This window comes from Telopea speciosissima, chromosome 6 (genome assembly GCF_018873765.1).
Source record: "Telopea speciosissima isolate NSW1024214 ecotype Mountain lineage chromosome 6, Tspe_v1, whole genome shotgun sequence".
NCBI classification, from domain to species: Eukaryota; Viridiplantae; Streptophyta; class Magnoliopsida; order Proteales; family Proteaceae; genus Telopea; species Telopea speciosissima.
In genome coordinates this window covers 19,200,969-19,273,057 of record NC_057921.1, presented here as the reverse complement: position 1 = coordinate 19,273,057, position 72,089 = coordinate 19,200,969, and the positions used below count along the sequence as shown (strand labels likewise).

Genomic DNA, 72,089 nt, shown 5'->3' with positions numbered 1-72,089 from the left:
TATGTTGAGTTCACTGGAGCTGCTTTCCGTTTCAAATCAACTTTTGAAACAACATTCGTTCTAATAGGGCAATCTAGAAAATACAAACCACTTTGCATATATCCGGATGCCACAAAGGAATTATTAAAACGAATAATCAATTTATAATTAAAGGAAAAACTATATCCGTACAAAACAAGTTTTGAAACTGAAATTATCTTCCTCTTGAAAGAAGGTACATAATAGCAATCCTTTAAAACTAAACTAGCAGAACTAAAATTTAAAATAAAAGTTCCCACAGCCAACGCCATGGTCTCAGCTCCAGTGCCCATCCGAAGACGCACTTCATTTCTTTTCAGGTTCCTTGTCTCCTTGAACCCCTGCAAATCATTGCAAATGTGAATAGTGGATCCACTATCCACCAACCAAGAATTGGTCGGTTCAAAAGACAAATTAGACTCATAAAGAACGTGAACATCACATGTACCTTCTTTAGCAGCCTCTGTTTCATCCGGCTTCTTGTCTTTCAAAGTTGCCAGGTAAGCACGACAGTTTCTTTTCCAGTAACCCTCCTTCTTGCAATAGAAGCACTTGCCTTTGCCTTTATTGCCAGACTTCCCACCCTTGGCTTTCAGGGTCTTGCCCTTACTTCCCTTTTTCTTCTTCTTCCCATTTGAAGAAGGCTTTACCTCAGTTGCATTGACCTCAGCCTTGTCCTTTTTCAAGGACGCTTCAGCCTCTACCAGTGCATTAGCAAGCTCGGAGAGCTCCATCTCCTTCTCGGACATCTTGTAGGACATCCTAAAAGGTGCATAGGCAGAAGTGAGTGACGCTAAGGTCATATCAGTCTTGTATCGCAGGCTGAAATCAGTCCCCATGGATTCCAGTTTTTCAAACAGATTGATCATTTTCATTACATGATCCATCACTGGAGTCCCCTGAGACATCTTGGAGTTATGGATTTAACTCACCGCATCAGAATGTGCGTGTGTCAACTGCCTGTTGAACAATTCAGCAAGCTTATCCATTTTACCCCCAGCAGTGCGTATATCCTTGACTGAGTCTACAACTAATTTTTCCAACGATCCTAGGATATAGAGTGATGCCTTGGAATCCCTCATGAGGAACCCTTGCATCTCTTCATTTGCCTCAAAATCGTTCGGGTCGGGTTGAGGAGGAACTTGTTCATCTAGAACTGTGTACAGTCCTTCAGCAGTCAGGAGCAACTTAATGCACCAGTACCAATCGACATAGTTTGTACCATTAAGTTTGTATTCGCTAATGAGTGTTAACAGGTTGGAATTAACGGCAGCCATCGTATATTAATCTACACATGCACAAGTAAATAACCACATGCTAATTAATGACCATTGAAAATAATAAATTGAGCACACACACATCAATGGTCTTTTATGATTTGGGTTTCCCTCATAACCCAAAAGATGAATTGGATACCTACAACCCTTGCATGCATAACTTACCCTGTCGGGAGTCATTATACACACCATGGTAGTGTGGACTAAGCTGTCCACCTCATGGGCTTCCAATATTTTCGGCCACCTGGGTGTGATGTCCAGATCCTGTCGGCTGACATACACCCAAGTCATGTACTTATCTATCGCATTAGTTAGAATCATGGAATCATGAAAGATGGCCCACTGTCGCAGTGCCCTCTCACTATCCATACCCTAACGTATCTAGATGGAGGTAAATATAGATAAATGCGTGACAGAGGTCCTGGCAATGTCCTGTCGGCTTATGCGGGGTCATGTCACACATTTTCTACATTTATCTTCAATAGGAGGCCATGGACATGTCTACCGATTAAGACTAGTCCATATCATACATGTATTGTGAATAAAGAGGGATTAATTAACTCTCACATACATGGATAGATTTAAATAACATAATTAATCAACATTAATTAAAAGTGATTATGGGATGGCGGCATTTTTATCAGAAGCAATTAAAGAACCCTCCCAATAAAAATAAAACTAATAACTTTGGGTGCATTTATCATGCCATGGATGCCACACCTCGATCATCTCCTCCGCCCGATCACGTCTTCAAAGTAGGTGACTTGCATCTCCATAAGCTTTGAGCACCACATGTGGATCACCATCTACATGCCCTGGGAGTCCTAACTCCTCTAAAATTACAATGGAAACCTAAAAAAATTCTATGCACTTTCCTTTCCATAATAATAAAGAAACCCCGCATGGAGAAACCAACCCACCATTTGGGTTGCCCATGGGGTAGAGTACATTTGTTTATAAAAAAGAAAGGGGGAGAGAGAGAAAGAGAGAGAAGCATCACATCCACCCATAACCCCATGTATCACATACATAAACAATCCATCCATTTATTAGAATGCCATTCCCATAATCACATCATAATATAATTTCATACATGGGCATTAAAGCAAGTGAACCAAAAATTAAAACATGGATTCCTTCAATTATTGAACCACCACATCGCATGTGATATCATGTATCCAAGCCCATAAAATTAAAATCGCATTTTAATTGCAAGTGGGTAAAGAGGGAATCTCTTCACCCATCATCATCCTCCAAAAACAAAACAAAATAATAAAATTCTGTTTTGAAAAATCTGTTTTTTTTTTTTTTTTTTTTTTTTGTTAAACTGGAGGGAAAACAAGGGGGGTGCATGCAGCCCACTTGCGCAGGCTGCAGGCACTCCCTGTGCAGCCCATAGGCACAGGGCCCATGGACAGCAGCCTTGGGCTGTAGGCCGTAGGCCTGCTGCCCATAGGCTAAAACCCACGGACAGCAGCCTGCAGGCCCACAGTCCGCAAGCTTGCTGCCCGCAGGCAGCAACCTACAAGGGGATGCGCACAAGGGTAGGTTCATGGGGAAGGGCGTGCACAAAGGCTTGGCAATGTGCGCTCCCCCCCCCACATATAGAACATGATTAAAAATTTTTAAAATAAAAATTAGTAATCACAACCTAATTGGATACATGCTTCAATAATTGGAATAAACAAAACAAACCAAATCCATCATCACATGGGTAGGTCGTTACACTAACAACCTTGTAACTACCCATGTGCACATGGGAAGGTTGTTACAACAACCATATCCTAACCACCCATGTGCCAACTTGCATCCCACTCATGATAATCATATTAACCATTAATTATCTAATATTCATGGGTGGGAAAGGTGGCTCTGATACCACACTGTTGGCTAAACAACGGTCCAGGGATCAAACCATGGTTCCCTAGGGAGACCAAGATATTTATCTTTAGGGTTTTGCACGCCCTAGGTTAGCCCATGGTGTCCCATGGGTGCCCCATTTTAATTTTAGGGTTTCCCATGGTCGCCCATGGGAACCCTGGTGCATCCCTATTAGGGTTTCTCCTTCCCTATTGCATTCCATAAAATTAATTATCACAATAGGGATGGAGAAACTCGTCTCTAGTCCATCACATGGCAAGAGGGATCCATCCCATACTCGAATGTGCAGTGAAAAATAATCGATTCGAGTTTCTTTCGCATCCCATAAATATTAATAATCAATGAACAGAAGGAATTCGTAAAGAACTGCTAACCTGGTGAGCCTCAAGTGTTGCTCTTCCAATAGACAGTGGTTCTTCCTCCAATGAGCGCTCCAAGCAAACAGATCTGAACCTCCAATGGTGCTACCAAGGTTCTACATGCCAATCCCAGATGCCCTCAAACTCCTCAGCACAGATCAACACAGGTGAGAGAAGCAAGAAGAAGAAGAGAGATCACAAGAGGGAGAGAGAGAAACCAAAAACGTAGGAGAGAGAGTGTCTGCTCCAAAAACATGGAGAGCTTCTCTTCTGCGTATTTTTGGTCCCCTATTTATAATAATAGGGTTTAATTAAATCCTAGATAGATTTAATAGAGCCCTAGTGAGAGTCTGACTCTCTCTCTCTCAGTCTGGCAGTTCTGTTTAAACTCAAAGTGCTACATAGGTGAAGAAGTAGAATCTAATAGGGAAAGTATTAATTAGATTCTTTATTTAATTATTAATGGATAATTACAATTAGCACCAAATCCATTAATTAAATAAAGAGCCAATTAAATTAGCAAATTCCAAATAACTCCCTATATGATAACAATTTATCATATACAACCCCCCCCCCCCACTAATCAACACCATCATTATGGAATCTAGGGCATGTACACATGTACTGCCAAACCCCAATCCATAGTACATGTCCATATAAGAGCGTCTGTGCATCCGATCGGGTCCCGCAAAACTCGATAAAACACTTTATTTGAAATAACTATAAATAATGTATCATTTTATGTAAAATAAATTTTGCAAAACCATTTCCAAAATGGTACTGGATCCAGATTCTGATCCGACCATGCACAGACAGTCTCTATCTTGGTGTTCCCCAATCGGCGAGGGTGACCGTGTTGGATAACTCCTTCACTCACAAAGTGTTCACGCATTCCCGAACACCGGCTTTGACTCGCTTGAGTCTCGCCATTGATGAACCAAAGAATGCGATCACACTTTGCAAGGACAGGTTCCCTCAGTACGTGGTGTCGGTGACACATGTCTATCCCTTCCTACATCCGACAAGAATACATGAGGGAATCGACAAAGTAGATTCTTCGCCAATGCACACATCAAACATGTGAGCACTCGCATTCGTACCCTGACATCACATGTCTAGGCATACCCAATGCGACGACCATATGATAAGGGTGCCCAGCCCAAACCCTAGTCGTGACTACCATTTTAAGTATAACTTACGGACACATAATGCTCAAAAAGTTTATATCGCATGTGACAATATTAAACTAAAATGTATAAATGTTCAATACAAAGGTGAACCGGGTTGAACCGGACCAAACCGGGTTTGATGGACACACACTTGTCCAACATTTCACCTCTACTAACTGTTGAAATGAAGAAAATAGTCAAACTAGGCAATTCACCTAGAGAGGGACTAGAGGCTTTCTGAGAAGATAAAGGTAGTAGCTGTTAAGGCCAAGAAATGTCTAAAGTATTGAATTTAAAAATACATATTATTCACCCAAAAATAAATAAATAAAATAATACATATCAATTTATTCATAAAAAATGTAAAAGAAATCAATTGGGAATAAAAACCAGAAGTGTGATGGCTAAAGGAATGAGGCATTTAAGCATAGTTCTTCAATAGAATATCTACTTTCAAGCAAAGAACAAATTATATTTATCAGCTGAAAGTGAAGATGGTATGGAAACATCTTAGGAGATGATTACACTCGATAAACTAGAAGATTTCAATGGACTGCAGTGAAGAAGAGAACTATTCAACTTGGGGTTCTGCATATTTCTGTTGCTTAGCCTCAGGCTCACTACACTAGGGGACAAAACTTACCCTCTCAAAGTGATTTTGGTGTTGCATCCAATACAGATTTAAAGTGCTCCAAGGCAATGGCATCTAATCAATCAGATAAGAAAAGAAAATCATGGACAGGTGCAGGAACCTACACTGTATATTATTTTTGATTGTTTTCTCTTCTTCTCTCTATCATGGCAGCATCAATTTATTTTAGTGGTTCAGGTTTGGTACTATAAAAGTCATCTACTAGTACTGTGACCTTTCTAATACTGTAACCTTTCTACTTGATATCTTTTATGCTTAAAATGTCCATTTTCGTGGACCTAAACTATTTGCATTGACACATAAAAAATCCTCTCTCTCTCTTTCTCTCTCTTTCTTTCTCTTTCTTTACTGTGGATAAGGAATAAGTATTCTTGGCCAAGTTGCATTATGGCCAGTGCAAGGCCCAGAGAATACCAAGTGATGATCGACTGTACACCGAGTCAAACCAGTGAGCCTAGATCAACCCTAGGACATCCAAAAATAGCTTGGAATATTAAGTGACATATTTTTGATTTATATTTAGGGTTTGATCCCACGCTCGAGGTATACTGTCAGACCGCAGCCGGAACTGAAACAACACCTGATCTTGTAGAACAAGACCTAGGTGAGTGTAATGTTATCGTGTATGTACGTGTAACATTATTATTAATATGTCGGCAATTGATTCGATAATTATAATGATGTGTTACTTAATCAAATTAAATTTCATAATTATTACACATCGTGTGACTGTTGATCAACTCTGTTTGAATATATCGTGATGATTGTGAATGATATACTAGATGCCGTAGCCGGCTTGGAAATGAGGCCTGTGGTAGCCCGTAGAATGGGATATGGTTGACACCACCTAACTCATACGATACCATATAGACATGGGGCTAGAGATTCATCACCCGTGCTACGCACCCTTCCCAATAGGGGTTAAGGTGTTGGATGCCTGTGAGGACTACAGTAAAACCTCGGGCGAATACGTCGGGAAGCCTCGGCAACATGCTGGGATGCCTCGGGCTATATGTCGGGAAGCCTCAAGCTATATGCTTGGGAAGCACCGAATGGTGAATTATGGCTATATGCCAAACTAAGCAAATCCTCAAGCTACATGCCGGGAAGCATCGAAAGGGTGAATTATGATATTGAGTCGGTTACCTCACAGGTTTAATCACAGAGGGCTGGTCGGGCTGACCAAGGGTATGTACGTTGGAGCTGACTGGTCCTCTCCGATAACTCAATGGGTGTATCGTAGGAAGCAGTTTCAAGCCCTCACCAGGGATACATGTATTGGGGGTTGTAGTAGCACTAACCTGCCATAGTTGTATTGATAGGTGGCTAATAAATATCTGGACTTGTATAACATGTAGGATCATGTGGAATGTGGTTGCATATGCATGCATGATGATATGTTTTGCTCACGGGCTCAGTGGGGCTCACACTCTGTTATATATGTTTTTCTATTAGATGATTTTACAGATGGATGCCGCTATGGCATGGAGGCTCATTACGCGGAGGAGAGCCTTGGTGGTTATGATGATATTGGTATGGACCCCGATGGAGGTCATGTCGATGATGCGAGCATTCTCAGTGGTTATTGATGAAGACCCATGAAGGGTGCTCTTGATGCTTTTTATCTTGGGGACTCCTTTTTTATTTTTGTCAGGAGTTTATCGCCATTCTTGTTTCTTGTTTTAGCTTCTTCCTTTTTTTTTTTTTTGGGGGTTGAGTTATCTCACCCTGTACATATTTACTTTTATTTCTGTTTATGTATATGTCAAATCTTACTGTTCGGTTTGTGGGTTGTATGGGGGAGATAAACAACTTTACTTATGTATATATATCACAATCATTTCCCGTATCGGTACGCTTTCTCTTTCTTCCTTTATAATTGTAGAATATCTACAACACTCTGATTTTACTTGTGGTAATGTTATGGATTTGTGTCCGTGGGTGTATTAATTGCTTCTAGATCCATGGGATTTGGTGGATTGCCGTTATGCAATTCGGGTCACCTACCTAATCCTCCCAGGGGGTGGTTTGTGGTGTGACATGTACAACTGACAAACATGATTCGGCCAATTGGAATCTTCGAACCCCTCAGGCTGAGTCATATATACCTCCTCATTATGTATGCCATGTAAGAAGGTGTTTTGTACATCGAGTTGCCGAACTTCCCATCTATTAGAAACAGCCATCATTAGCACCGTACGGATGGTAGTAGGCTTGACAACAGGGCTAAAAGTGTCATCATAATCAAAGCCCTACTGCTGATGAAACCCTTTTGCAATAATCCTAGCCTTGTAACGCTCGATAGCCCCATTGGCCTTGTACTTTATCCTGTACATCCATTTACAATCAACCAAATTTGCATTAGTAGGAGGCTCTAAAGACTAGGTGTCATTGCGTAGTAGGGTGGCAAACTCATTAGACATGGCCAACCGCCATTGGGGATTCTTCACGACTTGAGAATAACATGCAGGTTCGAAGGGGGTAGATGGATCAGGTGGGGGTGGGTTATAGTGGTATGGAGAGCTGTGGAAGGGTCATCATAGAGATCACTAAGGAGGCATGTGCAAAGTGGGGGGTGGTTTGAGGGGTTAAAGAAGGATGGGGGATGGACTAGGAGAGGGCGAGAGGGGATTGACACTTGAAATTGGGGATTGGGTGAGTGGTGTTTGGGGTGAGTTGGGGAATGGTGGAGGGGCGGTGGGTAATGGGGGATCTGGTAAAGTAGTTAAGGGTAGGGAAACCCAAGGAGGGGAGGTAAGCTGTGAGGGAGGTGTGGGAGAGGGGGATTCTTGAAATGGAAAGCATAGTTCATTAAACCGGACATGATGAGCAATATAAATTCATTGGGACTCAAGATGCATGCAACGGTAACCATGGTGATGGTGATTATACCCGAGGAAGACACAAGGAGCGGATCATGGATCCATTTTATGGCTATTATATGATTGAAGAAAAGGAAAATAAAGACACCCAACAACTTTAAGAAAGCTATAATCCGGTGTTTGAGAGGTGAGAAGTTGGTAGGGAGAGATGTTGCCAATAATGGGGCTGGGCATTCAATTTATTAAGTAAACTGCCATTTCAAAATCATAATCCCAATAAGCATGAGGGACAGAGCTTTGAGCCAAGAGAATGGGCCATGTCTTAGCAATATGGCGATTACGCCTTTCAACGGTGCACTGTTGCTCATGGGTGTGAGGGCATGAAATATAGTGGTGAATGCCAAGAGAGGCAAAATAAGAGTGAAGAGAGCGGTACTCTCCTCCCCAATCAGTTTGCACATTTTTTATTTTGGTAGAAATTGACACTCAACAAAGGCTTAAAATTACTCGAAGACAAAGAAAGCATCAGATTTAACCTTAAGGGGATAAAACCATATATATTTAGTGAAATCTTTCACAAAAATAAAAAAATAACGATGTCCAAGAGAAGAAACAGTGGGAGATGGTCCCCAAATGTCACTAAAAATTAAAAACAAAGGAGAACTACTACGACTAGTTGATTCACGAAGGGTCAAACGGCATGATTTGCCTATTTAAAAAGCAGAACACAAGTGAGGAGATGAAGGGAGCTTGACATCGTCGAGCATGAGGGGAAGTGAACGGTCATGAGGGTGACCAAGCCTTTGGTGCCATCGATCATAGAAGGAGAGCTGCACAAGATTGGTTGAAGGAGCATGTAATGGTTGCGATGGCAAATAGTAGAGACCACCGTGGTTAGGTCCCGTAAACAGAATGCGATTGGACATCGGATCCTTCACATGGAAATGAGAGGCATGAATTCAAAAAATACATTGTTGTCAGAAGCAAAGAATTAGAAAAGAGAAGGTACATGTCACACATCAGAAAGGGATAAAGAACAAGAGGGAGAATGAACAGAAGATGAACCAATATGGGAGATCAGGATAGACTTACCATCACCAACTAATAAACCGTGCTTACCATTATACGGCGCATATAATGAGAGGGACTACAGATCAGGTGTTGTGTGATGTGTGGCCCCAGTGTCAGGGATCCAATGGGAAAGGCCGTGGGTGGTAATAGGGGGGGTAGTGTGGATGGGGTGGAGGGTAGTACGGTTGGGGTTGGGGATGATGCGGTTAGGGCTATGGTGTGGGAAGTTAGGGACGGTTGGGTGTGGTAAGGTATGCGGATGGAGCAAGAGTGGGGGAATAGGCAAGGGTGGGTGAAGCCGAGTGAGAGGGGTGACCAATGAGTTTATTGCGATAAAAGCAAGATGGTGCCTGATGATTAGTTCTACCACATATGGTGCAAGGACTATGGGTGAAGGCATTAGAGCATCCAAAAATGCTAGGACCAATTGGAGGACCATGACCACCACCACCTCTGTCACACACCCATCCCTTAACTCAGGGAAATGTGATGGGAATACCCCTGTATTCCACACCAAACTATAGGATCGATGCTTTGCTGTGTCATATACACCGCCCGGGTTCTTATTCAAAATATAAGAATAGAAATCAGAGTTGTAGCGGAATAAATATGTAATAGTCAATCCGAATATAATAGGAATTCTAAACGATAATTTCATTATATAGATAACGGTTTCAGTTTCCTACTCATCAGCTTAATACCACATATAGCAGATAATAATATCTAAGGAAGGAAACGAAATAAAATCCCAAGATTATTGATTATAGTAATCCAAAATGTTAACCAAACCAGAGAAAAATAAAGTTCCAAATCATAGGGGCCCTAGCCCGACCTACGGTGCTTCATGAGCACACTCAACACACAGGTAGTCAGACACATGATCCATCTCTGGCTGACCACCCCAAGCCTCATAATCCTCACCACCAAGATAGACCGGATCGATCTTCGCTGGATCCGCCGCCCCTGTATCCACATCTAAAAACAAGGGTTCCCGAGGGATGAGCTTACAAAGCCCAGTGAGCGATCAAACCATTCACAATATACAATAATAGATACACCATCAATGCATGCAAAAGTATGCACATCACATATGATGCATGAATGCTTTTGTTCAATTTTCCACCTACCAACAAGATTCTAAGTCAGGTCAAGTACTATAATAACATAGGTAGCATCGTCGGCAAACGGTACCATAAACGGATGGCAATAAACAGTGCCATAAACGGATGATAATAATGGTGCCATAAACGGATGGTATTCCGACTATGTCAACCCCATGTTACCAAGGAAACTCGTGAGATCGGACTCACTCACCGAGTTATCTGCGAGCCCCTAATACAAATCCCGTCCTGACGTCATCAAAATACGATGATGCCTTCACGGTGGGCTACCCCAAAATACAGTCGAGACCCATGGGTTTGCCCGACACCTATACCCCTGTCGGAAGGGTCGAAGTACTGGGTACATCACTTCCTAGCCAGCAAACAACTATTGAATGCAATATTTATATTTACAATCCCACACTGTGTAAGTGTAGCCTGGAGATCAAGTCCATAGTGCCTAATTCGGAGGTCACTATCCTCTCATCTCTCCACCTTACACCCACACCAAATAACAATACGGCGGGTGTGATACCGAAGTAACGGTCAGCCGGTCACCACCCGAATCAAATCCATCAATCAATCAATAAGAAGTGTTATAAATATAAAGTATTCTACAATATCCATATTTTATTCTCATAAATATCAATATTCATAGTTGATCATGTTTCTTCCTTATAATATCCAATTTCATTAATTTAAACAAATTAAAGGCAAAGCAAACATGCATATCATACACACATTCAACAAACATGCACATCTAGTTGATGCCTAAAGAGAAACACGCCGTAAAATAGTTCAAGTGTTCGATCCACTCGCTATCATTGAAGCATAGGTAATCTTATCTTCCATGCAGTGTATGGTCCTCCCATACGTGTACACTAGCCTAGCATGTCATCATACAAGTGTATAGTAGGTGAGAGAATGTCAGTGTCCTAGGTCCGGAGTCAAAACTCCAATTCAGTACCAATTTGGCCTAGGCGGATCATGCACCTGGCGGATGACGGCATCATCTGCCAGTCTGGCAGACTATGCAGTTAGTGTGGCCTTTAAATAAAATAGGCGAGTTGTGCCCAATTTTACCCTGGCGGACGATGGCATCGTCTGCCAACTGTATCGTCCGCTAGAGCCCGAAAGTACAGGAAATGGCTTGGATTGATTCCAAACCCTGGTTAATGGCCATGGGATTGGTTGGGACCTATGGGTTAATGTATTAGGCCTCCAAATGAGCCATTAAACATGTATATTGGATCCTAATTAGGCCCCAAGACATGGATTGTGTGTTCAGTGCTCAAAACCTCAAAATGAAGGTCTATAAAAGGGGTTTTCATGGCATCTCAGCCAAAGACAAGGGAATGGGGTGTTCAAGGGTTCCAAATGGTGCTCTAGGCATCTAATTAGGTGAATAAGCTAATTAGAAATTGAAGCCCTATGGTTTGGTAGGAGATTGGACAGATTCCAACATCAAGAATCCTCAAATTAGAGGTTCTTCAAGAGGGTTTCATGGTAATTAAGCCATGGGGCACATGATGGGTGATTCTAGGTCAATAGTTGATGTCTTTAACATCAAATAGAAGGGATAAAGCATTTAGAGCAAGAAGTCCCATTATCTGAACTAATATTGATCATTAACTCATCTAAACCTAAGAGAAAGCAATAAAAATAGAGAGGGAAAGGGTTGCTTACAATGGGGAATCAATGGAATAGTAGAGGGGAGGTGTTCTTGAGCTTGGAGTGGCTCAATCTTCTTCTCCTCCACGAGCTCCAAGGTTGGAATGGGTTTCAATGGTGTTGGAAAGAAGGTGGAGCTCACAAATGGTGCAAAGATGGATTTGGGACAGCTTGGGAGTGATCTTCTTCCTTATTCTTTCCTCTTTCTCCTTCTTCTTCCTCCTTCTCTCTTTCCTTCTTGCTTCCCACGTTCTCTCTCTTCTCTTAGGTGTTGGGGATGGGAGAAATGAGAGGGGGGCTGTGGTTTCCACCTATTTTGATAAGGATCCAAAGGTGTGTTTGGTTGGGGGTTGATTTGGGTTTTAAAACACAATTGAATCCAAATAGGTCTTAGGTCTATGGTCTTAGGGTTTAGTTAGGTCATATGGACCACAAATAGTCTAAAATAACCAAGGGTTAAGCCCTGGGTTAAGGCAAGATGAAACTAGACCGAGCTAACATCATTTTCGTACTTGGTGGATGATGCAGTGGTGGACTGTGTGCATCGTCCGCTGGTTTTCCAGGTATGAGCCGCCGGATCAAAATACAGCAGACCTTTGCCCACTATTTTGGGCATAACTCGGTCGATACATAAGAAATGACGCGATTCAAAATGCATTGTAAACTAGACTTAAATGGCTACATTTTTCATGAAGAAACCATTGATCAAATCATAAAAGAAGGTCCTCGAAATTGGGTTCAAAGATTGTTGTAATGCATCGACAGCAGACCAGAATTTGAATTGACTCTGATGATCTCGCCTATTTCAAGGGTATTTAGGTAGGGGTTGAGAGGGGTTTTAATAGGGGTTGTTTAAAATTATTAGAATCTTCCAAACATACTAAATTAGGCAAACATCACCGCTTGAATCTGGGCACAGGCGTAACATTCCCCACACCTTATAAAAATTTCATCCTCGAAATTGATTTATCGGATGGGTTAAAGATTTGTGGGTATGTCGCCCACAATTCGACCTCAAACTCTCGAGATGCTTCTTTGTCGGAAAGACTATTCTAGAGCACCTTCACCTCGGAAAAGGGGTGGTTGCATAGGTGGGGTTTCTTTTGGTTCAAGATCTTGGCTGGTTGCTACACCTGAGTTAAGTCGGCAGTAAGTTTGAACTGTTCCTAAGTTACTACATGAGTCAGGTCAAGGAGGTACTTCCGCAACATCGATACGTGGAAGATATTGCGGACACTTTCCAATGATGGGGCAGTGTCAAACTACATGCCTTCTACTCGCTGTGCGCTAAAACCTCATATGACCAAAAGAATCTCAGGTTCAACTTTCCTATCTTCCCAAACCTCACCACTTGTTTGGTGGGTGATACCCAAAGAAAACTTCGTCTCCAATAGTAAACTCTAAATCCCTATGCTGGACATCGGCGTAATTCTTCTATCTCGACTAAGCCACCTTGATACAGCCCCTTATCAAATCTACATTCACCACGGTGCCTTGGGTCATCTCAGGCCCCAATAAATGCCGATCACCGGTCTCATCCCAATTTACTTCTTTAGGAGGATGGACGACTGGTTGACCCATCACGACACACCCAAGGAGGTTCCTCAAGTATCCCAAGGTATGATACTCAAGTACTACTCAATCAATTCCAATTAACCTAGGATTTCTCCAGTACACTTCACATGTATCTCAGGTGAAGTTACCTACCATCACTTACCCGAAAGGGCTTCGGGTACTCCCTATGGTCTTCTTGCCATCACCACACGTACATAAGGAGTTGTCATTACTTCTAATCGACCTCTTGACTATAACATCTCACAAATCACTGGTGTCAATAGTCACCGGGGCAATACCCACTGTGAAAGTTCAAATTAGCCCCAGATTTTGGGTGCGACTGTAACATTCCCCACACCTTATAAGAAATTTTGCCCCTGAAATTTGGCATTTGCAAAGCTTCGGATAGGTGGGGATTCTTACACCCAAAAAAAAAAAAAAACCAGCTTGGCTACCTGGTTTGGGTAGGACAATTTTGATCCCATTATGCATGTGGCCACATCAAATTCAAGCTTAATTTGGTTTGGTGTGATAGAAAAACTCATGATCCTCGAACTCCAAACTTGTACTTCTAAAATTTAAAGGTCCAAACCCAGCATACCTCTCCTAATACAATAAACCTTAGTCTAGGGCCGCACAACATGAATTCACATTTCATTTAGTCTACATGGCACTTCTATAATAACTTCCACATCTGGTTTCGCACTACTTAACTCAACTTTAGAATGAATTGGAATATTGATAGAATCCCTGTAGATCTCACTCCTCTCACCCTACAAGTAGTGGCGCCAAATCGTTAATGCAAAAACAACTGCCGCCAACTCAAGGTCATGAGTGGGGTAGTTTTTCTCGTAGTCCTTCAACTGTCTCGAGGCGTAAGCCATAACCTTTCTATTTTGCATCAACGCGCATTCCAATCCCAGTCTTGAAGCATCATTGTAGACAGTCATCCCTCCTATGCCATCAGGTAGTGTCAAGACTGGAAACTCTTCTCACATTCCCCAGACCAAACAAATTTCACTCCTTTTTGGGTCAATTTGGTCATAGGGGCTGATATGTGTGAGAAGTTCTCGATAAAGCACCGATAATAACCAGCCCATCCCAAAAAACTATGGATCTCTCCTGTATTCTTTGGTGCTTCCCATTTCATTATAACATTTACCTTGCCTGGATCGACTTTGATTCCATCAGTTGAAACTACGTGGCCTAGGAAGGCCACTTGTGAGAGCCAAAACTCACACTTGCTATTCTCTCTCAACCGCTGCAATACCATCCTGAGATGTACTGCATGCCCCTCCTCAAATTTTGAGTAAACCAAGATGTCATCAATAAACACAATCACACACTTATCTAGCACATCTTGGAATACCCGGTTCATCAACTCCATGAACGCAGCTGGGGCATTAGTCAAACCAAAAGACATCACCATAAACTCATAGTGACAATAGCGTGATTGGAATGCTATCTTGCTAATGTCACTCTCTTTAATCTTCAATTGGTGATACCCAGACCTCAAGTCTGTCTTGGAGAATACTCTAGCTCCTTAAAGCTGATTAAACAAATCATTGATTCTAGGTAGTGGATGCTTATTCTTAATTGTGAGCTTGTTAAGCTCCCTATAATCGATGCACATCCTCATGCTCTCACACTTCTTCTTGACAAGAGGACCGATGCTCCCCATGAAGACACACTAGGACGGATGAAACCCTTCTTTAACAAATCTTGCAACTGTTCTTGCAACTCTTTCAAATCATCCGGAAACACACCCGAAAAGTCTTTCATGAAACTCAACTCTTCTAATGGCTTCACCTTAGCCTCTGTGTCAATTACCGATGCTAGGTAGCATTCACATCCTTGATCCATAAGTCTCATGGATTGAAGAGCCAAAATTACAAGCCTCTTGGATTTCTTCTTCTTATCACCTTTGAATACAAACTCTTCTCCATCGGTGGGTTTGAAAACAATTTTTTGTTTCACACACGCTAGATTTACCTTATAGGCAGCCAACCAATCAATACCCAAAATTGCATCGAAGTCCTTCATGTCCAACTCCACAAGGTGTGCAATCATCTCTCGACCACTGATCTGTACGGGACATGGTTCATAAACTGTGTCTAAGCCAACCATACCTCCCATAGGTGTACTAACTGCTAATCCTTGCACTTGACTCTTCGGGCTAATACTCAACTTCTTGGCAAAAGAAGAGAATACAAAAGAATGCAACGTTCCCGAGTCAAAGAGAACGTACGCAAGGATAGAAGCAATAGAAATGGTACCTGTTATAATTATATCATACCACCATGCATGCGTGAAATGACATGATGCAAAACATTAACTAAAGTAGTTCAAAGTTTGGGTGTTACTTGTTAGCACTCCAGGTGTTCCCTCTGCCTCGGCATCAGTCATAATGTATGCTTAGGCTGGGATTCTATTATCCTGTGTGGGCACAAGGGGGTTTGCCAACTGGTTTAGAATAAGATGCCTGCAAGGCCGAAGGCTAAGCTATAGTCCGTGACACCCAAAACTTAGACTGAGGGCAAACCCTGGAGATATGCCCATACTTGTTACAATTGTAACAACGTACAGTACCACCAGTAGGTAGGGAAGAAGCTGCAGACTAAGCAGGATATGCAGACTAAGTTGAATCCGCACGCTTGTAATAGTAGGAGCATAGCTCGAGTATTGTGCTCGAGGAAACTTATCCGATTCACGGCTAAATGATGTTGTGTCCATCCTCTTGCCATGGCTAGATTGAGAAAGGTAAGAGTTCCTCTATCTGTCCTCAATGGACTTAGCTACTTGAACCATCTTAGCATAGGTTTGGGCCCCATGAGACACTAAAATCGAGCTTATTCCCGGCCTTAAACATTTCTCAAACCTCTTGCCCTTTTCGACATCGTCCTTCAAATGAATAGGAGCAAAATGGAACAGCTCCTCAAACTTCTGCTGGTACTCAAGGACTGATTTGGATCCTTGAGAGACATCCATAAACTCCGCTGTTTTCCTTTCTCGGTAACTCTCTGGAAAGTAATTTTTGAAGAAGGCCTCCTTGAACTGTTCCCATGTAAGGTTAGGATGGGTAACAATAAGGTTAGGCTCCGTAGATCTCCATCAATTATCCGCTTCGCCTTTCAACATATAGGCGGCACACCGAATCTTACAATCTTCGGTACAATAAATAATTGTGAAGGTCTTCTCCATTTCCCAGACCAACACTGTCGGGTGCTATGGATCTTTATTTAACCCTATGAATTCCATGGGTTTCATCTTTTAAAACCCTTCAATAACCTTCGTAACATCCACTTGTATTATTTTTTTTTTTTTATGTTTATTCCATATGTTGTTATTCGGGTTATATCGGCCTTGGTGGCCTAACTATGTAAAGTTAATTTCTACCTAATGCAATTTTAATTTCAATCATCAATATGTGTCTACCTTAATTGTGTTTGTTAAGATTTTATATTTTGAATCCTAACACAGAATGCCCCAAGATGGCTCAGATCTGGTAGTGTTCATAGCAGAGCAAAAGCACGCTCTGATACCATATTGTCACACCCCCATCCCTTAACTCAGGAAAATGTGACGGGAATACCCCTGTATTCCACACCAAACTATAGGATCGATGCTTTGTTGTGTCATGTACACCGCCCGAGTTCTTATTCAAAATATAAGAACAGAAATCAGAGTTGTAGCGGAATAAATATGTGATAGTCAATCTGAATATAATAGGAATTCTAAATGATAATTTCATTATATAAATAATGATTTCAGTTTCCTACTCATCAGTTTAATACCACATCTAGCAGATAATAATATCTATGGAAGGAAACGAAATAAAATCCCAAGATTATTGGTTATATTAATAAAAAATGTTAACCAAACCAGAGGAAAATAAAGTTCCAAATCACAGGGCCCCTAGCCCGACCTACAGTGCTTCATGAGTACACTCAACACACAGGTAGTCAGATACATACTCCATCTCTAGTTGACCACCCCAAGCCTCATAATCCTTACCACCAAGATAGGTTGGATCAATCTCCGCTGGACCCACCACCCCTATATCCACATCTAAAAACAAGGGTTCCTGAGGGATGAGCTTGCAAAGCTCAGCGAGCGATCAAACTGTTATTCACAATATACAATAATAGATACACCATTAATGCATGCAAAAGTATGCACATCACATATGATGCATGAATGCTTTTTTTCAATTTTCCACCTAGCAACAAGATTCTAAGTCAGGTCAAGTACTACAATAACACAGGCGGCATCGTCAACAAACGGTACCATAAACGGATAGCAATAAATGGTGCCATAAATGGATGACAATAACAGTGCCATAAATGGATGGTATTTCGACCATGTCAACCCCATGTTACCAAGGAAACCCTCGAGACCGGACCCACTCACCGAGTTGTCCGCGAGCTCCCAATACAAACCCCGTCCTAGTGTCATCAAAATATGCTGATGACTTCGCGGTTGACTACCCCAAAATACGATCGGGGCCCATGGGTTTACCTGATACCTACACCCCTGTCGGAAGGGTCATAGTACTGGGTACATCACTTCCTAGACAGCAAACAACTATTGAATGCAATATTTATATTTACAATCCCACACAATGCAAGTGTAGCCTGGAGATCGAGTCCATAATGCCTAATTCGGAGATCACTATCCTCTCCTCTCTCCAGCTTACACCCACACCAAATAACAATACGACGGGTGTGATACCGAAGTAACGGTCGGCCGGTCACCACCAGAATCAAATCCATTAATCAGTCAATAAGAAGTGTTATAAACATAAAGTATTCTATAATGTCCATATTTTATTCTCATAAATATCAATATTCATAGTTGATCATATTCCTTCCTTATAATATCCAATTTCATTAATTTAAACAAGTTAAAGGCAAAGCAAACATGCATATCATACACACATTCAACAAACATGCACATCTAGTTGATGCCTAAAGAGAAACACGCCGTAAAATAGTTCAAGTGTTCGATCCACTCACTATCATTGAAGCATGGATAATCTTATATTTCATGTAGTGTATAGTCCTCCCGTACGCGTATGCTAGACTAGCATATCATCATACAAGTGTACAGTAGGTGAGAGAATGTTAGTGTCCAAGGTCTAGAGTCAAAACTCCAATTCAGTACCAATTTGGCCTAGACGGATCATGCACCTGGTGGATGATGGCATCATCTGCCAGTCTAGTGGAGTATGCAGGTAGTGTGGCCTTTAAATAAAATAAGCAGGTTGTGCTCAATTTTACCCTGGCGGACGATGGCATCGTCCGCCAGAGCCCGAAAGTGCAGGAAATGGCTTGGATTGATTCCAAACCCTGGTTAATGGCCATGGGATCGGTTGGGAGCTATGGGTTAATGTATTAGGCCTCCAAAGGAGTCATTAAACATGTACATTGGATCCTAATTAGGCCCCAAGGCATAGATTGTGTGTTCAGTGCTCAAAACCTCAAAATAAAGGTCTATAAAAGGGGTTTTCATGGCATCTCAGCCAAAGGAAATGGAATGGGGTGTTCAAGGGTTCCAAATGGTACCCTAGGCTTCCAATTAGGTGAATAAACTAATTAGAAACAGAAGCCCTATGGTTTGGTAAGAGACTGGATAGATTCCAATATCAAGAATCCTCAAATTGGAGGTTCTTCAAGTGGGTTTCATGGCAATTAAGCCATGGGGTTGAGGATGGATGAGCCTAAGTCAATAGTAATTGTCTTTAACATCAAATAAAAGGGATAAAGCATTTAGAGAAAGAAGTCCCATGATCTGAACTAATATTGATCATTAACTCATCTAAACCTAAGAAAAAGCAATAGAAATAGAGAGGGAAAGGGTTGCTTACAATGGGGCATTAATGGAACCGTAGAGGGGAGGTGTTCTTGAGCTTGGAGTGGCTCAATCTTCTTCTCCTCCATGAGATCCAAGGTTGGAATGGGTTCCAATGGTGCTGGAAAGAAGGTGGAGCTCACAAATGGTGCAAAGATGGATTTGGGACAGTAAGGGAGTGATCTTCTTCCTTCTTCTTTCCTCTTTCTCCTTCTTCTTCCTCCTTCTCTCTTTCCTTCTTGCTTCCCACGTTCTCTCTCTTCTCTCAGGTGTTGGAGATGGGAGAAATGAGAGGGGGCTGTGGTTTCCACCTATTTTGATAAGGATCCAAAGGTGTGTTTGTTTGGGAGTTGATTTGGGGCTTGAAATGGGTTTTAAAACACAATAGAATCCAAATAGGTCTTAGGTCTATGGTCTTAGGGTTTAGTTAGGTCATATGGACCACAAATAGTCTAAAATAACCAAGGGTTAAGCCTTGGGTCAAGGCAAGATGAAACTAGACTAAAATAACATCATTTTCGTACTTGGCAGATGATGCAGTGGCGGAATGTGTGCATCATCCACTGGTTTCCCAGGTATTTGCTGTCGGGTCAAAATACAGCAGACCTTTGCCCACTTTTTTGGCCATAACTCGGTCAATACATAACAAAATGGCACGATTCAAAATTCTTTGTAAACTAGACTTAAAGGGCTACATTTTTCATGAGAAACCATTGATCAAATCATAAGGTAAGGTCCTCGAAATTGGGTTCAAAGATGGTTGTAGTGCATCAATAGCAGACCAGAATTTGAATTGACTCTGATGATCTCGCCTATTTCAAGGGTATTTAGGTAGGGGTTGAGAGGGATTTTAATGGGGGTTGTTTAAAATTATTAGAATCTTCCAAACATACTAAATTAGGCAAACATCACCGCTCGGATTTGGGCACGGGCGTAATAACCTCAACCACGACCGTGGCTACCAGGTGAGCCACGACCATAGGACTATTGGGTGGGAGGGCCACGGTTATGTTGAGCAACATTAGTAGTGGCATTGGCAGCAGGAACAAACACGGCCTGTCGAGAAGAAAGTAAGTACTCATTGCTGACAAGAAGCCCATGGAGATCAGTGTAATTGATCGACTCAAGCCCATACATCATGGTGGGAACAAGTGGCTGAAACTCGTCCCGTAGTGCGCCAAAAATATGTATATTAAGATCCTCTATTGGGAGGGGCTTGCCAGCAGCACTGAGTTTATCAGAGAGGGCTTTGGCCTGATGTAAAAATTGTGTGACAGATTCCTTGGGCTTGTGAACAAGATTTTTAAGAGCGGCATTGAGGGATAGAATCCGCGTTGTAGAGGCGGAGCTGAATGCTGAATGAAGGGCATCCCAAATTTCTTTACTGGTATCACGTCCGACAGCAAGAGGCATGGCCTCGTCAGATAGAGAAGATATTAGTATGCTCATGATTAAGGCATCTTTTTCATGCCAGTCTTCGGCCTCTGTTGCATCCTGGGGGCAAGGATTGGAGCCATTAACATAGTTGTAGAATCTTTGGCCTTTGAGATATGGGATGATTTGAGTTTTCCAATAAACGTAGTTCTTGGATGATAGATTGATGGAGAGGATTTGACTAAGGCTAGGTGTAGCCGATGGGAGGATGGAGGGAGGAGTAACCATGGTGAGAATGGGAGAGAGAACAAAATGTTGGAGATGGGAGGGAGGGAGGATTGTTTCTTGCTCTTTGGAGCTAGAAGCTCATGATACCATATTGGAATGAAATATTATTATTACCTTAGAGAAGAGATTACACCTTTGAGTATATATAGGAGAGAGGATTCCACATTCTGGAAACTCAATCTCCTAATTCCAGAATATAGCTATTACTATATGGAGAGAGATCATATACTATACTAGGACAGATTGAGAGAGATTGCGTACTTGGTGCTCATGATGGAGCAAATATGGAATGATCGGATATGATCTGATAGCTCCAAATTAAGGACTAATAATTGGGAAACTGTTATGTGCCTAGTAGGGCTCACTCTAGTTTATGGGCGCTAGATTTGGCCAGCCTAGTATGAGATAGGTTAAAAGGCTTGATTTAACGCGTTTCATCAGCTTCAGAGCTTTCGACGTATCGATCAAGTACCTAACATTTGGTATCAGAGTCGGCACCACGTCATAGGTTCGAATAACCGAAACAATTGCCTAGGAGAGGGCTACTTGGAGCAAAGTGAAAGCGACCAAGAAAGGACTACCTGCTGCCATGGAAAAACCCTAAAGCAGAATGAAGGCGCTTGGAAAGGGTTACCTATCGCCAGAGTGAAAACTGCCTAGAGTGAGAGCCGCTGAGGACATCGGTTGTGGAAGCTTGGTGGTCTGTTATGTGCCTAGTGGGATCCACTCTTGTGTGTGAGCATTAGATTGGGTTAGCCTAGTATGTGATAGGTTAAATGGTTTGATTTAATGAGTGCTATCAGTTACGGAGTTTGTGACGTATCGATCAAGTACCTAATAGAAACATTGTTTGATCTTGCCAAATGCCAATTGTAAGGCTTATGGTTACATGATTATAAATGTGATGCCACACATTTTCGGGTCCTTTTAGTTTCAGCTCCAATATGAGGACATAATAGTGGCCCAATTTTGAGTGATTAGGCTGAGGTTATTTCCTTTTTCCCACTTAAACTCTTGTATTTAGGGCCCAATTTGATACTTTCATGTGATAATGGCCACCAATTATTTTAGCCTTGGTTTCATAATCACCCCAAAAATAGGGATAAGTAACTGTGGTCCGAGCTGTCCAATTTTAAACAGAAAACTTTTTTTTTCTTTATAGTTAATTATCCACAACCACCAACTTAATTGACTCCCTCTAAATTATGAAAAGACAAATGGTTATTAAGTTTTTTTATTTATTTATTTATTTTTAATTTTTTATGCAAGGGACCCAATATGAGTCATATAAGGGACCAACAGAAGGGTCGGAATGGGTTCCAAGAAGGCAACACACTTCTTGGAAAGCAAGTACATAATACATAATATCTCTATGACCAAAGATACCATCAATGCACGAACATTCTCCTAATGGAACCGTGCCAATCGCTATAAGAAGCCATGGATCAACAATTGTGATTCTATTGATAATTTGCATATGACTATTTCTAATTACGGATATTTTTTAACACACAAATAAATAACTAGACAGTCTGGACCATAATACATATCCTAGTTAATTCTGTAAAATACTGGTGAATTGCAAACCAATTTAGTTATCAAATTATGTAAACCGGATATTTCTCTTAATTAATTCACAAAACATTTGAGAATTCTGGTCTAGATTCTAGACCCTAAAAAGAAATACTAATTTGTAAAGAAAATACATATATGTAAATATTTTCTAATTTTTCTAAAGTAGACCCAAAATGGTTTATAAAAAATCATTGTAGTTATTGAATATTTCTGGTCTTCAATGGCTGATCCGACCAGTCATACGGTTCAATACTTCAATCAATTGACTCTTGTGCAGTCCTTACGGATCTCCCCTTCACTTCCAGTCTTAACTCCAATTCTTCCCATCCAGATCTTGGATTTTCTAAATGCACTGAAAAATGATCCCTGGTCTTCGGCATACCGGAAAACCCGGTCCCGGCTATCGTTATCTCCACCGGAAAACAAAACCTGATCGGAAGTCAGTAGTCCCTTGTGGTGTGTTAAGGCATTGAAGTATCTATTGGCAAATTTAAATCCTGCTTCTACCCCTTCTGTTCCTTGATCTAATGAGATGGCAAGGTTGGGATCGATATTTGGATTCGTGCATTCATGTTCGAGATTAACCCGTAATGTGGGGTCCATGGTGGGATCACCGTTGATCACACGATCCTTGAATTGGATACAGTGGCTGAAAAAGATTGTGTGGGCCCCGGACAATGTAACCAGATCAATCCAATCAAATCCCTTGGCTTGAAATAGTTTGACTAGATCAGTGATGTTTGAATCAGCATGTGGCAATTGCGCCGCCGCATTGGCTGCGTTGGAGATCCTTCCATCTCTCCTCCCTTTCTCAACTTCCCACGATGGGCCTTGGGATCTGCATAATAAATGAAATTAAACCCAAAGAAGTGATAGGAAGAAAGTTCTCTATAGGAAAGTTTATCCCTTGCCCCCAAAAACGATGGGGGGCAAAATGACTACCCCACCACCAAAAAAGGCGATAATGATTGATCTATTGATGCTGCCATATGCATTCCCACCTGCACCAAGCAAAGGCTACGCTCCCCCTCAGAGAACTCTTGTCCTATCATGTGAATGCCAGTTTTACCCTTATCCTAGTGAACGGCTTGATGCTAAGGATCTTTGTGCACCGTCCAGATGTGGAAATGCATACCAACCACATGATCAGCTTACCTGGTAGACCGCATCACGGGCCAAGATCGCAAGGATATCAGCACATGATACCACTCCGGGACATGCCATTTCGACCTCCTTCTTCGCTCTAACCCCGACGTCGAAGCCATTGCCGCCAAACAAAGGTTGATGTCGGCATTTCTCTCCGCTTGATTGGATTTGCTCACCGGTGATGTGATCAAAACAGAACCATCGCAACCCTATATGACACACAATGCAACACCATAGCATCAGGAAATTCTAATAAATAATTCTTTTTTCTTTAGCTGCAAATTCTAAGAGAGAGAGAGAGACCTCAACAAAGCAGTCATGGAAGAACAGGCGAAGAGTGCCAGGGAGTGTGGGGTTGGGGCCGGTGCTTTCATTGAGCTTACGGATCAAAACTCTCCAGATTATTTCTTACACATTTGGACATGTTTTATTGTAAAAATTCACAGACAGACCACTAAAGGAAGAAGACGAAGAAATCAGATGAAGGAAGCACAACAGAAGAATAACACTTAAACCCAGAAGACCCATCTCTTCCTTGTTCTTCTCCTTATTCTTAGCTTCTTCATTCCAACATTTTGATGAGGGGTTTATAAGTAAATGAGAATTTGCAGAAATCGAAAAGAAATGATTCCTTCACTTTTCTAAATGGCTATAGAAAAAAAGGGTAATGGCGGTGGACGCGTTATTTATTAGAAGCAAAAGAAAGTGACCCAATGAATCAATAATCGTCTAAGAATAGGAAGAAAACAAAATTAAAGAGAGATGGGAGAGTTGGAATGATACTGGAAAGCTTTAGTCACTCATCCTCCGTGCCATGCAGTCATCGAATCCAAATGCCTTTTCAAAAGCATTAGTATCCATTCTTTAGTAATTCGATTCCATACATAAACTTACTATTTGGGATGAACTGTAAAGCATAGGTGGCAACTTGGTGTAGAAAATGAAGACCTAAACGATGCAAGAAAGGATGGAAATCACAAACAAACAATCACACAATGCAAGGATTAATGTGATTCGAAAAGATTGTTTATTGATACACCATATTTTATCCACCCAGTCCTAGGGCGACACCTGGAAGCTTGAAGCCCAAGAAACACATTCCGTCCAAGACTCACATATCACGTGTAGGGTGGTTAAACCAGTATAGACACGTTAGCAGAGACGGTTAAAGAACCTTGAAGGCGTTAGGAATGATAATTGTAATCCATGTATGGAAAGACTCCTAATTACTGAAAAATAGGAGAAGATCACTCCTCCACGGAGTATCCTAAACTGAGATCGACTCAATCTTTTGACGAGGAAGGAAACCTATCGGGAAGATCTTTGTAAAAGGGATTGGGATGAAACTTGTATAAATAGAGGCCGTTGAGCCCCAGATTAACGGGATCAATCAATTGGAAAATCAATAAAGTTTCAAGAGAGTTCTTTGTTTCCATTACTAGTTTTAGTGTTGCAGAGAGGGAAACGTCATAGTGGAATAGTATCTTTCTTTGTGCAACATTTTTGGCGCCGTCTGTGGGAACGATGAGCGAGAAACCTGCAAAGATTCCGTGATGACCAACACTCGCAACAAGTCGAAGATCTCAAAGGCCGCTGCCGCAACCACTGTGGCCACCACTCATGCTGCTGCTCAAGAAGAGGCACCGGAGGGTTCCTCTGGCCCTCACGCCGGACGGGACGATGTAATCATAAAAGAGGATGATTCCCAGAAGGAAGAGTCTCAACCAAGACTCCCTGGAGATCCACCGCGGTATGTAACGGTGGAACAGTTCAAAGCAATGCAAACTTGGTGGCAGGACTAGATGAACCAGATGATGGAAATGCAGTGTAACATCCTACAAGGAATTCTACCGCAGCCTCCACATCCGTCTCAATCGAAGGAGAGAACTCATTCCCCAGAGCACAGTGAAAATCATAGTGATGCAAACAATGTTTGGGGAAAGGGTAAAGAAGCTCTGGGGCATAACAGGAAACAAGGATCTCAGATGACCAAGGTCGAAGAGGCCTTGAAAGACACAATGATGGAATTGCAGGAGTAGCTCTAAGAAGTTCTGAAGGGAAAGAATCATGTCCCAAGCCACGACTTCCAATTCACCACCGATCTCGCCTTCACAAATGAGATCAAAGCAAAGTGCCTGCCTAAGGGTTTCAAGATGCCAACCATTGAGCAGTATGGAGGCACGTCGGATCCGAAAGACCATCTTGAAAGTTTCAAATCTTTGATGTTATTTCAAGGATCATCAGACGCTATTATGTGTCGGGCATTCCCCTCTACCTTGAAAGGTTTGACAAGACTGTGGTTTGCATGCCTGAAGCCACGATCACTCTCTAGCTTCGTGGAGCTTGGACGAGCCATTCTTGCCAACTTCATGAGTAGTAAAGTCCACAAGAAGATGACAGCCAATCTTTTGGCCATCAAGCAACGCTCTGATGAAACGATAAGAGACTTTCTCACAAGGTTAAACAATGAAGCGATGGAGGTGCAAAATTTGGACCCGATTGAGAAGTTCCAAGCCCTACGTAGTGGCATCAGGGATGGTGAATTGAAGAAGTCCCTGATCATGGACGAGCCAGCTGATATGTATGAACTCTTCTCGCGTTGTAAAAAACATATCAATCTTGCAGAAGTTGTTGCAGTCGAGCAAGAGAAAGAGACAAAGCTCGAGAAGAAAAGTCTGGAGAAGAAAGATTCCCAATCTGAGGAAAATAGCTAGAAAGATGGCTAAGACCAGAAAGACTGGGAAAAGGAAGAGAGATGACTGAGCATGGGTTCCTAGAAGCGATCCAAAGCCGGAGCCCACATACACTACTCTCACCCACAACTAGGCATACATCCTTAATGAAATTAAGGACTAGGTGACCCTGCGATGGCCAACAAAGATGATAAAGCCTGCACATGAGCATAATAAGAACAAGTACTGCAGATTACACTAAGATCATAGCCATAACATGGAGGATTGCAGACAACTAAAGGATGAAATAGAAGCCCTCATTCAGAGGGGTCGCCTGAGCAGATTTTTGAAAAAGGAGGGCGTAGACAGAAGACAGGGGAACCAAACCCGAGAACCTGAGGAGAGGGCAAAATCCCTTGCTCGGTTAGGCGATAATGAAGACAGGGCAGATCCAGCTGGGCGCAGACGCCATGCCGAGAATACACCCCTCAGACAGATAGCTACAATCTTTGGAGGCTCTGGTTTGTGGAGAGAGTCCTCGAATTCTAGAAAACATCATGCTCGGTACGTGTTCCAGGTTGAAATGCCAGACAAGAAAAGAAGGACCGAACAGAAAATAACCTTTTCGGATGAAGATCCCTCTCATACCCAGTCACCCCATGATGATGCCTTAGTGATCAAGATGACTATCGCCAATTGCTCAGTGGCCAGGATACTAGTGGATAACAGAAGCTCGATGGATGTACTTTATTATGATGCATTTGAGAAAATGCAACTAAAACCCGAGATGCTGAAAAGGGTGGATTCTCCACTCTACGGATTTAACGGAGCCCCTGTTCATATAGAAGGCTCTATTGAGCTATTAGTGACTCCTGGGGATTGAGCCTTTGCTGTCCATAGTGATGATGAAATTTCTGGTGGTGAAGGTTAATTCCACCTTCAATAGAATACTCGGTCGACCAGGCCTCAATGCCCTACATGTCGTAGTCTCCACTCCCCACCTCGTAATAAAATTTTCCACTAAGGGAGGTGTAGGAGACTGTCGTAGAAGCTAGATAGCCTCAAGAAAATGCTATAAAGGGTATCTAAGAGGAAAAGGGAAGGAGCCACAGATGCTTCAGGTTACACTCAAAGATGCTCATGATAATACCGAGCAAGAAAGATCAGAGCCAGCCGAGGACCTAGTTTCGGTGGAGATTGTTGAAGGGGATGATCGTAGCATCATGCAACTGGGTGCAAGCCTGATGGGAGAGCAAAAGAAGTGTATGGTGGAGTTTTTGAGGGCCAATGTAGATATCTTCGCATGGTCAGCCACTGATATGCCCGGAATTGACTGGGAATTAGTCAAGCACAGGCTAAATGTCCATCCAGCGTCGCAACCAATCTTCTAAAAGCAGAGGACCTTTGCACCCGAGCATCAGGAAAAAGTGGTAGAGGAAGTTGTCAAGCTACTGGAGGTATGATTCGTTGAGGAGGCCATTTATCTCTAGTAGCTCTCTAATGTAGTTATGGTGCCCAAGCCTAATGGCAAGTGGCGTATGTGTATTGATTTGACTGATTTGAATAAAGCATGCCCTAAAGACTATTTACCTTTTGCCTCATATTGATTTATTGATAGATGCCACGATAGGCCATGAATTGCTAAGTTCCATGGATGCCTATTCCAGGTATAATCGAATCAAAATGTATGAACCAGACATACTAAAAACCTCCTTCATAGCAGGCAGAGACACATTTTACTACAAACTAATGCCTTTTGGGCTAAAGAACGTAGGTGCCACCTATCAACGGTTGGTGAAAAAGATTTTTCAAAAGCAAATAGGTCGCAATGTAGAAGACTATATGGACAACATGCTCGTGAAAAGTCTGAAGGCATCCAACCACATAACCGACCTTGAAGAAACATTCCAAGTTTTGAGAAAGAGCAAAATGAATCTCAATCCTGCCAAATGTGCGTTCGGGGTAACCTTTGGTAAATTCCTTGGCTTTATGGTATCACGAAGAGGGATAGAAGTGAATCCGGCCAAGATCAAGGTCATCTTAGATATGGTGCCACTTGAACTGTTACACCTGCACTAGAAATATACCCTAATACCCTGGGTTAAATTAGACTTTTACCAATGGGTAATGCCATAGTGGCACTGGTCAACACCTGTGACCTCGAACTTAAAATATTATTATAAGTGTCCCCTTGGAGTCCTAGAAGTATGGGTCAAAGCCCCGTAACTTTTCTTGAAGTTTGGGCCCTAACAGTAGCAACGGAGTCACGAACGGACTCACTTGATTGGTTTCGATCATGGATCCGCCTATGCTGTTACTTGCCCTTTTGATTTATTTTCCTGTGGGACCCACATCCCCGTGTCCCAGACACCATGACCAAACCTTCGAATAATATGGACCCTCATCCTTATCTTTTTATGGTTAGTTGGGCCATGAAAGTGGGCTCACAAGGCTTAATTTAAACAAATAATGAGTTTTCTATTCTAACTTAAACCATACAAAGCCTAAGAACTAAGGTACTTTATAGGACTTAGGGCTAACCCAAACATGTCCTAACTAGATAGACTTAATAGGTTGTGACTTGGGCCAAACAAGCCCTAAAGCCCATTTAAAATCTAAGAGAATGTTTTGTGTTTTTGGAGCACCTAGACAAACAAGACCTAAGGCCCTTTTTGACAAAGATAAAACATAAACTTCATATTCCCTTATCTCTCCCCCTCCAAGCCAAACCGTGGAGGAGAAGAGACAAGGAAGAAGAAGAAGTGGAAGTAGGGAGAGGAATGAGAGGGGAAGGGAAGAAGATGGAAGGCATGCCAAGAAGGCTGGTTGCCCTACCTTCCCTTTTCATGCTCAAGCAAGGCTTGAAGAAAAGAAGAAAAAGGGGAGAAGGACAAGAAGAAAAGGAAAGAAAGGAAGAGAAGGAGGAAGAGGAGGTGGATCCTCAAGGCTGGCTAGGGCTGGAATTTGAGCTCCACTCACCAAGGTAAGCTCTAACTCTTGGTACACCCCTCTTTTCCATTTCCCATTCTTGATTGAAGTAGATCCCTTGAGCTTGAGCTAACCTAGGGTTCCATTTGGGACTCAAGGTGAGGCTTGACCCTTAAAGGGAGCTCAAATGGTAAAGACCAAACCCTATTGGAGGTTTTATAAGCTGCCTTGCATCCATTGTTGCTGATCCTTTGGTTTTAAACCACCAAACCCTACCTTTGGACCCAATGGAGCTAAATCCTTATGTGATCTTGGATCCATGAGGTAACCCTAGGTTCTAGTGACCTTACGGAGACCTAGAACACCCCTCCATGACCCTGAGTGCAAGGAGAACTCCAGGATCCAACCTGGAGGAAAAACCCTGTGAAATCTCAAAAAAGATTATCCAATGGACGCACGAGCAGAGTCACTGTCGTGGTTCCGTCCGTCTGTCCGTCCAGTGTAATCCTAGTGTCTAGACCTGAATGGATGAAGGAACGGATTGACTCTGTTGCCTTCGCCCATGGGTCCGTTTCCTCTTGGGTGTGTCTCAGAATTCGAACGGATGCAGGAAAGGATCCAAGTAGAAGTTTCATCGGTGGATCCGTCCCTCGAGTTTCGACCTTTGGCCTGAACTGAGTCAAGGATGGACTCACCCTGTTCCTTCCGTCCGCGAGTCCGTCCGTGCTGTCTTGGTTAAAACTGGATTTTAACTTTGGGGGCATAACGTGGGACCCCTTTATACATCTTTTGATGATTGCTTTTGCATTCTTAGGCTACCCAACTCGATGGATAGCTGGTGCACCAGTGAGATTCATGTCTACCACGTCGGGTGACACCCGATTTTGGTGAGTGGATTCTGGGTAACTTTGTTGGGCTTGAATATATATATTAAGCAATCATTAGCATGCTATTATATAAAATATAAGCATTGTGTGCATTGCATTATTTATCTCAACTATGAACTGCTATGAATGTGATATGATATTACTCTCACTTTGTATCGGGTTACGGTGTCGGGTGTGTCAGTACCAGAACCCCAGAATTTAATTATAAAACCTGCTATTTGTCATCCTGATCTGTATGTGCCGTGTCGTGCTGGTACCCGGGTACTAGATGGAATGGGATGTTGATGCACCCGGAATACCTCTCTGGACGATAGGACTTGCATGTAGTATATCTGTGGCTAGAATTCTTGTTCCCTTATGCTACGACCCTTGCTAACAGGGGTTTATGTGTTGGATAGACTGAGCACCTGTTGCCTGTGGAGGTGGGAGAGGCCAGGTCAGGGGTAGTGATGGCTATCGGGGTCTGCCACTGGGTGGTCTGATGGCTTCTACCGGCATAGGCTCCCATGTGGTAACTGAGGTTTCCCTGGGGCGATAAGTTAAGTGACCCTCAGTGTCTCCCAAGTTATCACAGTAGCATACACTTGACTTAGAATTACGTGCTAGGAGAAAAATGAATCTAATATTAGCATGCATCATGAACTGTTTGAAATTGTTTGTGTGTATGTATGTGCATTCCCCTTTGGTCTCTCACTAGCTTGTGGAGCTAACCCCATTGTGCAACCCCTTTTTAGTTGATATGTAGATAATCTCTTTATGCGCACTTATGGATACGAATCAAGTGGAGCTGGAGGCTATGACTTGGATGTCGATGTACACCCAAGGATGGTGCCCTAGTGGCGTGATTTATTTATTTATTTCTGTATTCATCTTCATTCATGTATAAACTTTATGTTTAATTATAAGGAGAGCAATGAATGGTTACGAGATATTAAAATTGTATTATGTGTACCATTAGAGGACCGATGCTCTATATTCACATGATTTAATTAAATTTTTTTCCCGCTAACTCTGTAATTGGAACGATTTATTCCATTGGGTACATTCCCTATTGTTATCATGACTTGATGACAGGGTGGACTGTGGCTTGGGACACTATATCTGTGACCCTGGTAGGTATTGGGATGACACTGGTTGTCCTAGTCACCCCCTTTATTGTAAATTATATTTCATCGGGTTGGGGGCATGACATGGACGAATCAAAGAAGTGCAAGTTCTAACAGGAAGAGTAACTGCGCTAGGAAGATTCATTTTTGCTTTTGGTGATCGGTGTCTTCCATTCTTCAAAGCACTAAAAAATCGAGTAGCTGAAAGGCAAACCAAAGGGGTAAAGCTAACGTTTGAATAAACAGAGGAATGTCAAAAGGCGTTTACGGATCTAAAGAAAAACTTGGCCAACCCACCGTTGTTGACGAAATCCGATCCAAGGGATGTGCTCCAACTCTACCTAGTTGTCACCATGGTAGCTATAAGTGCAGTATTGGTAAAAGGTGATGGACAAGTACAAAAACCAATATACTATGTCAGCAAGGTGCTCCTAGATGCAGAAATAAGATATAGCAATATAGAAAAGCACGCTTATGCGCTGATAATGGTTGTACGAAAGTTAAGGTCTTACTTTCAAGCTTACTCAATAGTGGTGGTGACGAATCAACCGCTGACGAAGATTTTGTCAAAACCCGATCACTCGGGGCGTCTAGTGGCGTGGTTGGTAGAGCTTGGAGAATTCGATGTGCAATACAAAATGAGCACCGCTATAAAAGCGTAAGCATTAGCAGATTCTTGTCGAATGCACCCTGCCAGATGATGAGATAGCGGCAGATTCCAATCATGAATAACAACCAGAGCCCTGGACGTTATATGTGGATGGGTCCTCCAGTAGCACGGGATGCGGGGCTAGACTGATCTTGTCAAGCCCAGGGGGATTTGTGGTACAATATGCATTGAGATTCGAATTCTAAACTATAACTAATGGGGCTGAATATGAGGCATTGATAGCTGGTTTGGGACTGGAAAAGAGCCTGATGGTGAAAAATATCACTGTGCACAATGAGTCACAGCTAGTGATCAACCAGGTGAAGGAAAAATATAAAGTCAAAGAGTAATGCATGGCACAATATTTAAATAAGATACATGAATTAACATCTAAATTTGCTTACTTTCAAATATTACATGTACCCCGTGCACAGAATGCATCTGCATATGCGCTATCCAGGTTGGCCACGTTAAATTTTCAAAAGTTGGGTCAAACAGTGTACATAGACATTCTTGGAGTACCGAGCATTGAAGAAACCGAGAATGTATTGCCCATTGAAGATGAACCATACTGGATGGTAATCTTTATCGCCTCCATTTATCTACCCCTCCATTTCCTCCATTACATCTAATAGGGGGAGTGGACCCCACCCGAGTAATGTGTTCAGGCAGTGTGCATGTGTGGGGTCCACTCCCCCCTATTAGATGTAATGGAGGAAATAGAGGGGCAGATAAATGGAGACGATAATTTTCCTACTGAACAGACTCACTCATCGCATATCTTCAAGGGGCATAATTCCGACCAACAAAGAGGAAGCCAAGTAGATAAGGATAAGAGCAGCATGGTTCATTATGATTGGTGGAGTACTATACAGAAAGGCATACGCCATGCCATATTTGAAATGTCTTAGGTCATTAGAAGCTGATTATGTTCTTAAAGAGATTCATACAAGCATTTGTGCAAAACACTTGGGAGGCATAGCATTATTAGCTCACAAGGTGATCAAGCAAGGGTATTTTTTGCCATACCTGTGTAGAGATACAATGAGTTTTGTACGTAAATGCATCAAGTGCAAAACCTTCGCACCGATCACCCACCAACCAGCAACCGAGCTCACTACCATCTCAAGCCCATTACCTTTTGTACAACGGGGGATGGATATTCTGGGACCATTGCCAAGGCAACCGGAGGAAAACAGCTTGTGGTAGTAGTAGTGGATTACTTTACTAAGTGGGTGGACGCAGAAGCATTAGCAACAATCTCTGCAGCCAACATGTGGAGGTTTTTTCTACACTCTGTCATCTATAAATATGGGATCCTGAGAACCCTTATCACAGATAATGGGAAGCAATTTGAATAGAAATTTACAGAATTCAGCGATCGAAATGCGATTCAGGTACGCAAGACTTCAGTGGCACATCCACAGTCCAATGGCGTAGCTGAAGCTATGAATAAAATCTTGTTGGATGGAATTAAAAAGAAGTTGGAGAAATCCAAGGGGCCATGGACAGAAGAACTACCGAACATCTTGTGGGCCTACCGGACAACCACAAGACTTGCAAGAGGTGAAACTCCATTTACGTTGATGTATGGAATGGAAACGGTGATCCCTATGGAGATCGGAGAAACATCGCTGAGAGTACCTCTATAAACCAGAAACCAATGGTGAAGAAATACGAACAAATTTGGACCTGTTGGAGGAAGTCAGAGAGACAGCGCGGGTGAAAAATGCCTCGCATCAATAGCGAGTAGCACGCCACTATAAGGCCAAAGTGAAACTAAGAATATTTTACCAAGGAGACCTTGTGCTTTGCAAAGTAGAAGCTTCTGATCCAATAGCCATGGAAAAGCTAGCACCAAATTGGGAAGGACCATACAGAATCTCCAAACAAGTGGTCTTAGGAGGTTATCATTTGGAGACTTTTTAGGGGATACCCATACCTCAATCATGGAATTCAGAAAACCCGAGGAAATTTTATCAGTAGAGGTCAGTCCTTATGTATTTTAAATTCATTTGTGGTGATTCTCAATGTTCTGGCTTTTACATTTAATAAAGGCTTTTTCCATTAAACCATTTTAATATGCAAGTCGTTAATTAATGGTCTACTGACCATAATGGTGGTTTGCACCATAGTGGTGAGTTGCACCACAATGAAAAGTTAATGGTCTACCGACCATAATGGTGGTTTACACCATAGTGGTGAGTTGCACCACAATGAAAAATAATGGTCTACCGTCCATAATGGTGGTTTGCACCATAGTGGTGAATTGCACCACAAGGAAAATAATGGTCTATCGACCATAATGGTGATTTGCACCATAGTGGTGAGTTGCACCACAAGGAAAATAATGGTCGATCGACCATAATGGTGATTTACACCATAGTGGTGAGTTGCACCACAGTGAAAATTAATGGTTTATCGACCATAATGGTGGTTTGCACCATAGCGGTGAGTTGCACCAGAAGAAAAATAATGGTCTACCGACCGTAATGGTGATTTGCACCATAATGGTGAGTTGCACCACAATGAAAAAATAATGGTCTACCGACCATAATAGTGATTTGCACTATAGAGGTGAGTTGCACCACAAGGAAAATAAAAGTAATTGTACAGCGACTAGAAGGAGGATGAATGATGTTGACATCAAGAGGCAAACAGAAAAAAAAAATCATCTACAAATAGATAAAGGGATGAAAATCTTATTGTTAAATGTACAGAAGTTTACATTGCCAAAATATACAAGAAAATGGTTACAAATACATAAGTCTCGGACACTAAGGATTGGGAGCAGTTGACCTGAAAGGTTCTCATGAGGAGGAAAGAAGGGCAAAGAAATGGAAGAAGGCTCCAATTTGACATCTTCTACTGGGACTTTGGGGTTGAAACCTAGATCTATATTCCCCCACTTAAAGTAGGGGGCAGCCTTCTTCACCTTGTTGTATAGTCGATGAGCACCTTCCAAGGCCTTATCTTCACAAAAGCATTAGAACACCACTGACTTCAGGAGATGGTCAATAGCCAGGTTTGCTGCAGAGTACCTCTCAACCCAAAGATAGTTAGCAACGTTGTCGACAATATCCCTAGCAAAGTCAAGTCTCCACAGCAGATCATTCTCCCACCTTTCAAGTGACTTGTAGTAGTCCAGCTCCTCTTCAAGACATGTTTTGAATTTCCTCAACGCAGCGTTTAAGGATTCATATACCCTTAGCCGAGCATGAAGTTCCTCTTCTCGATTTGCCCCATTAGATTGCACACCGGGCATGGTAAGATAACCCTATATACAGAATTCAAAGGTCATGTTTGGATTTTGCAAGTACAAAAGTGGATAGAAAATAAATATCAGATGAAGGCGAGAAAAAACTTTTCATTAAAGTAAACTGTGGAGTATAAGGGCAAGACAATAGCCCAACAAAAAAAAAAGAGCAAACAAGATAAGGGATGAAGCAAAACTAGAGTTGGGGTATTTGTGCCCGGATCCTGAGCATCAGAAGTGGACTTCTGGGTATCTTCAATTGGGGTGGAGGAAGATTCCTTCGACTTGGCAGAGCCCTCCTCATCTCCTTCCTCCATAATTTGAGCACGCTCAGCTTCAGGGGCAGAAATCTTCCCACCAGCACTACAGCGCTCCTCCATAGTTCCCATGGACTTTGCAGCGCTAGAGAAAGTATGTGGTACCGGGATCCTCACCTCTCCCTTGGAAGGTAATGGAACGAAGGAGCCATCCTCTAGCTTGGAGAGCATACTCTCCACCCCCTTCATGCCCTTAAAGTTGAAGGTGGGATTGTTGGATGTAACGTTTATGTATCCATCAAACCCAATTTAATTTGATTAAATTAATTAATTTAGTTTTATTTAATTATGTGCTTGCCATAATTGTATATTGCATCTGCCCAATTTAAGCTGTTTTGTTCACAACTACGGATAGATTTGGGCAATCTGTTCTATGGTTGCTATATTTTACATTTGTACAATAGTGATTGGACCAAAATGTAAATATAGGCACATTTCATGTTGAACATGATCCACGGGGATTTCCAAATTATTCACCGTCAAGTTATAGTTGCAATGGAAATCTTCGATAGATATTTTCTCTATACTAGAGAGACACTTGCTATTTTATTTATGTTCTGTACATTTATGGTGTGTCAATGGTTGATGTCTACTGAAAGGAGTGGCTAAATATCGACCGCTTGGTGTGCATAATGTAAATAGTTATGGATGTGATGTTCAATAAAGTTTCCACTGCCTGTAAAGGGAGAACACCACAAGAGAGTGAACGGATTTGATTGTGCCAAATCCATGGCCTTGGTATTTTGTAAAGTGTTTGCAAAGAGTATTTTATTTTATTAATATTAAATTAAATGTATTTTGGAAAAGAGTTTTCAAAGATTTTTATGGCCAATCAAACTCCTCCATACTCTCGTGATAAATTATAATGGACCGGAATTGTGGCGGTGACATTTATTCCATGGTTGCAATGGCCCATTATAGGTGTTAGTAGTGTGGGGAGAACATGTAATAAAATTACCTACCGTAAGGGGTTTTTCAGGTTACGCCTTGGTAGGATCGTCTTTTACTGTGATTTTGGATAAGTTTTATCCTTATATACAATTTAAGCTAATCTTATGCACTTGGTTAGATCTGGACCGTAGGTTTGCCACCTCCTCAATTAGGTTTATATATATATAAAGAGATCTAAGGCAAAGATGATTGATGATGATAGAGAAAAAATCATTAGAACAATTTGCACAAAAATGTGGGAGAGCTTAGAGAGAGAGAAAAAGAGAGTCTTCTTCTTCCTTAAGCACTATTGCCCATTGGAGGTGAAGCAAGCTTGGGAGATTTTTTTTAAGTGTTGCATTCCTTTGGATGAACACATTATTTGAGTGTTCTAGGTGACCTTGCTCTTCCCTTGAGGTTAGTACATTAATGTGTTTATTGAGATCCTTGCATGCTCATAAAATCTTGTGATTACATGAGAATCCCATCGCTTCCGCCGCCACTAACAGGGATCTCTTTCCTTCACTTGCCTCCAGAAGGCATATGCACATTGCATGGAAACCTTGGAGGAAGTCTTCAGATGCTCCCATTTATTCTCTTCGGAGGCAATATAGGCTTTCACCACTTGACTCTCGACCTCCTTTGCAGAGTTCTCTGCTCTCTCCAGCTTGATCTTTAGGTTAGAGACCTCCACCTTCTAGGCCTCTACCAGGTGGATCTTCTTCTTTGTCTCCTCCTCGGTCGCCTTTTGTGGTCGGGTACAATCAATGGCGCGATTCTCTGCTATATCCCGGGCTTGCTCAGCTGCCACCCGAGTAGCCTACCACCCGTCTTCGTCGATGTCAGTGCCTTAACTTCTTGATTGAGTATTTGGATCTGCTGATCACGATCCTCACAGATCTGCTGCAGTTCCTTATACTCCCCATCAAGTTTATTGTACACAGAGGTATTCCTCCTCTTTCGATGTACAACTACAGCGGCGTAGGCCAACGCCTAGAAATCAGAGGGAGTTAGAAAGATAAAGAAGACTCAATAGCAGTAAAGTGTGATAAGAAAATGGGGATTACTCCATAAGCCTGAGCAAGGGCATTGCTCTCCAAGGAATCATCATCCATATTGGAGATTGCATCCTGATCAGCTGGTGGGATGTAGTTGAACACCATCTGCTTAGCAACAGTGGCATCACCTAAAACCTTTTGGTCGACCCATACCGACCATTTTGGAACAAACATGTCCAGAGACATTTTTTCCTTACCCTTGGACTTGTTCAATGTGTCCTCAGGTAAATGGGATCCACTTTTTAGATGCTGGGGAGGGACATCATCCCAAGCACCACGGTCTAAGGTTTTGATAGTCACTGAGAGCGCCTTCTCCCTACTGTCATGGTGACCACGACTCTCAGAGACTTTTTAGCTCTCAGGGACTTCGGTGGGCGAACCATCTCTCTTCTTGCACTCCTTCCTGGGGGGGTCCCCCCATGCATGGCTGGAGATTGCATCCTCTTCTTTTCTAGTGGCTGGGAAAGGGTCACTTTGTCCCCGATGATTTGGATGTTCTCCTCGGCGATGAAATCCATCATGGAATCCAAATCAAAATCCACTTCATCAAAGTAGTGAGGCAAGGTCAATATAAAGAAAGAGGATACAAACACACACAAAGGATACTCACAGTCTTACCCTTTTCCAAGCAAGACATTTCTAAGGCATCAATATCAACAAGTTCCATTGGACTCTTAGAATCTATTATCAACTGGAGGTTTTTTCAATCCTCGTCGTCGAGGAATAGAGTCTTGTTCCAAGCAGAAGTATTGGGCAAGCACCACTAACTAGAAAATTGTATCCCGAACACAATGCCCAAGAACCTTTGTTTCCAAGCATGGATGAAGGAATTTTACTCATGATCGGGATGTTGGGTTCACATTGGTGGAAATAATACCATCCAGGGTGAGAGCTGAGCGAATTAAGCAGGAAACACCTGATGAATAGTATAGGGGAAGGATGTCGGCCTAACCGGGTACATCTAAGGACGAAGGTGCCAACGCACCTCCAAGAATTTCAAAGTAATTGGTTGGGGGCTACATTGTAGTGTCTTAGAAGGCATGAAATGAGCTGAGGAATGGAGGGGCAGAAACCGGCCTCGAAGGCGTAAAAAATGAGTCTGACTTCACTGGGATGCTCGGTATTCAACCTATCTTCAGGGCTAGCAACCCTAAGATCAATGGACTCCAGAATCGAGTAGATTTCTCGAATCTCCATGACATCGGACACACCTAAAACCGAAAGTATCATCTACACTCTTTCCTATGGTGGGGTTGATTTGGGGTTGGTGAATGTGACGGACCTTCCCGCGTGGGGGGGGGTAGATGACTTCTTCGGAGGGGTACAAGAAGAGGTGCCAGAGGAAGCACCAGATCAAGTGCAGTGTACCACAACAAGCCCCCTAGAGGGGACCATGGCAGCACCCGTAGTCACTGAACCATGGTATAATCGATCAGATTCCTCAAATAAAGAGGTAGTGTCCCGCATAGTTTTAGAAATGGAATCAAAGTCAGAAAGGGGAAGAGAAGAACTTACTTGATCAAAGAGGAATGTAGTTGAAGAAAGAGCGATAAGCAAAAGGCTTCGAGAGATGTAGCAAAAGTAAAAAATCAGAAATCCTGAGCTTCAGATCTTGGAAACGATGAAGAGAAGAAAGGCCTCAGTAAGTTAGAACCTTATATACCCTAGGGGAAAAAGTTGGACGTCTCGGATCAATCCAACAAGCACTATTAGACAATCACGATGCAATAAAAAATTCGAAGTGGGAACATGATGAACACGTGTCAAACCCTTAAGAGATGCTTCGACGACAAGGTAATGCCGGGAGCTTAAAAACTTCAAATTTGAACTTTATGATGTCATTTCAAGTCCCCTCAAAAGAAGTGAAATCCAGAAGATATTTTGGACCCACATGCTAGAGACGGCAAATGGTGGCATACTTTTGGAAACCCACGTTTCAACTTCATATCCAAGGGTATAATCGTCAACAACAAAGACACATTTCAGAAGTGAAATAATTTTCTTTTTCGAAGCGATGTTCGGCAATATCAAATACCAGCAAGGTTAGATAAAAATGGGCATCAACAAAGGTCTACAACGAAGATAACCGATAACCGATAACCGAGCATGATGATCACTATAGTGATACTCGGAAGTATTGTGAAGTCCTCCCTACGCTTTATCTAAGACAAAGGGAGTAGGGGGCAAATGATACACCATATTTTATCCACCCAGTCCTAAGGCGACACCGGGAAGCTTGAAGCCCAAGAAACACATTCTGTCCAAGACTCGCATATCAAGTGCAAGGTGGTTAAACTGGTATAGATACATCAGCAGAGACAGTTAAAGAATCCTGAAGGCGTTAGGAATGGTAACTGTAATCCATGTATGGAAAGACTCCTAATTACTGAAAAATAGCAAAAGATCACTCCTACACGAAGTATCCTAAACCGAGAATGACTTAATCTCTTAACGAAGAAGGAAACCTATCGGGAAGATCTTTGTAAAGGGGATTAGGATGAAATTGTATAAATAGAGGCCCTTGAGCCCCAGATTAAGGCAATCAATCAATTGAGAAATCAAGAAATTTTCAAGAGAGTTCTTTGTTTCCATTACTAGTTTCAGTGTTGCAGAGAGGGAAACCTCATAGCGGAATAGTATCTTTCTTTGTGCAACATTTATGCTTAACTATTAATGGATAATAGGGTTCGTAAAGATTGCTTACGATTGAATGTCAATGGATAATAGGGTTATAGCCCCTCGTTCTCACACCTCTCTCATATAACAAAGAATGAACCCTCGTTACAAATTTATAGCAAAACTTACATAGGCACACATTACCAAAATACCCCTGTAGTCCTAAAAAGTTTTTATTTGGGGCTGTCACCCCAAAACCTCGCCAATTTGTCAAGGACCCAGTAATGAAGATAACACGTAAGGTGGACTGATTCCTCCTGGGCTCAGGGCCTCGGGCCCTATAGCCTTTTAATGGCCATTCAAAATTATCCCACAAACACAATTGATGAAATACAAGAGATCATACCCCCAACACATCATGACCCTAACTACTTGCCAATAGCATTTAATTGGAGTCCAAATCTTTTGAACATATTCCAAGTAGTCTCTTTGAGTTGGGTCGTGAGTTTGAGCCCCAAAGCATGAATAATGAAAAGGCCAATCTCGGTCAGTAGTCCATGTAGTTCAAGCCAATAGACTACGGGAATGAGCTTGTCCATGGATGCCCAAGCTAGTAAAGTAATAACAGGGGAAGATGGTAGCCCAATGGTTGTTATCCTAGCATTAATAAAATGAAAACATATAATTACCATGTGCCACCTTGTTTGGTATCCAATGTTTGTCATCCAATTTGGTATATGATTAGCCTCACCTCCCCCTTTCCACCTATAGATTTTAAGCCAAACGAATGTGAAATTAAATACAAAGCACTGGGATAAGACAGAAATTTCAAAAAAGGAGCAGGATGCTAAAGTAATTTAAAAGCTGAAAAACAAGGTAAAAGATCCTATACATTATTAGGTGGATCAATATAATTGAGTTGGACCATCAAATTTGACTTGAGAGCAGTTTTGGGGAGCGTACTATCTATCCACCATGTTATATTAGCGACATTTATCGCTCCCAATGGCCTAAAACTAAGTTGGCAAAAAATAGCACACGTGTAAAATTAGCACCCCACACAGGTTGTAAGTTTAGGGTGCCAAGGTGAACCACCTGATGATAGTCTTTTTTTTTTCTTTGAGGGGGGGGTATCACTCCCCTGTACTTGCCCTACGATTATTCAAACTCTCCTATACATTTTTTTTTCTGATTCAATCCCCTAGAAATCCAGGCATTTATTTTGTTAAAGATCAGTAAGAAATTATATTAATATGAAGAAAAAATGATGTATAGAGAAAAAAAAATCTAGGCATCCCTAGACAAAAAAATACATAAATAGAAAATATAAGGAAGACATTGAGGAGAGGCTCCACCTACGACATAGCCATCACCAAAAGACCTCAACTCCACAGTTGATTTTTCACCATACCTTCAGCACTACCATCAGCATGAAAAAAACCAATCAATAGAAGACAAATCTGAATCTGAGTCTTCCCTATCCATCCCAAGAAACTTCTGTCTAAATGAAACCAGAGCAGTCATCCCAAGAATAATTCAATCTCAAAGAAGCCGCTTTCTTTGCAAGCAAATCCGCAACTTGGTTTACTTCCCTATAATGATGGGAAATTTTCCAAGAGATAGATTATAGGAAATCTGCAATGAACAACATTACTGCAAAAAGGACAAGGAATAGATTGAGGCTACGGCACTGTATAACAACCACCAAATCACATTCAAACTGCAAGACCGAGAGAGAGAGACTGAAGTAAATATTTGTATTGATTGTCAAGCCCAGCCATAAGCGTGAGAATTGTATAGTTGTATACAAGAGTGGTGAGATCCTTGGTAATGATTCTCAACAAAGAATTTACTATGTACATCACATGCAATATGGAAAATCTTCCTATTCTATTCACATGAAATAAAAGGTAATTATGGGTTGCCGATCTTGTGATGCGCAAACGAGGAAACACCAAGTATGAAAGGTATTGCCAAGGAAACCGAATATAGCTTGCCAAGTAAAGATGGCAGTGCTATATTCGGCTGATACACCCTCGTAAGCTTAGGATGTGATGGATCGGATCTTGAGCTTGTCACTGAGAAATTGAAACCTCTTAGATGATAGTCCCTTGCCCTTGGTGAGGTTGTCTGCAAGCTGATTGGCTGTGGAAATGAACTAAACCAAGATCTCACGTTGGACAACCTTTTCTCGAACAAAGTGATAGTCAATCTAGATGTGTTTGGTGCAGGCATGGAAGAGAGGATTGGTTGATAAATAAGTTTCCCCAATATTGTCACACCATAAAATAAGTGGTTGTGCGAGAGAGATACCTAGTTCTTTAAGTAAACCCACCAACAAGTCAATTCAGCTGCAGTGCCAGCAACTACTTTGTATTCGGCTAAAGTAAAAGACCTGGCAATGGTCCGTTGCTTGCGGGAAGACCAGGAAAGTAAATTAGAGCCCATAAAAACTACAAAACCCCCTGTGGATCGATGATCCAGTGCTATCACCCACCCAATCAACATCAGAGTACGCCTAAATGTGAGGGATGGACCGGCGGTCAATCAGAAGGCCGTGAGTTTTTGTGTGCTTAAGGTAGTGCAAGATGTGCTTCAGAAGAATCCAGTGCTCATCGGTTGGGGAGTGCATATACTGGCAGACCCTGTTAACAACATAAACCATATCTGGCCATGTGAGGGTGAAATATTGGAGGGCCCCAACGGTTGATCGGTATATTATGGCATCATGAAATAGCGTACCCTTGGGCTGCAAGCCCTTTAAGGATGTAGGCATCGGTGTGAGCATAGGTTTGCAATCTGTCATGCTAGTCTTGTGAAGTAAATCAATGATATACCACTATTGGGAGAGGAGAAGGCCCTTCGGGTGAGGCACTGCTTTAATGCCCAAGAAATAATGGAGCGGGCCAAGATCCTTGATTGAGAATTACTTGGAGAGCTGCTCAAGAAGGGCTGATACATGAGAAGCACTGCTCCCACTCACCAATATGTCATCAACATATACCAAAACATAAGTGGTAACTGTTTGAGTTAAAATAAAACCGCAAGCGTACGGGTCAATCGTAGCTACGGGTCGAACATGAGGAGATATACGCCACTCTATTTAACTAACTTAAAAGTAATGCAAAGTGAACCCAATTAAAGTGTTAAATTAAATTAATTAAACTAACAAATATCAATGCATCCTAACTCATAAGCTTCTAACAAAATTAAGGGATTAAATCGGTGTCCTAACACATGAGCATCTAACCTATCAAACTAAAGCGAATTGAAAGGAATAAAAATGCAGCCACACATACTAACCACATAAAAAGAAATAAGGGAATAAAAATGCATCCATAAACCACAATCATATAAAATTAAAATAAAAGAAATAGAGGGGGAAGAAGAAGAAGATAGAGAGAGATAGAGGAGATGGAGAATGAGATTGAGAGTTTAGATAGTAAAACCTGGATGTGCTTGCATGAATGTAATTGAAAAGCTTGAATACTTGCATAAACTTACCATGGCCTCCTCTTCTAAATCTTCAAGTCTTGTCATCAACTTAAGAACTTAGACTAGAAGGCCTAAAACCTAAACTAGAATTAAGAAATTACAACCCAATTGAAGACTTAAATTGAAATTAAAGCATAAACTAAACTTATTATAACCATTAACTAAAAATCATAAAAGCAAACTAGAACTTAGAAAAGCCAAAAATCACAAATTAGAAGGAGAAGAAGAGAAAAAATTGCACTAAGTGAATGAGCCATTATTACAAGAGAGGTAAGGGGTATTTATAGGAGGAAGAGAGGAGAAGAGAGAAGATGGAAGTGTAGGAGAAATATTCCTTAAGAAAAGAGAATATTCTCTTCTCTTTCCTCTTTTACAATGCCTTGAATCCTAAGAAAAAAAAGAAAAAAAATAGAAAGAAGAAGAAGAGCAGATTGTTTACATAGACTTTCTATTTCTAGAAAAGTAAAGTTCCAATTCTAACAAGTGCTTCCTTTTCTTTGTAGATATCTTCTCCAAGCAATAAAATCAAAGCATCTTTAATTTTTCAACCTTCCATAGATGAGAAAATATAAATCTATCCCAAGTAGAATTTCAGAAGTGCCCTTGAGAAGTTGGAGGAGAGAGAGAGTAAGGGTGATGACTAGGATTCCTTCAAGAATAAATAAAATACCCATCCTGTCCTTCAAAAAACGTGAAACATGGGATGTTTATATACGCCTCACCATTGTGTTTCTTGCGAAAAATCACCCAAAATAGACCCAAATTTCGTCCAATTCGGAGTTGGGGAGCCCAAGATATCTCAAGTTGAAGTTGGACTGTCCAGAGCCTTCCAAATGGAATCTTTCGGGTACAGTAAAGTAACTTCTAATAATTCGTTAAGGCCCCTGGAATCCGAACTTCCCCTTCACTTTGTCCCCATCCGACTATCAATAATTATAAATAAATCCCTACAGACCATTTTCGCGCGTCGTTACGAAAACGGCCATAACTTCTTCGTTTCAACTCGGAATCAAGTACCGTTTGAACCGTTACGAAGCTGACTCGATGGGCTATGCATCCATACTATTAACACCTCTAGAAAGCTTATAAACATCTCCTTAGTATCATCTCCTCTATTTTCACAATAATTCACCTAAACCCTGAAAAGCACAAGAAAGCACCGAGTAACTCTGTCCAATGTGGTAAAATGTATGCTTTATGCCCTAAGATTTCAAACATAAATGTGCTCATCAGTGGCAATGCCAGTAACAAAGATAAAAAGTGACAGATCAGTTTGCAATACCCGAAAACCCAACTGAAGTAGTAACTGTGATAGGCGATGAAACCAAGCTCGTGGGGCTTGCTTGAGGCCATATAATGAGCGATGCAAGTGGCAAACATAGTCTGGATTATTGGGATCCTCAAACCCCTAAGGTTGAACCACATATACCTCCTCATTAAGGATACCATAGAGAAAAGCATTGTGAACATCCAGTTGGCACATAGGCCACCCTTGGTGATGGCCAATGAAAGGATAGTCTGAATGGTCATCGTTTTCACCACAGGGATGAACGTCTCATTGTAGTCAATGCCCTACTGTTGGTGAAAACCCATTGCTACTAGGCGAGCCTTGTATCACTCAATGGTGTTGTCTGTCTTTCTTTTAATCCTGTACACCCACTTATAACCGACAACATTAGACTAAGGATTATGAGGAACAACTAACCAAGTTCCATTGCAAACCAAAGCATTAAACTCGTCAGCCATGGTTGCTCGCCAAGCAGGGCTAGTTTTTACTTGGGTGTAGGTAGTGGGCTCTACAGGGTCGGTCATTGTTGTGGTGGAGTGAGCCTGGGGTTCGGCCAAAGAAGGGAGAGGGACCGGTTGGGTATATACATAAAGGTCTAGTAAGGATTTGGCTTTTGGGGTAGGCATAGGCGAGGGAGAGGTATCCGGGGAAGGGTTAAGGGTTAACCGGCTTAAAGGGGAAGCTGGGGTAAGGGGTGATGGTCCAGTTGAGGGTGGGTGAGGGGGAAAGAGGCTGTGGGGTGGTGGTGTAAGCGGTAACAGCTGGGGTTCCACATATGATGCCTAGTAGGGACTAATGCCCAAGGGGAAGGGGGTGGGGTTGGGGGAATAGGCCCTAAAAGAGAGGGCATTTTAGAGGAAAAAGGAAAAGAAGACTCGTTGAAGCGGACATGGCGCGCAATGTAAATTCTATTAGTAGTAATGTCCATACATCTATAACTAGAGTGAGATGGACTATATCCCAAAAATACACATGGCGTGGATCGAAACTCCATTTTATGAGAATGATAAGGCCTGATAAAAGGGAAACATAAGCAACCAAAGATGCAGAGAAAATTATAATCAGGAGGGTGGTGGAAAACAAGTTCAAAAGGAGATTTTCCTCCAGTAACATGTAACGGCATACGGTTAATGAGATAAATTGTCGCCTTAAATGCAAAATGCAAATAATGCTGAGGCACTAAAGCCTTGGTAAGTAAGGCTAACCCTGTTTCAACAAAGTGTTTGTGGTGACATTCCACAGTTCCTTGTTTGTCATGGGTGTGTGGGCAGGCTACTCGATGTTGAATTCCAAGGTTAGCAAAAAAATTTGAAAGTGAGCAAAACTCACCACCCCAATCTTATTGAACGGCCTTAATTTTTTTTAAAAACTGGCACTCTACTAGCGCTTGAAATTTTTTAAAAACATCAAAAACTTCAGAACGATTGACCAAAGGATAGTACCAAATATAACGAGTATGATCATCAAAAAAAATTAAGAAATATGGAAAACCATTAACATAAATAAAATGAGAAGGTCCCCAAACGTCTGTAAAATTACATCCAAAGGAGAAGAACTACGATGGTCTGATTTAAGTAAATTAAGCCTACTAGACTTGCCAAGTTGACAAGTCGTACAAAGAGAATTAAGTGTAGAATATGAAATTGGTAACTTATTGCCACTTAAATACTACGAAGAACACGTTTATGGGGATGCCCAAGTCTTTTATACCACCTGTCATAGGAAGTACACTCAGCAATATTGGCAGAAGGCCCATAATGTGCTACTGAAAGCTTGTAGAGGTCACCACTACTCAGACCAGAAAGAAGAGTACGGCTGGTTTTCATGTCTGAAACTAAAAAAACACATTATTGTCCGGTGTAAAACATTGAACAGAGAGAAGAGATTTTTGAATATTAGGAACACAAAGCATGAGAGAACCATTGGAAGAAGGAAGAAAAGTAGAACCAGTGTGAGTAATATGAAGACTCTTACCATTTCCAACATGGGGTTGATCAGTACCTGAGTAGGCATCATAGGAGGAAAGAGACTACAAATTCGGTGTGACATGATGGGTTACACCTGTGTCTGGGTACCAAGTGATGGTAGATGGAGAGGATAGGGTAGGGGAGGCAGTGGGGTAGGTGCTAAAGTATTCGACCTTGCTAGGTTGGAGGGATGATTGGGATGAGGGTAGTAGGAATGGTATACGGATGGGTTGGGGCAGAGTTTTGAGGCTTAGAGTAGCAATTGGTTGTGTTGTGAGTATTCCTGTTGCAAAAAGTGCACCACAAGCAACCCTACTATAAAGGGCGATAACCGCAGCCACGACCACCACCACGCCCTCCTTTAGAGAACCCACGGTCAGAGGGCATATGGCTAGGTTGAGCATTTGATGGAGCATCACGAGTGACGACATTGGCGATGGGAGAAGAACCACTACTTGCATCTACTAAGGATAATTTCTTCATTGAAAAGGAATGTACAAATTCATGACTTAAAAGCAAGGAATGAAGTTCATCATAGGAAATAGGCGTGGACCTTCCCATAATCATAGGTATCACCTCATGAAAATCAGACCATAAAGGGAAAAAAATATATAGATTAAAGTCTGCAATGTAGATAGGAAAGCCAGCAGCAGTGAGTTCATCAGAAATACCTTTCGCACGTTGCAAGAACAGTGCAACCGATTCATCAGGTTTGTGTACTAAGTCTTGCAACACAAGATGTAAAAAGAGAACCCGAGTGGTAGATGCAGAAGCATAGACGATTGTCAGGGTTTCCTAGATAGCCTGACTGGTATTCTTTCCGATGATAAGTGAGAACACCTCTTTAGAGAGAGAGAGTAAATTATAATATTGCATAGGATCGGGTCCTATTGGAGCCAAATAGCAGTCGCCACTAGTTCAGGTGGGCATGGTAGGGTTCCATCAAGAAAGCCAAAGAGAATTTGGCCTTGGAGGAAGGTTTCAATCTGAGTACGCCAATACAAAAATATTTTGGGGTTCAGTTTTAAGGACAAATAATGGTGAACGTTAGGGATGGTTGGAGATGTAGATACATGGGATAAAGAAGGGTAGGCAGGGAAGAGAGGAGACCGAGCAAGGGGATAGGTTAAGGATGGGAAGATGGAGGTAGCCATGAGAGGAGAGTTGATAGTGGCGGATGGGAAGGTGGAGGTGGGTATTGGTGATAGTGGCATTTTGAGAAGGGTTAGTGGTGTCACACCCCAAACCATCCCCTAGGAGGATTGGGTAGGTGACCCGAATTGCATAATGGCAATCCGCCAAATCCCACGGATCTAGAAGCAGTACTTACGATCATGGAACAACAACCATCTCTTTACCATAGGTAAGATCAGAGTGTCGCAGATAACTACAATTTGATAATCAAAAGGAAGCATAGCAATACAGGGAAACAATGATAATATATGCATATAAAAGTTTTACATTTCCCATCAACCCACACACAAAGAAAGCAAAGAAACAAAGCTGATAAGTACAGTACTACATACAAAAACATGTACAGGGCGAGCATACTCAACCCCAAAAAAAGAAAAAGGTAAAAAATACAATAACCAAATCAGAACGAGGATAACTCCAGATAACCCAAAAGGAGTCCCCCAGCCAAAAAGTTTTCACGAACACACTTCAATGGTCTTCATCAATAACCACCAAAAATGTGTGTAGAATCGGTATGACCTTCGTCGGGGTCCACACCAACATCGTCGTAACAACCAGGACTCTCCTCCTCGAGATAGTCTGCCATGCCACAGCGGCATTCACCTACAAAATCATCTAAGAAAAACATTGTACAACAGAGTGTGAGCCCCACTGAGCTCGTGAGCAAATAACATCAATCATGTATGCATATGCAATCACAATTCACAATTCATATGGTCCTACATGATATTCAAGTCCAGTTTAATTATTAGCCACCTAGCAATACAACTAAGTCAGGTCAGTGCTACTACAATCCCCAATACATGGATCCCTGGTGCGAGCTTCTAACCCCTTCCCGCACACCCATTGAGTTGTCGGAGAGGACCAGTCAGCTCCCGCACCAGTCACCAAGGTCAGCCCGACCAGCCCTCTGTGATTAACCCGTGGGACAATCCATTTCTTTTCTCTTTTCTTTTCTTTTCTGGATTATAGCCCAGCATATAGCTCAATATCACCATTCCGGTGTTCTTTCATTCATGCACCATTCCGGTGTTCTATTCATTTCTTTTTCTGTTTTCTCATTTTCTGATGGTCGCCCCCACAGGCATCCAACACCTTAACCCCTGTTGGCAAGGGTGCATAGCACGGGTGATGAAACTCTAGCCCCATGTCTATATGACATCGTATGAGTCAGGTGGTGTCAATCGTATCCCATACTACGGGCTACCACGGGCCTCATTTCCAAGCTGACTACAACATCTAGTCTAACATTCACAATCATCATACAAGAATTCATAGTGTTGATCAACAGACAGTCATTATGCAGTGATTTGAGTAATTGAACAGAAGTAAATAACACAGCAATTATATTCAATTCTTATTAGCCGGCATCAGATCATGATTACATTTACACATATGATAGAATTATTCACTCACCTGAGTTGGGTTCTAAGACCTCAGTTGTAAACTCAGTTCCCATAGCAGTTTGATAGTGGTCCTCGAGCACGGGATCAAGTCCTAAATGTAAATCAAAAGTTGTCATGTTAAGTTGTCAGTCTGTCACTAGAAGTCATAGGGTTACCCTAAACTTACTGGGTTGACCCGGGGTTCAGTTAGTTCTCACTTGGAATCACTGGCCTTACACTGGGCCTTAGGCCATGTCCCGGTGCATCAACCAATGGCAGTGGCTCAAAGGGTAAAATGGTCATTTCAATGGTTGTACTTGACCCTAGGTCAGATCAGGTCCACAGTGTTGTCCACAGCTTGTCTGTGCTGTAGGACCAAGCACAACAGGGTTTCTTCCTCCTGCGGGGCCCACTAGGGTTCCAAAGCATCTCCAATTAAGGACAGATGTGAGGAAGGGCTTTTTGGTAATTTTCCAGCCTTCCCACAATGTCCAGGGGTCAAAGGGTGAGATCCCCTAAGTCTGTCCATCAATCCAGCCAATTTCCCTTCACTGTGCGTTGGCTCTGGGCGATGTCTGCATCGCCCAGTGGCTGTAGAATCGATATGGGCTGAGTTTCCAAGGTGGGGCCTTATGGGCTGAGCTTAATCTTGATCCTCTGCATATCAGGGGGGTTTGGTAGCCCCTGAGATGGCCCACCTATTGGTCCAATTGGATCCTCCATCAGATCCACCATCAGGCTGCCAATGGCTGCCCAGACAGCCCCAATGAATAATGTCACAAAGTTTTGTCAAGCTTGGGAATCTGATTTCAGCCACATGCAAGGCTGGAAATGGATGCTAAACAGGGTTTCACGGCTGTAACCACCTAGGGTTTGGTCTCTGCAGCCCTAGCTCATGCCCAGGGTTCCAATCCATAGGGCAACAGGGTCAACTGGCAGTGCAGGTGGGCACAGCCAGGTTTCGGCCTCAAGAACAACATATCAGTCTTTTATTTTTCTATGTAAATCTCAGATCCTCCATGCACAGGGTCTGCATGGTTCATTTGGATCAGATCTAGGCAAACCCTAGCTAGTTTGGGCTGCCCAGGAAGCAAAAACACAGGGAATATAGAGAGGGAAAAGGGACAGCAGGTATAGGGGTATGATTTATACCTGAAATGGCCTGAGAGAGGCTCAGTTGCAGGCTAAATGGGCTACAGCAGGTCCCCCCCTCTTCTTCTTCTTCTCTTTCTCTCCTTTTCCTTTTCTTTCTCTCCTCTCGGTTTCAGCAGGAAATAAGAGTGCTAAATGAGCTCAAACCTGCCTATTTATAGACCCAGCCCCAACTAAGGCTTATTTGGTCAATAAGTCCCTTTTTTTAAAAATCAGACTGATTCTGGGCAAACTGGTGGGGTCCACAGTGAATTGAGGGCATGAGGTGGTCCCTCAGACTTCCCTCTATCAGTGGAGGGTGCCCATGTTCATATTGGGTGGTCCCCACAAATAAAATCCATTAAAATATTCAAAATCAGTCACTGGGCGATGCTCTGGGCCTTGCTGCATCGCCCAGAGAATTCCAGCAAGCTGAAATTCAATGGGGCTCGCACAGGGTTTGACCCTAAGTCAGGGTATTGTCCCCACATGCCAAATAGGAGATATAACACACTTTTCACATAGGTGGGTCCCACTGTTTGGGGAGGAGAGAGATTACCTGGGATCCAAGTCATACATCAGGCTGTGAGCTGCATAATTGCAAGGGTCTGCTATCCATCTTCTGACAGGTATATAGGGAAACTTATTCATTGATCTCATTGAGTGGTGTGATGCTCCACAGTGATCCTAGTTGCCTGGACAGGGGTTCCTGCCCTTCAATAAAAAATCCAACCAGTTAGGAGCAGGGTTTGACAAGTGGAGGCTGCAACGGTTGTGTTTGTGGCAGAATAAGAAGTTGGTTTTCCCATTGGAAGCCAAGGTGTTGCGCGGCTGAATAGATAGAAAAAAAACTTGAAATAAAGAAGGATTGCTCATTGGAGCTATAATGGCTCTGATGCCATGATAGACCGAGAGAGAGAGAGAGACTAAAGCAAATATTTATATTTATTTTCAAGCCCAGCCATAAGCGTGAGCATTGTATAGTTATATACAAGAGTGGTGATAAACCAAGAATACACAGGCCAATATCGATTTGCCAGGTGGCCTGGCATAAGAGAAGGATGACCTAGGCCCGGCTACATCAAGACTCATCCGATTAATCCAGAAGGAAGAGACCTAGCAATTTACTTAAGGAACAAGACCCCCGCACGAGCCAACCATGATGTCACCACCGGGGTTTACGTCATCTTATCACTAAAGGGATCTTATCCCAAAGAGATGTGACCTTATCCGTACTCAACCCACAAGGATCTTATCTAACATGTGAGGAACACGCATATCTACCTAGTAGGGAACCTCTTCCCTACATCTCATATAGAGACACCCTACTACGTGATAGACTCTTCCACAAAGAATACTTATCACCAATAGGGACCCTCCACATTGCCATACTCAACTATAAATACCCAGGTATTCTAACCCATTATTCATCTTGAATTCCAGTAATTCATCTATTGTTAAGAGAGATCTAACTTAGGCATCGGAGAGTCCTAGGCCGGAACCACATCGGTTCTCTCTTGTCCCTGACGTCCATTTGTAGGTTGCGGCACCTGAAGGACCTACTGAAGATTTCTTAACGCAACAAGTGGTGAGATCCTTGGTAAGGATTCTCAACAAAGAATTTACTATGTACTTCAGATGCAATATGGAATTCACATGAAATATAAGGTAACTATGTGTTGCCGATTTATTACGCATAAATGAGGAAACACCAGGTAGAGAAGGTATTGCCAAGTAAAGATGGCAGTGCTATATTCGGCTGATACAATCCACAACAACTAAATCAATTCTTTTTCTTTGCGCCATAAGTAATCTATTTATTAGAGTAGAAAATTCTGCCAAAACAAATTAGAACCGTGGCCCAAAAGCTGAAACTAACAACTCATTGTCACCACTTTAAAATCATAAAAGAATATCTGTTCCACCTGCCAAACCCAAATTATCCAAAGCACATCTGTCAATGCTCAGTTTGATCCACCCAACTTCGGGATCAGCCTTCCAAATCACCACAAATGTCAAAGGAGACAAGGGAGGAGAGAAGGTGACATCATACTTCCTTGATATAACATCGTCCCCAAACCTTAACCTACAAGACATAAAACCTGTTAGTAATTTGATATCCCTCTTCATATCCTCCAGAATCGTTGAGATGTTTTTCTAGGAATCTTTGATTCTTTTATTATTCCTTTCCATGCATAACTAAAATGGAATAAGCACAAGCAAAGCATTCCATAAGTCAGTATGATCTTAAAATAAAACCACTAAAAGAAGATGAATATGGGATTTAATTACTTCTCGAGGATTGAGGCAGTTCAACATGTCCCATATATCAATTATAGTGAATCCTTGAGGTTTGGGCTAGGTTTTGCTAATGGACCACTTGCCAGCTCTAAGGAGGAATGTCTCAACCTTGTCTTTCAGGGTGGGGTACGCACCCCTAAGTGATCATATTACCAGCACTACAGGATACAAGTCAAATGAGCTAGAAGAGAATGTAATATTGAGGGTTTGAAATCAAGTAAGGAAATGAAAAGCAAGGATACATACCTCTAGTAAAAACCATGTGCCAACAACGCATTAGGTGTGTTTCAATGAGAGTGTTGGATTTATGTGTCCATTAAACCCGGTTTGTTCCGGTTTGGTTCGATTTACAATGTATTGAATCGTTTATAGATTTTGGTTTAATATCATCACATGCGATATAAACTTTTTGAGCATTATGTGTCCGTAAGTTTAACTATAAATGGTAGTCACGATTAGGGTTTGGGCTGGGCAACCTTATCATATGGTCATCGCATTGGGTATGCCTAGACATGTTGATGTTAGGGTACGAATGCAAGTGCACATAATGATGTGCATCGATGAAGAATCTACTTTGTCGATTCCCTCATGCATTATTGCCAGATGTAGGATTGGGATAGATATGCATCACCGAGACTTAGTACCTGAGAGGATCTGATCACTATGAAATGTGAACGCATTCTTTGGATCATCAATGTCAAAGATTCAAGAGAGTCAAAGCCAATGTTCTAGGAATGCACGAACATTTCATGAGTGAGAGAGTTACCCAACATGGTCTCCACTGTCCAAGTGGAGAACACTAAGATAGAGATTGTCTGTGGATGGTCAGATTAGAATCTGAATCCAGTACCATTTTAGAAATGGTTTTTGCAAAACCTATATTCACATAAAATGATAGAATATATATAGTTTTATTCGTGTTTTGGCCATTCCGATCACGTACACAGATGCTCTGATATGGACATATACTATGGAATGGGGTTTGGCAGTACATGTGGAGATGCCCTAGATTCCATAATGATGGTATTGATTAGTGGAGGATTGGTTCATAATGATTTATTATTCTGTAAGGATATAATTGTAATTTTTTAATTAATTAATTTTTATTAATTTAATGGATGTGGTACTATTTTTTATTTATCCATTAAATATAAAATAAATAATTAATTTACTATTCCCTATTAGATTTCAATTCTTCACTAATTAGAAGTCCATCAGGTTTAAACAGGCCCGAGTCAAATAGGAGAGAGAAAGAGACTCACTAGGAATCCAAGTAGGAATTAGATCCCTACTTATTCAACTGCACAAGAGGGGGGGGACACCCATTAGTCTTGGACGCTTTCTGGCTCCCTCCCCCTTGGATGGTTTTTGCTCTCTCTCTCTCTCTCTCTCTCCTTCTTGCTCTCTAGCTTTTGAGAGTGAGGGTTTTGGAAACCCAGTTTTATGCTTGAAGATCTGAAGAAATACTTGGATTGACTTGGAGAACCTTGGTTGCACCATTGGAGGTTCAAGATTGTTTACCTGGGGTGCTCATGGGAAGAAGAACCACTATCTATTCGAGGAGCAACACTTGAGGCTCAACAGGTTAGCAAATCTGATTATTCTTTTAGTGGTCAATTATATTTTTGTTATTCCATGGGATGTGAAAGAAAACCCGAATCAATTCTTTTCCGCTACGCATTCAGGTATGGGATGGTTCCCTCCTTCCATGGGATGGAAGAGAGATGTTTTTTTTTTTTTTTATTTCCTTCCTATAATTTTTATGGGACAAGAAATGAGATGGTTTGTATAATTTTTATACCAAACCATAAGTATAAAGTGTATTGGTTTCCCATGGGCAACCACGGAGGTGATATAAACACCTCATTTTGTCTTTTCCCCCGGAGGTTTCCTGTGCCGATGATGAGTATCCTCTAAGGCCTAGAGCCGATGTATGTATGGATGTAGCGTCAGCATGCACTGCTTGAATCCGTTTATTAATCGTCGATCCCCCTTGCCGAAGCTCGAACGAGAGCCTCCAAGCCCTCCAAGACCCTTGGAAAGGCTAGCCCTGACCTAGACCCCTTGAAACCAGCCTGACTCAACACAGAACTTGGTCCAAATAGCCCCTTTCACCCCTGTCGACAAGAAATGACATAGTTTGTATAATTTTTATACCAAACTACAGGTATAAAGTGTATTGGTTTCCCATGGGCAACCATGGAGGTGATGTAAACACCTCATTTTATCTTTTTCCCCAGAGGTTTCCTGTGACGATGATGAGTATCCTCCAAGGCCTAGAGCCGGTGTATCTATGGATATAGCGTCAGTATGCACTGCCTGAATCCGTTTACTAATCATTGATCCCCCTTGCCAAAGCTCAAACGAGAGCCTCCAAGCCCTCCAAGAACCCCTGGAAAGGCTAGCCCTGACCCAGACCCCTTGGAACCAGCCTGACCCAACACAGAACCTGGTCCAAATAGCCCCTTTCACCCCTATCGACATTGAAATCTAGGTCGATACTCAAAGACCCCAAGTCGACATCGACCCCACCTTCCATCGACATCGAACCATCCCATTGACTATCGAGCAAAACATCCCTACTGTCTAACCTACCTCGACATTCAGAATTTAACCATCAATAGTTGAGCCCTTTCCCTCGATGTCGAGTGTTGTTCATCAACAATCACTTGATGTCGATCTCACCCCTCCTTGATGTCGACTCCACCCCAGTTCATTGTCGAATCTATGCAAATCTGAGAAGCCAAAACTTGCCACGTTTAGCTTTGATTTTAATTCTTTTTGTGACCAAGCCTATTTTTAGCACCTTGGATGCGTATAATGGCTTCCTTAGGCCCCAAGAAACATTACCTAAGGTAGGGGTGTCAATTTCAGGCCCGGCCTGATAGAACCGACTAAGTCCACCTTACCCAGCATGTTTAGTAAGCAAGCGGTCCCAGTGTGGGGTTTTAGCCCGTCGGGTGCTCGATTGGATAGACCGATTCCAGGCCCGACCTAGTCTGCCCGGTTATTGTCCAACTCCTTAACTTTAAAATTCCCCTCCCCTTCCTGCTCCCGGTCTCCCATGTGTTGTTGTGTCAGATCTTGTTATATGTTGTTTTCCACTTCATAATCCACACATTGTATCTTATTTTAATAAGCCCATTATATTCAAAATTGACTAGATCAGAATAGGGAACCATGGATTTTCTAAAGAACTGATTAGGCTTCTATTGCCTTTCTTGCATCATCACAAAATATGATTTGCTGCTTCCCTCTCCGTGAATGCAAAATTTGAATGACGGTTCTCTCTATGCCATTAAGATACTCAGGCTTCGATTTTGTTGTGCTAACAAGAGTTAGAGCCACACTCCTAAGACTCTTGTTGGTGTCACCCACCTCCACAAGCATGGAATATTTTCCAAGAACTCCATGGATGGGTTTGGGGTTACTGCATTGGAACAGTCTATCTTCATTTTTGAAGGATAAAGTAGTTGAGCTTCTGATCACAAAAGACAATTGTAGGAGAGAAGAACAGATGGGATTTGAACACTTTCCCATACCTACAAATCCAAATAAGATTGATAATAGAGATGCAAGTGCATGCATGGCCTCATATGGAAATTCAAATAAATATAATTTTTTTTCATTACCTAAAATAGTGCTCCTGAAGGAAGGTGCCTATAGAATTTGAAGAGTAGGGCTTCAAGAAACTAAGGGTTTCACCCAGTAAAGGCCAGCCAAAGGTTACCCTTAGAGTGACACCAAACTTAAGCAACAAGGGCAAGAAATGGTTCAAGATGACACAGAGAATGAACCCAACAAAACCAACCAAAACCACAAAACTAAGATCTCCAACCATGGATGGTATAACATATAATTCTACTCTTATGAAATGGGTTGAAATGGACAAGAATGGTGCTTCTCATTTTTGGTTTTTTTCTTTATCCCTCTGTGGTTATACCATTTAGAGCCCGATTAAGGCCCATTTAGAGTAAAACATGTCCACAGCCAAGTTACGGCCCGATTATAGTAGCCTGATTATAGCCCAACCTAGCTCGATCGAGCCCAACCAGGCCCGACCTAAAAATTTAAACGAGCGGTCACGGTGTAGTCTTTTGGTACCGTGAGGCCTGGCTAGGCCCGACCAAGCCCGACCAGTTGACACCCCTAACTTAAGGCAACTAAACACATGCTCTCATCTCATTGGCCATAACCTTGACTAAACACCCACCGTCGATGCAAAGACATCTCCTTTCGATAATCCGGACCAAACCAAGCATCCCTACACAAATTTGGGAGTGCACATATCCCTCTACATCTATAAATACACCACCTCTCACGTTGAGGAGAGTTGAGTCTTCACTTCACACAAGTCCCTAGTTCAGTTCTGTATTGTCTTGCTGGTTGCTTGCCCCAATTCAGCTCCCCATTCAAGTACCTTTGAAGTCTTAGCTTTGGCTCTCACTTGGCCTTAGTCTATTACTTCCCCTTGTCCTTGAGTGTTACTACAATCCACTTAAAGCTTCAAGACCAAAGCCCAAAGATTCAACCGGTAATTTTGGCTTGGATAATGAAATGTCGCATAGGAAAAGATAAGAGAAGCCACTACAAGCAAAAATACTTGCTCCACGTACAAACCCTCTGAGTCACAAAAGGGAAGCCTCCACATCCCCATTTTGGTTATCTTATAACTAGGTAGGTGACTACTTCTTCTCATGCTTTCAAATATTTTACATCGTTTTATTGTTTAATTCATTTTGCATCTCCTAAGGAGTGTGATCCCATCTCTCTAGGTGGTGATCACACCTCTTTCCTCTTCCTCTCTTCTTTTCATGAATCCTTTGCATGCATGCTGTAAGTACAGCATCGATGCCCACAAGGGTTTAATGCTCGATGCAGGTATCTCCCTGTTGGATCAAGATTTTGTGGCCTTATGGTGACAAATGTTCTTTTGATGAGTAATGGAGTATCATTTTGATGCATCAACACGGGGGATTAGGATCATGCTTCATAGAATAAATGGAGTTGCCACCTAGGACTAGGTCCTAGGTGTTACACCCGTACCCGAAATACATCCTAATACCTCGAGTCAAATTTGAACTTTTACTGACGGGTGATGCCACAATGCCAATGGTCAACACCTGTGACCTTGGATTGTAACAGTCAAGGGGAGAATAGCTCGATCTCCAGGTTTGCATTCACACCTTGATGGGCGATTGGACCCTACCATGGGTAAAACTTGAACCCTAAATTTTATAATACATATCCCCTTCGAAGTCTTGGAAGTGTGGGTCAAAGCCTCACAACTTTCCTTGTAATTTGGGCCCTTACAGTAGCAACGGAGTCATGAATGGACTCACAAGACCGGTTCTGTCACGCCCCTATCCCAATGTAATATATATTGCCACATAGGGGTATGACTGGGACAATCATACATCATCCCAATGCCTACCAGAAGCACAGATGCAGTGTCCCGAGCCACAGTCCACCCTGTCATCACATTATGATGACAGAAAGGAACTTACCGAAGGGAATAAATTGTTCCAATCACAGAGTTAGCAGAAACAAAATTAAAGTCAAATATGTGAAATTATAGAGCATCGGTTCTCTAATGATAACACATTGTACTATAACAGTGTTCATAACTATCCAATCTCTCTTATTAATTAAACATACAGTTCATACATGATTGTGGAAAGAATACAGAAATTAAATAAATAAACAATGGCCCCAATGGCACAAATTCTTCGGTGTACATCTACATCCAAGACACGGTCAACAACTCCGCTTGATTCGCATCCAACAGTGCTCATCAAGAGGCTATTTGCATATAAACTAAAAAGTGGTTGTACAACAGGGTTAGTTGCACTAGCTAGTGAGGGAGCAAAGGGGAATGCACACACATCACACAATCAATATCAAGCAGAATGATGCATGCTAATGTTAGATTCATTTTCCACCTAGCACATAATTCTATCGGTCAAGTATATGCTATCGTGATAACTCGGGAAACACTAAGGGTCACTTATCCTATCGCCCCAGTGAGACCTCAATTATCACGAAGGGACCTGCGCCAATAGAAGCCATCATGACCACCCAGTGGCAAACCTCGATAGCCATCACTACCCCTACCCTGGCCTCTCCCACCTGCACAGACCACAGGTGCTCAGACTATCCAACACATAAACCCCTGTTGGCAAGGGTCGTACCATAAGGGAACAAACATCCTAGCCGCAGATATACTATATGCTGGTTCTATCATCCCGAGAGGTATTCCTGGTGCATCAATGTCCCATTCCATCTAGTATCCGGGTACCAGCACGGCACGGCACATACAGATCAGGATGACATATAGAAGTTTTCATAATTTAAGTAAATTGGGGTTCCTGTACCGGCACACCCGGCACCGTATCCTGATACATGGGTGAGCATAATATCACATTGTCAACAGTTCACAATTGAATAAAATGCAATGCGCACCATGCTTATAAATATACCATAGCATGCTTAGTAATGACAATTATATAATATTCAAACCCAACAAAGTCACCCAGAACCCACTCACCTAACACGGGTGTAGCCCGGTGTGATTAACATGAATCTCCCCGGGCATCGGGTGTCATCCGGCGTGGTTCACATGAATCTCACCGGTGCACCAGCCTAAACATACAAAAGAAAGTATTAAAATAGGTATAAAAGGATCCCATGCTAGGCCCCCAAGGTTAAAATCAAGTTTCAACCAAGATAGCATGAGCAGACTCATGGGCGGTCTAAGCAGAGGTGAGTCTGTCCCTGTCTCCGTTCAGGCCAAAAGGTGAAAACAGGGTGAGCGGACCCATGAACGGAACTTCTCACTTGAGTCTGGTGGTGCATCTATTCGACACCTGAGGCAATAAAAAAAAGGAACGGATCCACGGGCGAATGTGCTTCTTGGATCCGCCCCTGCATCCGTTCGATTTCTGAGACAGGACTCGAGAGCAACAGGTCCAGGGCGGAGGCAAACAGAGTAAATCCATGCCTTCGTCTGCTCAGGCTATTATGCCGGGTTTACACTGGGCGGACTGATGGGTGGCACCACGATAGATGGATCCGATCGTTCATCCACCAGTAGTCTCTTCCGAGACTTCAAAGAGTTTCAGCTCCAGCTTGAAGCTTGGAGCTCCATAGCATCTCAGGATCATGGAGGGAGTGTCTAAGCCTTCCTAGTTTCACTAGATCTTAGGCTCACCTTATGAATCCAAGATCCTACAAGGTTGGGTCTCAATTAGGGTCCACGGGTTGGGTTTCAAGTTTAAAACCAGGGGTTCTACAGCCATGGCTGCAAATGCAGTTGCAAGGGGTCCAAACTAGACCTAAGTCAGCTCCATTAGAGCTCCAACTAGGGACCAAGCTTCACCTTGAGTCCCAAATAGAACTCTAGGTCACCCAAGCTCAAGGAATCTATCAAAATCAAAGGGGGAGAATGGGGAAGACCAAGTTTAAGGAGCTTACCTTGGTGAGATCCTCCAACGGAGGAGTGGCGTCCAAGGCTAGGTGAGCCCCCTTGGTCTCTTTCCTTTCTTTCTGTCTCTTCTCCTTCACCTTCTTCTTCCTTCTTGGTCCAATCAGTAAGAGGAGGAGATGTGGGGCAGCCAGCCATTTGGCATAGCTCCCATCTTCTTCCCTTCCCCTCTCATTCCTCTTCCACTTCTACTTCTTCCCTCTTTCTTCCTCCTCCTTCTCTTTCCCTTGTCTCTTCTCCTCCACGATTTTTGGGAGGGGGAGAGATAAGTGAATGGGAGGGATTCTCTTAGCTTTAAGGGGTAGAAGGGACTTTAGGGTGTGTTTGGTTAGGGGTCTTAGATTGTAGTTTAGTCCTTAGGCTTTAAATGGGTTTTGGGTTAGGCATTAGCCATGTTTGGTCCAAGTCATAGACCATTAGGTCCATTTAGTTAATTAGGGCCTGTTTGGGGTGCACCCTATGTCCATAGGACTCAATTGTCCACTAGGGTCTGTTTGGTTTAGGCTAGGGTGTATGAAACCCATTAATTACTTAAGTTAGGCCTTGTGGGGCCTACTTCATGGTCCAAATAACCAATCCATTGCAAGGGTAGGGGTTCATGTGGTCCTAGGGCCTGATTAAGATGTCTGGGACACACGGGTGTGGGTCCCACAGGAAAATTAGTCAAAAAGATTGATGACAACACGGGCGGATCCTCGAGCGGATTCAGCAAGAGTGAGTCTGTTTGTCACTCCGACGCTGCTGTCATGGCCCAAACATCAAGGAAAATGGTGGGACTTTGGCCCACACTTCCAAAACTTCGAGGGGGTTCTTCTATTAGTATTTCTAGTTCAAGGTCATCAGTGTTGACCATGGCCATAAGGCATTACCCGTTGTGTAAGGTCTAGATTACCCCGGGGAATAAGGGGATATTTGGGGTGTGGGTGTAACATCCCCCCAACTTTATTAAAAATTTTGTCCTCGAAATTTGAGGCAACCCAGTTCACAGGGCGAAGGCTCGCTGAACAGTAGTACCTCCAAATACCCACTAATGGGGCTAAGTCAAGGTCGAGTCAAGGAAAGGTAGTGTCTAGTTGACACAACATGCCAGGTTCTATACTTCTCTTCCTCACATGGTCACATTACCATAGGGGTGTGGTTCACATAATACCACCCTGATCCTCACAAATCTGGTTACACTTGGGTTACAGGACTCAATCTGTCCAGTCCCCACTATAGGGTTCACACTCCGAATGCTTTCACTTCTGGTTGTCTCATTACCTCGCCCAACTTTAGAATGATTTGGAATATTAATAGAATCTCCTATTGTTCACTCCCAATACAGAGGGAATGCATTTGGTGACCCATTACTCCATTCATATCTGTCGTTGGAGGAGGTCTTGCTACATCCTTCAGTTTCAGCTTTCGAGGTCTTTAAACCCATCTCACAGTGACTACATAAGGAAAAAGTCCTTTATGGTTCTCTTTCGAGAGCCAAATAACCTCCAATGGTTAGGTCTAAGTCAAGTCATGCTAATTAATTTACCCAGTCATTAATGAATTCATTAACTACTACCCTGTAAGGTCATACTTGTAGTACCAGAGAATTACAGTAAGGCCTAGGAAGGTCATACTTGTAGTACCAGAGAATTACTCTAGTCACACAAGTCTAGGGTCCTAGGGGACATACATATATATACATACATATATATATATATATATCACACCAACACATAGGCGAAGTTTTAAGAATTACATTCATATTCCTATGGATATATCTGTCATCTAGGTTAAATCACAAGAACAAGAGTCCTCAAGTACGGTTTGCTAAGTCAACCCAGGGCGTAGGACTTCCTCTATGAGTCTAAACGTGGTTTAGAAGAACCAAGTAAAGTACAAATAGAGCCATCACTAACTTAAGGTGTCATGAATGGCGTCCAATTACACATGGTCTTTGTGGCTCATTCGAATGAACCAGTCCAAGCCAGCCCATTACTTTCCTTACTTCATATCTACCCATAGGGTTAGGCTTCCTATTCGTAAAGTTTTGGGTCCAATTCATGGGGTCTAAGGGTCTTCATTTCCAAGAGTAATCCTCCTCCCTTCTAGGTAAGAGGGGGGTCACGACAGTTATCAATGCCTGCCATCTCTTATTGGTTGGCCCGGTCGGGTATTAGTTCTAACCCTTTTCAAATCAGGGTATTGACTAGGCTTAGGTGATCCCCATAAATTGGTCACACAACAAGGGTGTCCAACCTAGGGTGTAGGCATCAAATCATCATACAATGGGTTGGTCAAAAGGTCTCAAAAGTCTGGGATCAAAATCCCAAAAGAACAGCAAGCGGACTCTCGAGCGGTATCAGTGCTCTGGTTTCGTTCGTGTTCCCTCACTAGATAGGGAGAGCGGACTAATGGGTGGAGGCGAAACATGAATCCGCTCGTTCGTCCGTTCTCAGAAGACCAAAAGTCTGAGAGATTATGAATCGATCGGATCTACGGGCGGACTCATGGTGGTGGATCCGTTTGTTAATCCGGCCAGTTATAAAATCATAAATTTTCAAATTTTAGGCGGGGTGGATTGACGAGTGGAGTCACGATAACTGATTCTGTTCGTCCGTCCGTTCGAGGAATTTCAACAAAACAGAAATCGTGAGTTTCAAAACTCACTTGGCTCCAAAGAAAACACAACCGTAGGGAGAGGGAGAAAGGCTCTACGACTTCCTTGAGGAGTTCTCTTGCACCTTCAAGCCTCAAAGATCATTCTCACTTGATTAAGGTAAAATTTCTCTTCTCCATTTTCCTTTAAATCCTCTATGCTTCTCATTGAGAGATTTTGCTTGTGTCTTTTCATCTTCTCCTTCATTTCTCCTTTGCTTTGCAATAATTCATCCCAAGTATGACCATGCCTTGACTTTGCTTGCATTCTTATGGCCATATACATCAAGTTCATGCCAAAATTGATCTAGGCTAAGGCCTTTGGGTTGGGAGTCATGCTCTAATGATCAATGGCACTATAGGAACGGCTTCTTACTTGTTCATTGTATTCTTTTAAGCATTTAAAGATTTCTTATCATTGTTTAGTTAATTATCTTGGATAGGTTCCATTCTTGATTGAGTAAGCCCTCCCATTCTTTCATGCTTGAGAAACCTTTCAAGTCCATGCTTAATCCATTACATATATCTAGACTTCACCAAATCATTGCATTGACATACCATCAAATACATTTCTCATACACTTATGTATAACAATAAGTATAATCCTTGGAATCTATCTTCTTCTCTCGATAGTTCATCCTCTTAATGTACTCCCAAATGCATTTTATATTCTTGAGATTACTTGCACAATCCTTGGTATTCATTTCCTTCCTCAACAAAGGGTTCTTGTCTCAAGTTGGGATATCACATTTTGCAACTTATGCTTATTGCTTACTTCAGTCTCATCCTTCACATTCATACAAAAGGGATTACATGCGAGGCTTTGTTTGCATAATATTCTTGTCTCTTCCCTTCTCTTTTCTCCGAACACATTTCCAATGATTTTCCACGTTCCCATCATGCATTTTCATTTTTTTTATATCACATTTATATGCACTCCTCCTTTGATTTCCCATCATGCATAGTCTCCCAGTCAAATCATTTCCACCTCAAATGGGGCATTTCACCCTTTTAAACTTATTTGCCAATCATATACATCATTATTCCAATTTGACTTACAGTCTTGCTACTCTTCTTGGTGTTGCTTCGTATGGGCAGGTGACCTCATGGCTCCAAAAAGAGAGAGAGACACTGCCATCGTGCCTGCCATTCCTATCACCCATCGGGTGTCTCAGTTGACCACTGAAGGGGTAGAGGGACACTCCCGGGGACGTCTTTTCAGCAGGAGAATCCTCATGGAAAGGGACATAACTGTGGAAGAAATGTTGGCGTACCAGGTGGAGACTAGATTTGAGAAGTTGGAGTGGTCCAACATGCTAGTTTTGCCCGAGTTTTACTATCCTGCTTTGATCAGAGAATTCTACTCTAAATTGCTGCTGACAGAGGGAGAGGATGGTGATCTTAGACTAACTACTGTAGTAAAAGGGGTCGCCATCAGTTTTACCATAGAAGAATTGGGAATCATCCTTGATGTTTCAACAGAAGGGAAAAAGGTTTACTATTCTTTGGGCGGCCACCCAGACCAAAGCCTGCACCCGGAAAAGAGCAAGAAATTGTTCCAAGTTCTAACCAACAACAGGTACAAGAAGAATAAGGAGCTCTCCAAGTTTCCTCCTTCACAGTGAGTCCTTATTTTCATTGCCAAAACAAATCTGGTTCCCTCTAAGGCGAGTAGCACACATCCTTCTCTGATGTCCGCGGTATTGGCTCACTCCCTGTATACTGGCCAACCTGTTTGTCTCCCTTACATAATCATGAAGCACATGTAAGATTTCCATAAGATGGGCTGGCATAGTCCCACTTAATTTTAACAAAATCGGTTTAGTTGTGTTGATGGGAGCTACCTTAATGGTATGAGTCCAGTTACTATGTGTGGACCTAAAGTATTATTTCCTTAATGGGAAGGAAACCCTAGTTTTATGCAGGGTTGGTCCTTGTCCTCACCACTATAAATAGTTGTCACTGACCCATTAAGTGACTAACCTAAGAAAACCTAAAGTTGTGTGGAAGAGGGCGGACCAGACCAACAGTTCGTGTGCGACAGGGATCGTCAAGAATTTGGCTGCCACAACCATGGATCCAGGTACGCCAATCACACCCCTGGATTTATTGTATGCTCATTGATCTCCATGAGTGTTCCGCGTGATTTATTCTATTAATGGTATCAGAGCCTGATCATGGTTGATCAATGGGGTTGCATTTTTTTTAATTTTTGGTTGCATGTGAAAGCATCCGATAGATAAAAAAAAAAAAAAAAATTTCTGCATCGGCCATGGCCGTGTGAACAAAACAAGTCTATCGGCATAGTCGCTATTTTTTTTTTTTTTGCAGCCACAAACAAGGAATTAAAAAAAAAAAAAAAAAAAAAAAAAACCCTGCTACTGCCATGGCCGAGACCATGGCCGTAGCTGTTTTTTGCTATGGTGGTTTTATAAATTAATAAAAAAAAAAAAGGGGTTTCCTTGTAATGGCCGTATGGTCGCCTCGGCATGATGGTCGCTCGGGTCATCCGTGGCTACCGTGTCGTTGGTCAGGCCACCACCAAAGGCGGCAGTGTTCTTTAAACCAAAAAAAAAAAAAAAAAACCCAAAAATTTTAAAATTTTTTTTTTTGAAAATATTGGTTGATGGGTGAGGTTTTTCCGGCTTTTGACACCGGTATTGTGATCGTCGAAGGGAAGAGGTTTTATAAACAGAAATAGAAATAACAGAAACAGAAATAGGGCCTTTTGGTTTATTTTTGTTTCTGTTTTATAAACAGGATCTAAAAGAAAAAAAAAATTGAAATAAGTTTTTGGTTTATTTTTTTTGTTTTAATTCTGGTTTTTGTTTATACCCTGTGCTGTTTTGATCTGTCGTAATAAGGAATATATAACTTCTAATACTTAGAAATTTTTGATATGTTTCCAATCTTCACATTATGAGACTTTGTGATTGTCATTTGTGATAGTAAATTATTTCCTTGTTGGATCTAGTAATGGCATGATGGAACACCTTATATATATATTAATTATTTTATACTCTTGTGTTCCATAATATAGTACGAATCATTGATGATAAACATTAATTGTAACAATAGGACATTATGTGATGTATATCTCTTGACTGTTTGTTATTGCCACCATGAGGCAATGCCTTTACATTGTGGTGTTCCAAGAGGAACACGTTTAGTGTTTGATTTGTACCTCGTTATGTTTTAAATTGGCACGATAGGAAACTTTTATGCATGGTAACACAGTTTTATTTCAGTTGTATTTGTTACATGCCTAAAGAGGACATTTGAATAAAAATAAAATGAGCCAATTCGGTTTTTTGGTGGCTTATTATTATTATTATAAAGTCCATTAAATTTTAAAAATGTGTAATGTGGATACAAGCCTGTATTAATTTTCTTTCTTAAAGGCTTATCATGCCATACTTATCATATTGTCATTTTGACTAGTCGAACCGGTGGGAGGATGGAATTATGTACTCCGAGCCGATCATATGGTTCGACTAGTGGGACAATGTAATTATGAATTTTGTTCAGATTTTGGCTCAATTTTGTCTGTTTTGGTTCAATTCAGACTATGGATTATTTGTAGAAAATGATTTGGTTCATTCCATTTACAGAAGTATTTTTTTGTAGATATAATTCATGAAAACGTTTCAGAGAAATGTTTTTACTTCAGAATACTATTTATGCACTTCTATTTCAGGGAAACAATTATGTTTTGGAAATAGTTTTAGTAAAAGTGATTTTCTAAATTATTTGAAGGCTATTTTTTAAGCCATTTTTTAACCATTTTGATCTTGAATTTTAAAGAGTACATTGGACCGATGAAGTATAAAATTTAAGTCAAGGGTAATTTAATGTTTCATACAGTATCAAGAATGTGTTAAGGTATACTCTCAATTTTGAGATACATTAAATTAAACTCCCACATAAGGGTCTGTTTGGCTGCATTAAGTATCTCTTGGCCTTTTAAGGTATTGTTTGGATACATAAAGTAAATTTTGGTGTATATTGATTGTTTAATTGGTTAATCATTTACGCTTTATTTTCCCTCATGCTATGTCACATACATGTATTTTTGCAATATAATATTTTTGGACTATTCTATGTGTGGATTCAGTTCCATTAAGATTGTGACATCTAAGTAAGTCACAAGGCGGTAAGTAAAACCACATGTGTATTATAATACATAAGGAACTCGTGACATTTTGTATTGTCATGAGGTATTATGATTAGTGATGTACGCTTTTGGTTATTTGTGACATTTAGAAAAACACATATTTAATGTCTGGTATTTACAAGTTTGTCATTGAGGGGATATTGTTGCCCCATGTTCCATCATTTTATATCCCATAAAATTATTTTAGGTAATCTTATAAATATGTGAAGGATTTAAAATTTTAATTTTTTGTAATTCCTATACAAGATGGATATGATGATGTCCACATATAATTGATGTTTTGGATCATTAAAGTAGTAAGCTTGGGCTTATAAAGTTACGGATTAAATACTTTCATCATAGTTTTAATGAAACCTACTTGAAAAGTCTTGTAAATGGATTGACCATAAATTATTTATGGAAGTAAATCAGAAATCATACGGTTTAAATTTGATCTATTGAAATAATTTCTAAATTCCAGATATGACTTTATGATCATTGTGTTTGGCTTCATTTCTAGAAATCGTTTTTGTAGATTGGTTCTATATATCTTTTCTGATCTTGAAAATCATTTATCAAGAAACATTTGTGGATTACTTTCTGTGCTTACAGTTATTATTTTGGAACCTCTACGATGTCGTAATTAAAAATCTATTGAGTTGTTAGTCCTATTATTGTGAACTGGAATGTCTGTCATCGTATTCCACTAGGTTGGGTTAACTCAATAATCTGGCCCGTCAATTTGTTATGGGCCAGTAGAGCCGTTGCCAGTATGGTCTTTTGATTTTGACAGGTTTTGATCTTTTGGTTTATGACAGATTTGAACAATGTTGTTTAGTTCAAAAGTGAACAGGTTTTAGATCTTATATGAAATTTTCTTAGGATGTCACCGGTGGGAATATAGAATTCTATCCTACTATGCCCTACTATGGGTGATGGATGCATTACACTGGCTTTTCATGAATTTTTAGTCAATTTGATGTATTTTGACTTGCTCATCGGTGTTATACAGTCTGTGACATTCGATTTCGTCACGAGAAATTACATGTAGCCTATTCATGATGTTGGCATCCTATGATAATTCTAAACGTCATGAAAAGATTAATTTAGGTGACATTATCATAAATATATTGACTATGTGCGTTTTATGATAAAAGCAATATTAATGGAAATTATTGAAATAAAATGGGCATTCAGTAGCAATCCAAGTCTATGGGATTCATGATTTAAATTATTATGCTTCCACTTAGTAGGCTAGTTACTTGGATTGTGAGATCATCATTGGCTACTCGGATGGATTGCAGTTAAGGAAACCATATGGCGAATGATGTGCTCTTGCCACCACAGGTGAGTCATCATTTGGTCGGTTTCGCTTGATGGTGTTAGGGTGACGTTTTGGGCTTCGCTACTTTGGAGGTTCTTGTCTTGCCACCACAGGTGGCATAATCTTCAGAGGAGTGTTGTTGCAAGCGTCTCACCTTGCATGTGAGAGATTCCACTGCGTGTTGGGCGATCTTGCCACCACAGGTGTGACCCCGATGACACCGGATCTTTCCCAAGTCTATGGTTTCCTATAGTTACTAAAAATAAAACTGGGATAAATCTGATTAATAGGCTCTAATTAATTAGTTTCAGTCATATTATTGGGATATAGATATGCCTTCAGTTATTGCATATTGTATGTTTTGGTAAATTTTGTATGATCATGTTTACCAGTTTTAACTTCCCAATAATCCTTCATTAAAATCTTGAATGGTTCCAATTTAGGGAATGAAATGAATTCTTTAATGTTTTCTGTGGCTATAATGAGAATGGATTTTACCATTTTAGAGTTGACAAACCTCCCAAGCCATTGGCTGACAGCTCCATTGAAGATAAAGGTCTTTATGAAAAGTGGGAGGAGTCAAATCGGTTATGTCTGATAGTCATGATATACATTATGGGCATAACCAACAAGAAAAGTATCATTTTGATTGAGAGTGCTAACGAACAGAAACACATTACACCTATAAACAGAAGATTCATTGTTCATAATGAGCTTTAAAGAACACTCACATAGATTTTTTGTTGTTTACACCCAGTTCTTATAATAGTGTGAGTGTGTTTGTGAATAGATATTATAAATTATGTCATACAAGTTGAGTTAAATGGAGATAAAATACTTAAAACATTTCTTGTATGGCATATTATTCAGTTATTATTGTCTTAGTTTGATAACATTTATCTAAAGATCAGTGGGAGTTAAATAATATTTTTATGTATTTTATAGTGATGATATTCTTGCTGCAAGTAATAATGTTACCCTTCTACTTGAGACAGAACAGTAGTAACCATTTTGATAAGAAAATCTTGGTGAAGTCTCTTATATTTAGGCATTAGGATTCACCGTAATAGAACTAGATGTATTCTTGGTTTGTCTCAAAAGACTTCTTATGAAAGAAAACAGATTTACCAACACTCAGTGAACTTAGGTGAATTATACTCTTTGTGCATCTAATGTTGGTAGTTTAATGTAGCCTCAAGAATACATATGGATTGATATTGCTTATTTTATATTTGAATAGCACATTAGGTAATTGCCAAGATAACCTAAAAGACCATATGTGGATATCTGTTTGTGATGACAGATGGTGCTATATGTTAAGAGAGTGTTTTACAGACACCGACTGCTTTTCATATACAAGTAAGGGATTTGTGACTTATTATGATAGCACTGTTTAAACTCTATGGCTGAGGAATTTTTTTTTAACTCAAGGAATTTGATATTTATGCTTCTTTGCTAGGGAGAAAGTATGTGAGTCACAAAACTCAGTAGGGTACATTACTGCAGACAACATGATTGTTGACCTTCTCAATAAAGACTTGATTCCAAAAGTTTTCAAGAATATGTCAGTAATATGGAATTTGTTAGTTCTTTTAATGCATTTTATTAGTGGGAGTCTTGCTTATGTATACTGTTGCAACTGGTTTCACATCCTTGTCTTTTGTGACATTTTATTCTCGAGAATATACATGCATCTTTATTATGGCCATTTGTTTATGTGTATACACTTGATTAATTGCCTCATAGAAAATTAATTGAGGTCATATATGGTGTATTTACCTCATTCGGTACACGAGGTTCCAATCAATACACGCACATCCAGTTATTAAGTAAATGCATGCAGATTCTATTGTGTACACTTGATTTTGCCTCCTTCAGATATTTGAGGCTATGTGGTGTATTTGTCTCCTATGGTATTTGAGGCCTTCGGTAAATATACGCACATTTTATTCACTAGGAGAGCCTCATTCAGTTTCGAGGACATGTACTAGTATGTTGGGACATTCAGACCCAGTCTCAACGAGCTTCCTTATGTGAAGTGTTTGCGTTTTGGGTGACGCTTATGGTAAATGAGACCTCCAGTATTTGTCTCATGGGGCTCATTCAGTTTTCGAGTCTGGACCAATTTGGAAATTGACATGTTGATCATTAAATCATGCATTTTTCATACCACACTCTCATACTGTACAGCCCAAGTCGGTGAGGCCATAAGCACTTTAACGTGTTAGGTCCTATATCTCTTTAGATGTGATGATCTACACTGTTGGGTGTTTGTAGTTTCATTCGGATCAAGACATCAGGTTTAAGGTGTAATCCATTCAATACTATCTTTTGTGGCCATAATCAGTTTGTCTAAACTGGAGAGTCATTTTAAAAGGTTTTCAAAATTAAAACTTGTGACATATGCAGCCCGAGTGGGAGATTGTAAGATTTCCATAATGTGGGCTAGCATAGTCCTACTTTATTTTAACAAAACCGGCTTAGTTGTGTTGATGGGAGCTACCTTAATGGTATGAGTCCAGTTACTATGTGAGGACCTAAAGTATTGTTTCCTTAATGGGAACGAAACCCTAGTTTTATACAGGGTTGGTCCCTGCCCTCACCACTATAAATAGTTGTCACTGGCCCATTAATTGACGAACCTAAGAAAACCTAAAGTTGTGTGGAAGAGGGCAGACCAGACCAACAGTTCGTGTGCGACAGGGATCGTCAAGAATTCGGATGCCACAACCACGGATCCAGGTACACCAATCACACCCCTGGATTTTTTGTATGCTCATTGATCTCCATGAGTGTTCCACGTGATTTATTCTATCAGCACATGGCTCGCACTGTTATGGATTCCACTTGATAGCACGCACTGCCCTACGATCGATTACTCACATGGGTTTTCCTCTGCTTCGAGGTCGATCTTGATCAGGAACCCAAGAAGTCAAGCACTCGGGAGCCTATCGGGTTAGACGCCCTACGAGAGATGAACCTATACCCTATTTACGACAGTGCAGGGGGACAGATTCAGCATGGTAAGGGGAAAAGAAACAAAGATGACGAGGAAAATGCCAGTGAGGCCGATTCTGAGCTCAGGGGTCCAGGACCATTTGCAGCAGGTACCTCAAGGGTCACAGGGGGAGGTGATTATTTATCAATGGCCATCAAGCGGCTGGGTGTGCGAGTGGCAGATGGCTTTAACAGGATTGGGAAACAACTGAATGCCCAAGCTTGGCGTATGGCGGATATTGAGCGAGGAATAGATAACATCAACTTCTTCCTCGATTATGGTGGTGACACCAGTGCCGACGATTAGCTCCACTCTTCCTCCAAATTCTTAGAAATTATCTTATCAGTTCTCTTAGTCTCTTGCCCGTGATGCGTACTCTGTGGAACTATTTTCATTTTTACTTTCCTTTAGCTTCTTACACTTCTTTGTCCTCCTTTGATCTGACAGTGTGAACAGTCTAAGAACTTTTAGAACTACTAAATGTATCTATTGATCTCGTGTAATTGAAAT

The 72,089-nt window shown here is 41.6% G+C and overlaps 1 long non-coding RNA gene and 1 pseudogene across 1 annotated transcript; both read right to left on the bottom strand.

Annotated features, from left to right (window-relative positions):
* Positions 1-22,919: 22,919 nt before the first annotated feature.
* On the bottom strand, positions 22,920-24,668 carry LOC122665494 (annotated as a pseudogene).
* Positions 24,669-37,443: 12,775 nt separating this feature from the next.
* LOC122664071 lies at positions 37,444-56,558 on the bottom strand. The gene is made up of 3 exons (XR_006333276.1): positions 56,270-56,558; positions 55,353-55,358; positions 37,444-37,455 (listed from the first exon to the last, which is right to left on the bottom strand). It is a non-coding gene; the product is annotated as an uncharacterized LOC122664071 (long non-coding RNA).
* Between the last annotated feature and the right edge of the window lie 15,531 nt (positions 56,559-72,089).